Here is a 72,089-nt window from a genome sequence, read left to right on the forward strand (position 1 = left end):
CTAGTGAATTTTTAATCACTTTATATTGTGGTGACCTCATCAGTCCTTTTGTAGAAAGTCACCAGGAAAAAAATAATGTGGTGTCAAACAATAACTGACATGAGTTTCAACAAACCCTCAGTAAGGCTCCCATGGCTTACAAGCTACCTTAGCTTCCAGGTTCTTTTTTTAAACTTGAGTTTGTGCTTCTCAAAATAATGGCTATTAGGACAGAAGTTCTGTCCTTGGACTACAGATTTATCATAATAGTCCTTGTCCAGTAGCAATTTCAGACTTACTTGGGTAAGGCAAATTATTTTGTTAGAGAAAGAGATGCAACTACTCCCCAGGTGCTAGAACAATTTCTACCTACAAAAATCAGTACTGCCAGAAAAACTATAAATGAAGGTCTGCATAAGGCTGAATCACATTAAGTAAAAACACACTGGAACCTTCACCATAGCCCCCCTGCCCTTAATTGTTTGCCTCTGTCATATGCCACATTCGAACTCTTTAGGAATTTTATTTTTCCAACATTCGCAGACAGCCCTAGCAGAATAGAACTGARCTATGCACTACTGCTTCCCTGCTGCAATACAGTATTTTCTTTCTGTGTAGATCCCATAGACTCCTGAAAAAGTCACCAAAATTCAGAATATTCATTATACACCAGTCTAGAATAACAGAAAAAAAATGAGGCAAGCTCCTAAGCCCAAGTCTTTGCAGAAGGCCTGGGGTAGTGGGGGTATCTCTCCAGTCAAGACAACAGCCAGGGACTCTCCCAGGGGACTGGGCACATTTTCCCTTCAAAGCAGTCCACATAAGGCAGACCTCAATCTGGCCCAAAGRAAAAAGCATAGCAAACCAAAGGCCCTCTTTAGCTTGAGGAGATTCATTTGCATACAGACTTTTTTTTTCTCTTACAAGGGATAGTCTCACCTTCCAGTGTTAAAGTAGCATTGCTGTACAGAGAACAGATAGAAAATACTTTGGAAAAGTGAAAACAAAGAGCATGCATAGGAATGAATATAAACTTCACAGCAAAAAGTTTTTCCCCTAGTATTTTTTACAATGGTGTTTCTTTTCCTTTGCTAATGTATTTCAGAGAAGAGGCAAGAAGCAGTCACTACAATGCCCATCTACATCCTCTTCTCTAAAGTTCCCAATTTTTCTTTTTTTTNTTTTTTTTTTTTTTTTTTTTTTTTTTTTTTTTTGCTGCACAGCAATAGTTGCTGAGGGAGAGAGGAGAGGATCCTCTAGGCCAGGAACACCTCAGAGCAAGCTCAAAGGTGAGCAACCTCTTGGCAGAAGTAATTTAAAACCGAGTGCTCTTTTTATCGCAGGGTTTTTGTTTGGTTTGTTTCAAGACAAAGGGCAAGGGCACTGCCTGGGTGCTTGGCACTAGGATGCTTAATAGAACTCAAGTGCATCAGTCTCACTTTTATGCACCTGAGTAATTTTTAGCTAGGAGCACTGAATGTCTAAATAGGCCCCTGCAGCCCCTAAACCTTCTGATCTGGAAGAGGAGGGACGGTTAATTGCAGAACTGAAGGTCAGGCTGACTTCTGCCCCAACATTAGGAGGTATCTCTAGTTTTCATAAATGTGTTGCTGTTGTGGTTTCTCTCTGCATTGAATGAGGTGCTCATAGCAGCATCTTGTAAAGTATAAAAAAGACTTTTCAGTCATGTTTGCGAGCAAAATTTCAGCTCATGATATTTAGCCATCTGAAACCAACCATGTTTTTTCAAAACTCCTCTCTCCTACCTGTAATGCTCCGCAACACCCAGATGTCAATTCTTACACTCACACACACTTACCTCTACCTTCTGCATCTTCTTCTACCAACTATAAGGAAGCTTGGTACGTGTTTGATACTAGTGGTTTAACTCCACTTTGATGTGAARTGAACAGACAATATAGGCATAATATGTATGTGAAAGCTCTTAGTCGAAGTGTTGCTCATAGAAATATTACAATTTGAGGAGAAAATTGTTTTCTGGCTTCCAAATAAAAGAATMTACAGCATTGTGCCTAAACTCAGAACAGGCTATTTCAAGCACACTCAAATACTCCCCAACCTGAGTTCAGTTAGGTATGAGAAGATAATTCTCATTTCTTCCTCATTCAAAGCTCTGCTGTGACTAACATTTTTTTTTCCCCATTTTCCTTAATCTTAATTTCACAAGGCCATGTGCCAGGTTCAGTGTGAAAACCCTTCAGTCCTCTTACGCATCACGTACCTCATTGTTCAGTGGTGACGCTGCTGATACTCCGCTCAGAGCCCGTCTTGAGTCGAGGCCTCCAGACTTATTGCTCAGAAGAATGCTGTTTAGTCTGTCAGCTCGGCATTTGTAAATATTAGTTAGAATTTTTTTTTTTTTTTTTTTTACAACATGGAGTTTAGTTTTCTTGTAGAAAAATGACATTTCTCAAATAATGAGACAATATAACTTTTTCTATCTGTTTGTCTTTAGCATTAAAAGCCTGCAACTCAAACAAAAACTGTAAACAAGTCTAGCAAGTSGATGCAAAACCAAATCAGGAGAAAAATTAGGTTGAAGTTACTTTAGTCTTTGTAAATATTTAATACTCTCCCATCCCAAAAACTTCTTTTAGTCTGGCTTCAGCAAAAGAGAAAAGCTACATCCACTGTGCCTGAGATTTGCTACAACTTTATTTTGTCTTCCCTCAAAGTCAGTCTGGAACAAGGCTGAAGGGAAACTGGATCCTGGGAAAGTTTCTCTTCTGATTCCCCAGAATGTATAAACTAGAAACATTGAATACAATCGAGTAAGGTACATATAGTGAACACATAACTCAATACAAAGATCTATATTCAGTTCTCAAAGCCTCATTCACCCTGGGGACTCGCATAAGCAGTCAGCAACCACAGCAGCTCCCTGGTTTCCCCAGATACTGTGTCTTTGGCCAGAGCTTTCCTTCAGTGCAATTCCCAGTACAGTTCCTCCATTATTTCATCTTCAGGAAGCAAGAGCCAGTTTGGCAGTACTGCCATCACACYATCAGTTCCCCTCTGGATTAGGAGGGGTATCTTTTAACTGTTTGGGAGAAACAGAGCACCATGTTTTCCCAAAGTTTGCCTGTGTTGGGATATTTGTGGGTTTGCTCATGCCTTTTGGCCATTTCCAGTAAGCCCAAACCTCATGCTTTATGTTGTCCTTTGGCAATAMGTCACATTTGTTATTTCTAATGAACTCTTCCCACCCCAAAATAATTCCACACCTCTTTCAGGGGGACTAGGGGAAGAGGGGAATGCAGTGACAGTCTAAGTGACATTTCAAAATACAGAAAATCACCAGAACAATGTCACATCAGGAAATACGTCATGAGATCTGAGGAGCCCTTGGATGTCCTCTTTCYGTCACAATGAAACCATATTTTACCTCATGAGGAAGAAGCTGATGGGAAGGCAGCAGTCCTGGCTAAACTGAGCTAAGGGGAAGCGCAAGTTCAAGCATCACCCTTTGGCACCACAGKGTCTGGTTTCTACAGCTAGAGAGGTAATATTCCATTTACATCACAGCTATAAAGATTTGGCAAGAGTCCTCAGCCATAACAGCTAGAGACTAGAGCAGTTAGGGACTATTTCTCTCTCTAATAGAGAAAGGTCAATATTTTTGTACAGGTTTTGCAATTTATAGTATTATAAGGAAAGCATTTTAAGTCTTTGTCCATTGCCTGAATGAATTGGGGAATGTCAGACCACCCTACAAGCGTAGCTGGATGGTTGGCATTTTTTAGTATTTTCCCCCAACTAGTCTCTTAGGGAAGTGTGTGAATGATAACAGATCATTTTTATTACAAGTAATTCAAACCACATTTCCCAGTCTTTAAAACACATCCAGCATGAATCCAGCTGGAGCTCCCCAGAGCAGCCTGCAAGTCATTCAATCACCGTGAAGGCCGGGAAACACTTGTAGTGGCTGAAGAGAAAAAAAATACAAACCCTATAAACTATACAAACCCTATAAAAAAAGGTAGATGTGTGAAGGAGATGTTAGAAGGATGAATTTGGGGGGGGCTGGCTGATTCTAGCCAACGGATTAGCCTTTATTAGCTTTTAGGGAAGCAAACAAGGCAGGGGAAATAAAAGGYCAGGCCTAGTCCATCTTTTCAAGGAATCCTCCTGAATGAGGCCACTGCTCGTGCACAAGCAGGGAGAGATCAGCAACAAACACAGCCACATAATTATCACATCTGCAAAAGAGACTGTTTGGTCAGTAAGTGCAGTCTCTGCTATCAGAGCAACTGGACTGTGCGTCCTTTCCCATGCTGATCAAGGACTCTTTCAAAACCGACTTCTTTCCCTTCTGCTCTCAGTAATACTAAAGATTGTCCAGCAATCATTAAAAGCTCCATTTCAAGCTAGCTATAGCAGCCAGCAAGTAGCTCCTCACTCTGTTGCAGCAGAGTTTTGCAACTTAAAGTGTTCCACAGTATTTAACCCCTCAGACTTTTATGGAAGATTCTTTCCCAAGGGGTTATCACAGCATAAACTGGAGCTTTATGCTCCCCGAGGATCCACACACATTTCACCAACATTTTTATTCTTCTCCAAATGCTTAACTCTGCCTAATACTGCAGCATAAGGTTGGCAATCATGTTTTCCAACATTTTATGATTTTTGATTGACTTAATCCTGAATTACTTCTGTCCTATCTAGGCTGGGGGAAACAGGACATTGCTAGCTTTATCTCACTTGGTCGGGCACAACAATCATCCACTGTCCCTCTATTACATTCCAGACCAGGAGCACACTGTCAACCCTTGCAAATTCTTTACCCACACATCATGAGTAGTCTAGCTCTGTGCCAACACCACTGACAAATTCTAAATACAACACCAAGTCCAACTTGGACAAAGTCTTTCTGAAGTCATAAAGCACTTAATATTCATCCCCAGTCAAATACTTTTTTTGCCAAGTCTCCTCCTTAACCAAAGTCTTACCCGTGTTGTAATAATCTAGAGATTTCCTTTGTGGCTCCACATCAGATACTTCCACAAAATCCATATGGATTGGTTCTCCTGCTTTTCCTTCATCTAAAATACAGATGATCAGATAGTAATCAGCTTATTTTGGCACACACAACTTTTGCTCAATTAATTCAGCCTATTGTTTTTGTTCACCTTAGTATTGGTTGTGGTTACCTTATTTAATTTTGTTCCCTCTGTTTATAGATTCAACTTCTCAGTTATTGGAATTCTTCAAATATTTTCTGCCAGAGCTGAACTTCACATACCTTTTCTTTCAGCTTTTGCTGTGTTATCAAGCCCACCAGAATGGACTACTTGAAGCGTCATTTACACTCCAGATAGAGTTAACATTTATGTCAGCCCCTGACTTCTAACAACCATAGCTAAGGGAAGATACACACTCTTACACAGATATTCACCTCAAACTGGCAATAAACTTTGCCMCTTGGAGCTTTTCAAGAGCTCTTACTTACCTCACTCAATCTGCAAGAACAAGGTAACTCTGCTTTAATGAAACCAACCTTAGTACATCMCTTGCAATACTTCATCCACAAAAAAGAAGCTCCTCAGTATGGTTTTCATCGTCAATACATTGTCCTGTTTACATCCATTGGGTCATGAGAATTAGAGATTCCTGTCCTGACATTTGCTGCCTCTGACAGAAGCTGCACAAGGAGATAAGGATGCTCTGAGTCAGCACAACACAAGCGTGCCAGCAGCACTGCATAATGGACCAGAGAAGTAGGTGTTTTTGGATATAACTTCTTCGGCTTTTAAATTTATTTTGCCCAAAAATGCAATATCCAATTAAAAAGCTTTCTTCTGTTGAAATAAAATAAACAAAAAGCAACAAAAAACACTGAAGAGACCTGATGTGCTTTTAGATTTATCAGTCTACACAGCTGCATTAGCCTCTACTTACTACTAGTCTGCCTCCGTTTTCATGCATGGAAGGTAGAACATGCAACATGGAGCACAGGTTGTGTTAACTGCAAGTCCTGGGAAGCTGCAGATGCGCTGCTTACACACAAGCTCTGCACACTGCTARAGACTCAGACTGGGATATCAGGCTCCATAAAAAAGCATTCAGTTCAGAACGTGCTCTGGTTGCAGGAATGCCACATACCTAGATTTTGTTTGCAGCTATTTGCAGAGCACTGAGTCACATTTGGGATTTCTGAGGAGCTCTGAGCAGAGATTCTGGGTCAAATAGCTACTGTTAAAAAGAAAAAAAAGTCTCAGATTTAAGGATGTAGTTATATCCGTTCCTGTAATCAAGTCTAAGCATTTTAAGGAATTGCAACCTTTTGATCCAGTGATGGTTTGCACTCAGCTGGCATTTTAAGTGGGTAAAAGCATTCAGATCATCAGTTACTGAATCTCGTGTGAAGGTCGGTAACCCTCAGCTGCGCAGAAGTGATTATTTACAGTATTCAAATCCAACTGCAGGAAATATCTGATTTAAGCCATCCATGAAACTGAATCAAGAACATACTGCTCATGAAGCACAGAAACCATTTTCAGCTACTTTCAAGTGACACATGATAAAAACATTCACAGGGATCTCCTAATGAGTTTCTTATTTTTAACCACTACTGTCCAGGCACGGATATATCAAAAGTTAAAAGGTTAAGAAATAATGTACAGTTTAGCACAGAAAGCAACATTTTAATAGAAGCATATGATTTTAATTTGCTTTTAAATTTAAAATAATTCAAACATAATTTGCTATATAAATACAGAGTAAATGCACATAGTTTACAGCCAATTACACATATGCAAGAATAATAGCCAACCTCACATATGCATTGAACTGCACTCAAACTGAGATCTGTGAGTGCTCCTAGGGGATAATTAAGTTCACATATGCAGGGTAGGCAGACTCTTAAATAGAAGAAATGAAAACTTACGTGACTAAGTCTTTACAGACAGAAGATTTAAAAAGTTACACTTACTGAGGCACACTTCAGTTTTCAGCTTGTTTTCTGAATTTAAACATAGTTTAATCAGGAAGCAACATTTAGAAAGGATCTCCAATCTTTTTCTCTGGAAGCATTCCTTTAAAAAGCTACACTCTAAGGAATGTTAAAAAGGTAATTATAAAGAACAAAAACAGTATAGCAGAACCGGTCATTACCAAACACCACCTCCATTAGAAAGGAAATGTATGGAGTGCATTATGTAAACAGGAAACTACATAGGTGCAGTGTCAATATACAAGTGGAGAGGTTATGTTTCCAATGTTTGCAATTAGCACAACAACACAAGTTTCTATAAACCTTTAGTGTAAACCTCCTGGAAACAACCTCCGCCAGCAGAGAGCAAGAGCAGACGGAGAGAGACCTCACAGCGCTGCCCAGGACTCACCTGCTTCCCCGCGGCAGCACCGGGGCAGCGGTGCCATCTGTGCCCCCACAGCAGCCTGGGCTGCCCCTGCATCCTGCCCAGCAGCCTGGGCTGCCCCTGCATCCTGCCCCATGGGGCCGCAGGGACAGCTCCAGCCTCCCATCGGGACAGGCTCCAGTGCCATCTTCTGACAGAGGCCCAAAACTGCAGTCCTGCACAGCACAGCTGCTGGGGCCAGGTTGAAATGAACAGCTCACCAGAGATTTAACCTCATCTAAGCAAGTGACACATGGGAAAAAAAAGTCATCACAGAGAAGGGCTTTGGACATATGAGGCCTTGGCCTCCAACTGAGGAGTGATGTAAGAAGTACATGAACATACAAAATGAGATGACCATCTGAGTTGCAAGGAAGTTTAAGTGTCCTTTTTCTGTTTTGTGGTTAAGGATATCACTGAATATAGCATCTGCGCTTATTCCCTTTGAGATTTTATAATAAATATCAGAAAAAAATATAAATAAAGATCTTTGGGAAATATTTCAGAGGTAACTTTAACTGTTAATTTAAAAATAAGACAAAAAATCCTAAAAACTTTGGGCTTATGTTTTGATACATAAAGCAAACAAATTCTCCCACCACATCTCCCTCTCCCCGCCCTCACCAAAAAAATCACCCCCGAAGCTTAAAACATTGCCTGAACTCCCATTGAAAGTGAGGAACAAAAAGCTGATTGTCTCTTCCTGGCTGTTAACAAGGATAACTGGGTGAGGGAGTTAACATTTTCCTTATCAGAGCTTTATTTTGGAAGAACTGCAGGTAGTCCATACTCACCCAGACAAGGACCACACCTGTACCCAGCAAGTGTGGAGCTGTATGTGCAACCATGGCAGAGCACATCCACAAAAAAAATGAGTAACTCATGAAACCAAGTATGAATGGTACTCAACTTCCAATACTAATGATGTCTCCTGCATTTTCTTGCCTGTTGAAAGTTTAATCCTCACTGAACCACTTGGATACCCAAAGAGGAACCCCCTTGCTTCAAAACTAGTATTCCAGTAAGCAGCTATTCCTGCACTTAGCCATTGGAAAAATGGTACCACAGGAAAACCTAAAAACACAAAATTGTGAATATGAAACACTGCGGATTTTTTTTTCTAGAGATATCATTGGAATAAAAAGCCCATTTTATAAGATACACYGACAGAATCTTTTTGCTTGTTTAAAATATCATGTTCATCTCTGAGCAAATCAGACCATGGTATCCCTTTTCCTTTAAAGGGGTGAGATGACATCTCCCAAAGCCAAGTCAATCCAGCTCTGTCTCTCCTGCAAGGGCACTAGAGTGGGCGCTGGRCTTTCTGCAGGTGGCTCTCCAAGGAAGAGTACTGAAATACTTTGACATCCTATCAAGGACACAATGGGATCAAAAATAACAAGAGAAATGAAAAATATACTGATCATTCTGTATGCTCTGAGCCTTTTACATACGACCTAGAGAACTACTGCAACAGAGATCCTATCTATCTGCAGCATGTAACGCTTTAACCTGCACAGGTTAMATGTAAGCCAAACCACATGCTTCGTTGAAAACATAACTGCATGTATTGAACAGGYTTGGGCTATAAATAACCAGTAAGAGGAAGAAAAGTCACAAGGCAGAAGAAGGCCACAAAGTGCATAAGGAGTCATTCAGAAGATAAAGCCATTGCACACARTGCACAGTTAAGTACACTCAGGTATGACACTGGAAGAGCCAACTGCACCATTCTGTCACCTCAGTGTAGCAGCATTTGTGTAGAAAGCTATTGCCCCTGATTTATAATGGTCACCTTCCTCATAAGGACCACATATGCAGTTTTAGAAGCAGGCAAGGTACAGATGGAMGGTTTGTCTACAAAGTTATACAAGAGAGAACAAGCCAGCCGAGCCTAGCTGCTGAACGCAATGCTATTTTGCCAGTAGTTTATAGAATGATGCCTGAATATTCAGACAATTTGGAGGACAAGGTTATACTGTCAGCTGCAGTTCTGCACACAAGCTCAAATTCAAAGTGATACAGAAATTTAAAAGGGGATGCTTATGGAAGACAAATAAACAAAAAAACCCAAGCTATTACCATTTCCTCCACACTCTGAACAAAGGCTGGTTGCACTGAAGAACTCTGTCTTAACTCCAACTGTTCTCTGCTTTCTGGTTGTCTTAGCCATGGTGATATGATTTCCTCCCCGGGTCTCCAAGGCAAGTACTTGTGGGCTAGGTCAGGCTTTGCAAAAACTAATTTCAGACTAATGCAGCTTTTTCTTGGGTAGCATGAAACTAAGTCAAACTTGTCTTCACAAGCATTAGGCTGGACTAGTTAGGATTTATCATTATACTGAAAAACCCTAATGATACTGTTAAACATCATTCAACAAGTTCTTCCATAGTTGTATGACTGACTCAGCAGGAAAACTCATGATGGAAAATATTGCATGAATCTCTTACTTTCAGAAAAGGAGGAAAGTTCTTTGGGGGCCGGGGCGGGATGGAAATGAAGAGATGCAACAGAACTAGAAATCCACATACGTCAATATTAAAAGATGAATAACCTGAGGAGTTCAACAACAGTATCTTCTCTCCTACTMGCCTAGAATACACTGTTCAACTTTCAAAGGTGGTGAGGGGAGGAAATCACCTTTTGCAACAAGGAAACACTTTGATTCTGGGTCCCTGCACCATAGTTTACCTTGAGGTAGCAATATGGAAAAAGCTACACACACTGACTACTACCTCAGTCTCTATATGCATCTTCAGAGCAAGTGAAGTTTCATAATGTATAGAAAAGTATGGGTATGTAGTCTGATCTTCCCCCTTCGTCCAACTACAGGCTACTGTGCAGTAAAACAGAAAATAAAGGTATATTGAAGAGCAATCACTTCAAGAAGGAATAGGACTGCCCCCAGAATATATTTTATACCCTCCTGCTCATCCATCAGGTCTCTTCAAGCTGACTGAATGGCTTTGTCTAAACTTGAGATGCAAAGCAAATGCAATTCTGAATTGAGGTGTATAAAGGCATTCCCTGTGGGGCAGCTCCCATTATCACATTGCCAAGAGACCATACAACAAAGCAGTACAATCATTCATAGTTGCCCACAATAAGTCTTCTATTTTGTCCATAGCTGCACGTTCCTGATAGTTTTCCTTCCGCCCGCAACACCGGCATAGACATCTGGTAGTCCACTCGAGTCTTTCGGTCTTCCACCTTCCTCTAGAAAGCCTTGTGACACYGCTATCCATCCAGCAAGTAGACTACCACTTCATAGGTTGACATCATGATAGCTGTGTTTGGAATCTGTCTGATCAGATGTGTAGTTAAGCCTCGGTAGAGGGCTCCATACCCTTCTTCTCGCACAAGCAAAGATAGTGTCTGGAAGAAAGATCTGTATTTTGTTCCCTCTTCTCTTAGCCTCGTTCGTACAACCTCTGTATAAAGARAACCACATGTGATTATGTTCACCATTACTTTTCCTCTTCCAACGAGCAGTTAATGAATTTAAAAATCATCCTCTCCTCAAGTACTCAGTATCACAAAGCTCCAGAAATCRAAAATATATACGAAGAGAAGCAAACCAAGCATCTAGAAGAACAAGAACCACATTAAACATTCAGCCAATTTAGCCAAGTATTTTGCTGAACAAGCACAGGTCATTAACTCAGTTAAGATCCAGAAGACTAGAGATGTCAGGGCTCATATTCTAGCTTGAATATCACCACCAGTGAAGTATTCAACTTACTAACAACAACAAAAATATACATGCACACAATCACTTTACTGGAATGTTAAGTACAACTGATAACCAAGGAAGTCATCATCATGAAGAGCAGTATGCTAGCAAGTACACCTTGACAGTTTTCTTAGAAGRAAGATACAAATTGGCTGCAGAGTTGTGACACTGCTGAGTGTAGGTAGAAATTCCAAGTCAAAGACTACTGTAACCTTAAGGGATTTTAGGCAGACTCTGCTAAGTTCCTTGTGGTACTGGGGAAGGAAGCACCTAAAAGGGGCCACACTAAAAATCCATTTAAAAGTATTTTCTACTTTTATTTCTGAATACTATGATCTCCTGTTGACTTGCTGAATCAAAAGTCAGGAAATTCAGACAAAGAAGTAGCTCTTTATGAGCTCCTGAGCCAGTGAACTAACAGTCTGCTAGAAGTCACTGAAAAGACTCCTGTTGACTGCTTTGATTCAGGCCTCAGACATCCCACTTACCGTGGGGATATGCTATTGATGTGGCACACGTTTTGGAAGTGGCAGCTGCCATCATCATTCCAACAAAGTCCGAAGCTTCTTTTGATGATTCATCCACATTGTCCATGGCAGAAGCAGTTTTATATTCCAGTAGTTTTCGCTTAATACTCTCATAAATAACAAAATGAATAACAGTCTCAGATATGCCTGCATATGATGCCGACATTCCTCTGTAAAAGCCTTTAATACCATCTGATCGATAGACTCTCTGGACACATTCAAAGGCACTCATTCGCCTTTCTCCACGATTCCTGAAAAAGAGAATAAAAAATATAAAATTGGTGTAACCAGAGACTGAACAATACTTAAATCCCTCCTTGAGTGACATGAAGACTTGAGAAACATCTCACACTGATGCCTAAAGGCTCCAATCCAGATCTGTTTAAGAATACAGAACCTGAAGGTCCCAAAGGATTAGGTGGCTAGGAAGCTCATGAACCAAGGGGTAGCTATGAGTTCAAGTATCATGCGTCACRTGCCAACACAGCTCTTACTGAAAGACCTGGGAAGTCTGGTGTGAAGGGGGCCCAAAAAAAAGCAATGACAAGAGTGACTTTCATTTGATTCTACTAAGCCATAACTGATGTCAAAGGATACGTTCACTACATTATCACGGTCCTCCTCATGCTCATTTTACATATGCGAATGTGAAAAGCTTCCTCCTCAGCCTCTTGATTTTTAGCATCTGATGTTAATGAAAGGAGCAGTTTTCAAATTACACTGGACACTATCTACCAGCACATGGGCACTGTACACCTTTAAAAACTTAAAACATCAAATGCACAAAACTCATAGGCATTGCACAAMGTGTGCTTCATTGGAGCATGAGCACAGTCCCTTGAAATACCTGGATGCTGCCAGTAGAGGTCTCATCTGAGCAGGGAAGCTAATAACAAATAAATAAATCAGCATCTGGCCTTAGGAGAAACTATCATAGATCACACATATATCAAAGCAAAGCAGACAGCACCATTGTGCAAGTAGGGAGGCATCACTAGATRGCAGAATGTAAGCCCTCATGGTTTTAATCTGCCAGAATTTCAGAGAAAAGAGGAGCAAACGTGCACATAGCCACAAATCAGATCTGGACTGAGCTAAGCAGCTGATGCTGCAAAGCAGCAGACAACACTGCTGACATGACAAGAAACCGGAGCAGAAGCACAACAGGAAAGAGCAGCAGCGGGAGCTGTTGCTACAGCTCCCAAGAGCACCTGCAAYCCACACATGCCTCAGGAGGGTTACCCACACAGACCCTTTAAGAAGTTGCTCTTCTGAAGAGTAAGATGCACCGTGTTGTCTTAGAAGCCCAAAGCAATTTCTCTTTGGGAACAAACCTTACCTTCTTCCACGTCTTACTGAGATCTGTGGGAGTTAAGAACTTCAGCAGAAATGGGGTCCGTTTTGTGCCTCTAATGCATGCAGGACATGGAAGCAGTGCTGGGCTAGCCCATATAGCTGTACTGTCCTGCCCTCAAAGACCAAAACTGTTTCCTTTTGCAAGTGTCCCACAGGAATAACCTGTGTGATGCTGCATACAGGAGTAATATGGATGTGAACCCCCCAAACTTCCCCTTAACCACATAGTTTAAGCAAATTAATGAATGGAAAAAAGTATAAGATGTCATCAGCTTCAGAGACACTGTTGCTGCAGATTCACCCTAGTCACAGGATGTCCCGTAAGACTAGTTCTGGGGTGCATCTACTGTCACCTTAGAGCTCACTGTGCCTGCTAAGAGTAAGAACATTACTATGTGATTAAGGTCCAGTAGAGCCTCGAAATAGAAATCTTGAAGTTAGCATATTCGGCAGTTAGAATATTGGGCAGTTCCAGTCTTTATCTGGAATTAAAAAGCATCCTGATTTTAACTGCTCCACTCAAATGATGCTTCTTTTTACATCATCTGTAATTAGGCGCCCTAATGTTTTGAATTGAATATTTGATATATTTCCATATTGCTTTTAGCTAAAGTTTCAATTACAGGTTGTACAACTCAAAGGACCAATAGGGTACACCAAGACTCCAAAAATAAGGTATATAAAAAGATTCAGTTGAGAATCTGAAAAAAAGTTGAGATCCTTGCAACATATTTGGGTCTCCCAAGCTTTAAATGAAGCTGTTGATCCCTGACTACTTGTATAAAGTTCCACTCCATTATAAGGCAAGAAAAACACTTTCCATAATTGATTTTGTAATGAATCCCAACAACTTCTATTGACTATCCTATACTAGGACAACTTCTACATATAGATGAGYGAGAGTCACGTTCTTAGAGAAAGGGAGCTCTTTCTGGGTAAAAGAAATGAAAACTAGTATATTTCAGGTATTTTTTCTGATACTTTACGACATCAAAACCCTTATTTCAGGAATTTCTCAGGCAACAGCTCAAAACAATGGAAATAGTGTTTTCTCAATCATATTAGTGTATAAAAATAAATGAGAATTAACTGACTTCCATTCAGAATTTGCTGGTTAGAGATTATTGCACTCAGGCATGCCTTAACAGAGACAAAAATAGAGAACCACGATAGTTTAACTTAAGGATCAGTACCAACTTTGTAATTTGAGACACTATGCAAAGACACATTCCAGCTTTAGATGTGAAGATTATTCTAAGTAAAGTCTTCTCACAGCAGTAAGATTTGTGGTTGTCACTAGTCAGTTCTCTTAACTTTCTTACCTCGCATCGAGCTGTAACCKTGTCTTTACTAGCCAAATGGGATTGGTGGTTGTGATGGCAGTAAAACCTGAACAAACATTTAAAAAGAGAAGTTAGATRTGATAGCACCATAAAAGCAACTGCATCTAAGTTTAAGCATACACAGTAAGGTACAGTTGATGCAAAAACTCAGACTATACTGATTTTTAGAAAACACCCATTGTAGCCCTTTACTGGTATTACAAGAATCCATACAGCCAATAAACTTTGAAAATATTAATGTAACTTTAAAAAAAACTAATATGCTTAATTCTTAGCAAGAAATTCCCCATATAAAAGGAGCCCAAATGTGTGTGTTTTCCTGCCTATCCATCCATACCAACCCTGTTTGGACACCATAGAACAGCAAAGTTATCTAAACTAATGTTAGCTAATTAGTTTGGAAACATTTCAAGAAAGCATGTTGCAAATACAGCTATAGTAATTAGAGATAAAAAACATTGGCTCAATTAAATTTTCTACCTGAAATAAAATCTGAGCTTAAAAACATGCAAACCTAATAAATACTTTTGGTGTAGTAAAAGGCATATTTTACTGTAAGTTAAGAGATGTCTTTCAATACTTAGGAATAAAGAGAAATTAAATTTGTGAGCTAATATTTTATTTAGTATTCAAAGCAAAGGTTGTTGGGTGGCCAAGGAATACTTATACAAGCATATGAGTGCTTAAATTGTTAAAATAAATAGCATGGCTTCTAACTATCCAGACAGACACCAACTACTCAGACTTGCATCGAGGCTAAGAGTTAAAGCTATGATTTTCAGTCCACTTAAAAAAAAGAGGGAAGAAAAAAAAAAGGAAGGAAATTCAGAAAGAAAAATGAAGTAAGAAACACTCTTACTTCTGTACAACTGTGGGGGGAGAGAGAGATAGAAGAGTGAAAGGCAGCTCTGGAAAAAAAAATCAAACAAAATAAAAACATCTAGAGTTGTAATATCACACATGCACCGTTAATGAGGTGACATGTCTGCAGGAGGGAAAAGGGAGAGGGAAGAACTGGAACATGGCCAGGCAAGAGATGGTGAATTTAGACACCCTGTGCTCCTAAGTGACACACAGCACGTGGCCGGCGCTGCGCAGACRGGCTGCGCCGCTGCCGGGCTCGAGGGGAGCCGCACACGCCGCCGAGCTCGGGGCACCGCCRTGTGCAACGCTCCCACACGGGAGGCTCTCGAGAAGCTGGTTTACTGAGAACCTTAACAGCCTACGTAAATAGATATGTTTGTTTAGCGGAACTGCTCGTGGAGTGGTTACTTCAGTCAGTCTACGTTTACGTTGTACACAAATGACTGCAGCACTCAGAAATGCCACAGGATCTTAACTGTGTTAAGGTCTAGGTGCCTCCCCCTCAAAGTCTTGAAAATAGTTCATTAGGATTTCCAGTTACAGTTCTGAAGACTACCTGTAAGCAGCGACTAAGATTTGACTGCATTTCTGTGCCAAAATAGCAAGAATGACTCTTAACTATTCCATTAATCTTTTATTAAACGCAAATTTCTTTTTACTGACTCAACTAAATAACTTCACGTGAGGTCACTCAYTCAGTAGATCATAAACAGAGAGTTAAAGTTTTCCTTTGAAAATGGGACATTTCTTGAAGGCAAACRACTGTGCAAAAGCTCAAAGCAACAGGGCAAACGTCACCTGCACAGAGGATCTGCAGTCGAGCTGCACAGGCAGCTTGTGCCACACACCCCAGCTGCAGCAGCGCTGAGCCCTGTGTCATGCCAAGGGAAAGAAAGCTTTCCTGCATGTCTACATTTCCTTATACAAACACTACCAAAGTTTCAGTCTTTCTTTCTACACCTCAAAACAGAATCTTYCCAGACGTAGATCGCAATAAAATGTAATATGCACAGGACTGCAACAAATACATTGAAATGAAGTGGGGAAAAATAATTTTTGCCTACCAGGTAACATCTAGAGATGTCTACAAACCTTTAATGAGTCTGCCTACAAGACCAAAATYATTTAGATTTCCATCTAAGTTAAAGGTCTTTAGAATTTCACAGAATCACAGAATATTTAAGGTTGGAAGGGACCTCTAGAGATCATCTAGTCCAACCTTCCTGCTAAGGAATTTTATTTGCTAAGCTACATTTTATGCAACTGTTTCTTTGCTCAGTCCTTTCTCTTTCCTATTTGGCACAGATTTGTCTCTGTACATCCTAAACTCATAATAGAACATGTGTGACCAGAGGCTACTATGTCTTCCTAGAGTAAATGCAGGATATTTCTATGCAGAAACCAGAATYTGCAGCCAATGTTGGTTGGCACAGGAAACATCTCACCTAAACTTGCACTCCCTGGGCTGCTTCAAACATAGTTTAAGCACAGCTCTCATAACAGTAGGACCACAGCATCATAAGGGTTTTTTTTTTTTCTTTTCTTTTTTCTCTCTCTTCCCTCATCTTAAGGCTATTTTAAGCCTCAACAGCAGAACAGTTTGGACCAAAGCTTTCAAATCAGAGAGTCTTCAATAATTCAGGTGTCCAAGATGAGATCACTGTAGCTCAGTTCTCACAGGCAATACTGTATTCTGCTTTTTCTACTTACTGTAAGAGTTGAACACCGCGCTGAACTAAAGGGAGGCATCTGAACACAAAATACCTCAAGTGCTGGGATCTCTTTGATAAGATAAGCTTTCTTTTTTGCTATAGATTTTCTCTGAAGTCACTGGTTAAAACAAAATGAGCAGGTCTGGCTTTCATCTACTATGCAGGTCTACTCCTCTCTACCCAATGTTTTCCTCTTATCCCACTATTATGTTCATCTCACTGATGTTTATGAACCAGGTAAGATTTAAGACTGCAAATTCATTAGGAGTGCAAGTCAAGCTGACAATACCAGAAGTTTCTCTATTTGTCTCTATATTCTAATTCTTCCTACAAAACTGTATTCAAGTTCCAGACTGAAATTTCTCAATCTGTTGGGCTCTACCAGCTAGTGACAGGTAAGATCCCAGGTATTCCTATTGTGCATCACATTTCAAAGGTTAGTTTTTTAATCTATAAGCCAATGTCACTGATACAGACACATATGAACATGGAATGTTGAATTAGAAATCCAAAGTAGTAAATTAAAAACAAACTAAAAGAGAAAACAGACAGAAGGGAGACTATACACATTTGGGGAAAAAAATAAAGAGACAAAGAASAAMAAAAAAGTTTTTGGAAACAATGTGACACCACAGAATTCAGCTGCAGCATTTTAAATGCAGCTCTGAAAAAATAGAGGCCTGGTTTAACCCGATTCTGGACCTTCAATTAGCAGAGCTAAATACAAGTAGCAGCCATCAGTGAAAGGTGCTTTCCGCCTTTCCCTGACCTGCACTGAAACACTTAACTCTTGGTAAGAGTTCAAGAGAACCATGTCTTTGCACAATTTGAGTTCAAGGTAATGAGAAGTGAATTCCCCATATTTTGTTTAATAGATATTACAAACCCAAGGTGTGGTTCTTACACTAGAGGCTGCAAGAGACGCTCAGTTCAGTACTCACGAGGTTTAAGTTAGTCCATATTTCTGCAGGAAGTGACCTGCGGATGGGGAGCATGAGATGACACGATCTCACTCTTTTCACGGGAGAAATGTACAGTAAATGCCTAAAATAGACACAGGCTTTTCTGTATCATAACAACAAGCAGTGACCTCATCAGACACATGTGTACAAATTGAATCCCACTGGAAGGATTTGTGAGTTATTGTGAGATCTAACTTTTTTTCAGGTAAAAGTTTAGGAAAAAAAGAAAGAAAAATAATCAACACAGGCCACAGATAAAATAGTTGTGTAAAATGCACTGAGTACTGAAATTTCTGCCCATTTGCAGCAGTTCAATTTTACAGCTCAATACTTACCTATCAACTCAATATTTACAAATCAAATTTATAAATGAACTCTCCTCCTTCCCCATCCCCCAAATTAATTAAAAAGAATGATAACTTGTCAAAGGACTCTGAAAGTACAGTAAGATGCCTTATGAAATCAAGCTGTCTAGTATGAATAGTGGATGAACTAARTACTCTCTATTTGGTATTTGCCAAGATAATTGTGTATATTACTGACAGGTATAAAAAACATGGTGTCTCTGCAAATAGAGTTGTCCCAAATCAAATTTACACTTGGGTTGGTTTGCCAGTCGGAGTTCCAGAAAGACTGGGAATGTTATAATAAGCAAAGCACTTTCATAGTGACAGATTTGCAACTACATTGTCCAAATAAAACTATGAATCGTTAAAAAAAAGGCAAACTACAAAACCATACAGGAAACAAGCACCTCATTTAGGTCGCCATGTGAGCTTTTACCCTTTGTTGAGGTAAAAGAGGTTAAGTAAGTGTAATAGGAAGGCAGAGTTTAAAGCAAATCAGAGAATTTTGCATAACTTTGGAGTTGAGGAGATAAGTCATCTTTATACAGGCAAGTATTCTCCCTGTCCTTAGAGCAGAAGGTTTCCGATCTATTCCATGTCCAAGTTTGCAAAAGGAATCATGTGATATGCTAGATGGCAAGTGAGAAGTATTGCTGAGTATATCTTCATGCTGGCACATGGGTATTTTAAAGAATAAAAGTGGTGTGAATCATATTCTGGAAGCTAGCACACAGCACAGTTACATTAATTTCTAATTCCATCAGTTGCATCATAAGGCATCAGTTACTAGTATGCAGCATGACTGATCCTTCTCAGGATAAAAGGTTCAAAATTGTTATAAACCCAACAAGCATGCTTTATCTTGAGAAGGAAAAAATCAGGCCCAAGAACAAACAAGAAAGGCTTAAATTGCACTCAAAACTTGAACTATCAACACAGTACTTCATTGACAGAACTATAAAATACAGTACCTCCGCTTCTTGCTCCAAGAACTACTATATGCATAAAATAATCCATATTAACAACAAAGTTAGTCTAGCCATAGACACTCATGCATTAACACGATACAAGCAAASACTGTTTTTCAGGTTGACTACTTACAGTACTTCCATACAACAACATGATCTAAAAATATGGATACTTTATATAAAGTTTTAAATTTTTTTGTATCATTATTGTATTTTGAAATCCACAGGGAAAGATTTTATAGCACAACCACCTCCTCTTGATAACAGACATCTTTATATAGGAGAGTAAGGTCATATTTAAACAAAACCCCCTGTCATTTGAGAGCAAGTTCCTTACTGAAACCACTGGCAGCTGCAAAAGATAAAAACCAATACTGGTTATTTTTACTAGTTGCTAGAAGCCTTCATTCACCTTGCCAAGATAAAGTTGTTTAAGTTCCAAAACACATTACCACTAGCTTCTCTGTTAGCCTGTTTAACTGAGCCCATTAAGAGCTCATATTAGAGCTTGTCCCTGGATTCTGCCATTTCCTTCATTTGCACCACATAGCAATACAAACCTTACAGGCAAAACTCTCTTCTGAAATACATATAAGTACATACAGAATTAAAAACAAGAAGGTTAGCACTTTCCCAAAAGCACTGTTAACTTGAAAACTACAGCCCTTTGCTYGTCAATCAGGCAAGTGGCAGTCCTTAGAACATGGCTTGTCAAAGAGCCTCTGCCACAGGCTTCCAGGCAAGGTCTGGATTACCCAGCACTAAACTATTTTGAGAGAGAAAGAAAACAGTGACCTGTAGTGTGAACTTGCATTCAGCTGCACCAGCCACACGGTTTATGCACACAACTGCAAAACTAAATAGGTATAAGAAACATACAGCCACAGAAGTGTTCAACATTACAGCCAATATACAGTGTAAAAAAAGTAAACAGCAAGTAAGAGTGAGACATGTACCCCAGTCTCCAGTGTTCATAAATGCAGATATTTAATCACAATCTTTTCTGGAAGGGAAGCAAGTCAACATGCACCTACAGAACTCTCTGATAAACTAGAAATGTGACTTCAGGCACTTGGACAAGGCTGCTGCAGTGCATCCCCTCAGCAGTAGCAGATCTTTCGATATTACCAGTGCTCAAGTTACATTCAATGGGTGTAGAAATTTGTTATGAATTGGAAAGTTCAACAGGCTACTATAATACTGTCAAAATGCACCCATAAAATCTATGGCCTAGATACACAAAAGAAAAATATATTGATGTTGTATTTTTGTTGCTGGCAATAACAGGCAAACAATTGCCAGCACAAGTCTGTTACGGGAACTCAAGCCTCTCTTTAACCCCTTGTTTACAATCCCAATGCAATGAATCACWCACCAGGCAAAGACTGGTAATCGCTAATATAGACAAACTATACTGCAGACTAAAGCAGAAATTAATTCCYAGTGATAAGAGATTACTCCAAAGAATTTCTTTTATGCTGTATTAATAGTAGAACTAATTCAACCAGTATCTGAGCACAGGGTGTGTGCATTCTTTAAACAAACCTGCAAGTGTCTAAAGTATATCTCCAAAAGACAAAAAAAGTCAAACACACAAGCTGTAACAGATAAAACAAAGGTGAAAACAATATATTAAAAGCATTAAGCATTTTCTTCAATGCAGAAAATATAATTTTTAGCTGGCAGAGCAAAAATACTGTGTTGAAAGCATTCATCTTACATTTCACAAAATATATTAAGGAAGTAGGCATGWAGTTTTTCCTAGAAAACAGTATTCACATATAGACGACTTAACATCTTAAGTGCAAACTTCCAAGCGCACACTGTCCAAATGGCTTGTGTGTCTATCAGGAGGCCAAAAACCCCAACTACTACAGCCAGAAGTCATTCCATTACTGAGCATTTTTTCCAAGTTTATTGCCACCTCATTTTTATCAGTAGGTCTCTAGAATGAAGAAGCTGAAAAGTTACAGATCCTTACCTGCCACACCAGCTGAAATCATGTGTACCTGGGTAGAATCTGGATTGAATATATTGTTCAACTTCTCCTTGCAGTTTGAGTAAGCAGCAAAATAGATCGCTCTAAAATGAGAACAAGAACTGAGTTATGTCGTGTTTTATGCTTCGATGCACTACTGGCTTCAGTAACTCAAATTGATCTTGTTCAACACCTTATCTCCTGAGTGAAAGGCAACTCAAGGAATAGTTCTTATCAAAATTGTGAACATGGGATGCAAACCTGTGCCACATGCTCTAGTGATCCTGTACGGGCAGGGCGGTTGGACTAGATGATCTCTAAAAGTTGTTTCCAACCTTAAGGATTCTATGATTCTACAAACATTGGAGGAATGAAAGAGTGAATGCATTTTACAGCTTYTTCTTCCTCAACAGAGCTAATTAACACCTGGAGAGGTATGGAATACACAGCTGTATGATACATGGCTGTATCAAATTCCTGTGACACTAGGAATTTGGCTTAGGAAGTAAAGTATTGAACTGAGAACTGAAGTTACAACTGTGCGTCTCTTCGAAAGATTAGCTTTTTTTCTTGGAATGTAAAGCTACTGAAGCAAGATGATGCTGTTAGAACACCAGCAAGTACGCCAATATACATTTCATTTTACTAAAATGGCACAAGTCCATATCTAAATGAGATTTGTTGCTTGTTTCCTTAGTTCCATATTCAGAATAGATGAACATAAGAGAAATATTTATAACTTTGTACTACATTAAACTATGTACACTGATATAAAAGTTAGATATAAGAGTTAACATGTTAATATAATATTACGACAAGCTCACTAAGACTATAAACCTGATGTAAGTATGCACAGAGCTGACGTTCTCGTAACTCAGATTTCTGTTTAAGTGAGAGTCTACAGAAAAAAATTGAACACGAGTTTTCATGAACAGAACATTAACCTCATTAGTTCTGCAAACATGTTTCTTTATAATAAAAAAAGATAAAGTGCTTGATTCATGGGCATGATTTCTAAAATGGGACCTGAGCCCAGTTAAGTATACTGCATGTGTTATGAAATAAGCTTCTTCCTGGCTTATTTAAACAAAGAGCTGCTGTTAAATCCACTTAGCTAATGCTTAATTGAAATGAAGCACTGAATGAAGACTGAGTGCACAGGAAGAGAGGGAGGGATGTGCTGATATTAAGGCTTCTCACATCACAGCAAGTACACATTTTTAGTATGGACAAAAAACAACAAATATTCYAATCCCCACAAACTAAACATTTTACCTGGTGGCAGAAAGGAAGTAAACTGGAAGAGGMAAATAAACAGGAAACTTTCCAGACGGAGCTACAGCTGCTTCTACATGAACATCACGGATACAGCCACTAACAAAGCAAACTTCACTGCTATAYAAAGTCTTGGGCACTGAGAATGTTGCACTGCACTTTAAGTTTTTGCCAATAGAAAAAAAATTTAAAAAAAAATGCTAAAGAGGAAAGGGGGGGAAAAAAGCAGCTAAGTGCTAAGGTCCRAGAACTTAGTTCCTACAGAATGATGGTAGAGTGATTAATCTAGCCTTTAAGGACTGATAAATTAGAAGGAAAACTAGCTTCCTCCYATCAATGGAGAGAGTGAGAAGTAGCAGAACAGGATTGGATGCACATGTTTACATGTGCACACTTTTCTAGTGCAGAGCAGGTGTAAGTGGTGGTGAAGCAGGTGGTGATCAGTGAAAGGACAAGGGGCAATGGGTACCAATTGAAACACAGGCAGTTCCATCTCCATGAGAACWTCACTGTGAGGGTGACAGAGCCATGGAACAGGCAGCCAAAGGAGAGGCTCCCCCTGTCCTGGCAGGTTGCAGAGTCTCCTTTTCTGGAAATCTCCCAAACTCACCTGGATGCCACGCTGTGCCACATGCCCTGGGTGTCCCTGTTGGAGCAGGGGGTTGGACTAGGTGATCTCTAGAGGTCCCTTCCAACCTTCACCACTCTGTGATTYTGTGAAGTGGAAGCTAAGGGCACAGCAAGCCGAGCAGGAAGAGATGACAGCACTTCCCTTGCTGCCCGCGAGCAGATGCTGGCACAGGGTCAGCACTGCRTCGGGTGGCACCGGTGGCGGACAGGGCCCGCAGCCAGCAGGGCACAGCACGAGCTTGGCAGCCACCCTGCAGGGCTCCTRTCAGGACACACGCACAGCTTTTCTGAAGTGAATGCGTGATCTATTTTAAATGTGTCAAACAGATGCACACAAAACCATATTTCACATTAAAAAGTCCTTTARAGACTCAAAAGAAGTTATGTTAGAGCATTGGCACAGAGTGCTCAGAGGGAACTCCCTCTATCATATTTCTCTTTAAAATGCTGCTTTTTATCTCAAGACAGCTAACTGCTTGATAGCCAAATAAGACTGATTCCATTGTGAATTAAGAATATCAGTGAAACTAGTCAGAATTTCAGCTTAAAAGCCAAAGGAAAGTTAAGCAGCAAAAGACAACTACAGGGATCAAGAAACAGATGGCAGAATTTTCTTCRGCTGCCTCTTAACAGTGATGTTAAATTAGTGACCAGAAGTTACCTCCAAAACATCTAATTCCTTAGAATGTCTATTCTAAAGACCAAGTTTTGAACAATGCTTTTGTGCTGAATCATGTTGAAGGTCTACAGATGTTTTCTTCATGTCAGATTTGTATACAAGACAATCAGTACTATATAGAAAGTCTAATTTAATCAATGTTTTTCAGAAGAGTAAAGCTTTAAATCAGAAAGCTTAAAATAAAATAAAATAAAATAAAATGAAAGTAAGGCACTGAAATAAAGGGCAGAATAGTTACTCTGAGGAATCTATTCTCCCTCCACAAGAACACTTAAACAGAAAAAATTACTACAAAATTGGGACAAAATATATCATAGCCTCATCTATGAAAAATAGTTGCACTAGCTTGATACGGTTTTGGTTGTATAGGGAGAGCAGCAGTGCCACTGCCAGCAAGCCCAGATCTCTGTGCTGGGCCGCTCCATACCCTGGGCTGCCCCACTACCCTTTGAGTCCAGCCCAGGGCTGGATTTGCTTTATCTGTGACACCTGTAGATGCCTCACTGTACCTGTACTTCTTTGGCATTTCAAACCAGCCTTCCTAGTGCAGATGGTCAGCAGCCTGTGCTGCAGCAGAATTCAGGAAATGGTGTTTTGAGGCTATATTTGTGCAATTGCTCCCCTATAGGAGGATCACACCAAGGCTGTCCTTGTATTTTCAAAGGCACAAGCTTATTARCACATGCAATTTTTCATCTTGTTTGTCTCTAACCAGGCAAGGCTGCATTGCTTACAGTGTGCAAATTCCTGGTATTAGCCATTTCAGAGCCAGCAGGCAGGGGGATGTAGATGGGATCTGCAGAGTACACGAGCAGCTCTATTTGTTTCTCAGATATCAAAATTACCCTGGAAACAGAGACTACTCACTACTACGCACTTACACTGTGGGTGCAATAACTCATTGAAATAAACACTCAGGCTCTTGAATAACATCAGGCAACCATCATTTCTGAGTTATTTCACTTCCGACCATCTGTTTGTATTTACCTGGAAGGAGCAACACCAACCAAATTAGGACCCAGCCCTCTAAAGAGGGAACGGGGACCTTCCTTTTGCAAGATCATCCTAGAATGCAAAAAAGGACAGTGCTTTAACATTCACATCAAAATTAAGCAGTATGACAAATTCAGCATTTTAAGTTTTACTCTCTGTATACATARAAGTTAATAACTGACAATGCAGAGCTGACCACAAAAGCACAAACAACTTCCTAGAGGCTGTACAGAATAAAATCTAACTACATTATTGCTTGATAAGCTGCACAGATTCAGGAATTAAAGGTCAAAGTAAAGCCTATGCTCTAAGTATGGACTTTCCTCAAGAATCAGGAACAAGGTTATCTGCCCCCAGAGAGTTAAGGAAAACGCCCGTTCAACAGGGAGGCCTTGGGCCTCCTCATGCACACAGGCTCTGGGCAAAGCAGCTTGGGCCTCACSGAGAAGCGACTCCACCCCTGCAAAAACCACTTTGTCAGAATAAAGCCCTAACATCTCGTGCAACCGAGTCCACTATAAACGTAACTATGGAAAGAATCTTCCTGGCACAGGAGGGTATCGCTTTATTTAAACACAGACAGATGCAAGCAGTGAATTAGTATTTCAGTCAGGCATTGCTAATGCGTTTGAAATACTGTTCTATTAACTATGATTTTTAAAAAAGATGAAGCTGTGTATCAGTATATAGCAAAATGTCTTGGTATAACTTCCACTAGAAACAGACATTAACAGATATCCTCTGTCCAACAACTTAGATGCTAATCAGCTATAGTATAAAATAAATAGGATGTGGGAGAAAAGAAAGGACCTTCTGCATCGCTATCATTGCAAGCTGCTAAATAGACTCAATTTCAAGTAATCCTTTACTCCTCCACTGGATGTTGCAATACAGAAACCATTGATTTTGAAACACTATGCAATAAAGCTATCTGAAAAAAATATTTGTTTAAGAGACACACAGGTTAAGGACAATTACCTAATAACACAAGCTTTAATGATGTGTAAATGGCTGCGTGGATTGAATATACTCTCAGAACAGCTGAAAAYTATTTATAGCCCCGAAGGAGATTCCAAATCTATTCTGATTTTCAATGCCTGAAAGTATCTATTTCACCACAGTTCTGCTGCCAAGCCAAACGTTAAAGATATTTGCTTGTAAGCCCCATAAAACACTGGTTCTTTGCAGCTATTTTGACATGAAACAGTCACCATCACTGGTCAGAACCAAGAACACAGATCAGGTCCAGCAACCCCCCTGGCTTCGTGTCCATAACAATTAGACAGATTTTACTTTGTGGGTAGAGTTGGTTCCCAGCAATAACTGGAGGATAGAACACATATGTGAAAAGTCACTTGGAAACTCCAATATTTAGTTTAAGCTTATGCTGAAAATATTCTAAAACTTACTGAAGGATATATTCCAAAAGTCTTAGATCCCATACGGTTCTGCATGTTTCCACTGCCACATTACAGTAAATCTGAACCAAATCAGTATAAGCAGGGAGCTATATAGCTTGAAACAGTATGTTGACATAACCAATACAGCAGCCTTCACCACTGTTGGTGTTCTTAAATCAGGAACAGAGCTCCTGCATATAGGACTTACATTTTAAATAGGCTTTCCACACACCAACTATGAAAAGGCAAGTGTTTCCCCTTTTGATCGGGAAAAGGTAAATTGGCTTTGGGCACAGTCAGAAGTGAAAAAAGACCTGTAATTTTATAGCTTAAGTTCTGAGTTTTAGGCACCCCAGCAAGTTTTGAAACACTTACCTCCCAAGCAACTGGGTTTAAGAGTGAGAATAATTTTATATAATAYTTGGAGTCAAAATTTGCATTCGTACTCAGGTCAGGCTTTCGTGGCRAAACACACATCTTAGGCTCAGTTTAGGATTAATTCAGAGGAAGGACAGATCAGTTTAAGTCATTTAACAATACAGAAGAAAACAGCGTTTGTCAACTAAGTCATTTGGCAAAAGTAATGAAGAGATGACCACACAGCATCAGTGTAGAATCACCTTTGCCACTTTGGTGATTTGGACAGCAATCTCATCAGGAAATACCAGAAGATCCACAAGAGARTTCTGGCAAAAACTCTGGCAGAACTCCATGTCTTTATTTTGMAACTCCTACCAGTGAGTGTTGCTGAAAGCCCTACTTATAAAAAAGGGCTTTTTTTGCCCTAAGACATCTTGTCAGAGAATGGCAAGTAGAGTCCTGGGCCAGACAAAAGCRATTTCTATTGCATATAATCTGCTCTGCAAATTTTATCAGGTATAATATAAAGAAAACCCAAAAAGCTTTAAAACGTACCCACACAAATAAGTAGTCATTTCTCTGGATAATCATATTTTTCTCTCCTTTCGTTTCAAAAGGTATTTAAAAAAAGAAATTCTTCCATAAAGCAGAAAAGCTTCTCCAGGAATTGTTGTAGGAAATCTAGATTACGGGTAGAGTTTTCTGCAAAAGTTAGCCATTCTACTAAACTAATTAAGAAAGGCATAAATTTTTCCTTCTGAAATATAAATATTGCTGGTATAGAAACACCTTTATATTAATGTGCCCACACACAACAAAACTGCCTTAACATGACTAGTGTCACAATTAAGTGTTGCAGATGTAGACACATAGAATAGGCACATGCACAGAAGGCAAGAACAGCATCAGGTCTGTTTTCTCCCACTCCTCTAAGATTAGACTTGTAAGAGCAACCAGAGAAGCCAGTCAAGTTCTTGACAATGGACAGACAGGACTATAGTCCTGGCAGTTACTGTTACTCTTCTGTATTCACAGACACAAGGCAGAAGAACATCAGTCTACCCTGAAAATAAAACAACTCTTTGCATTGAAATGCAAATCCTAAGCATCTGCAGAGTTTGCTGAAAGAGGTAAATGGCAAGTCCGTGGTTGGAAAGGCAGCACAAATGTTCCATGTGGCCCTAAGTGACCTGCCTGTGTCACATGGGGAAGTCTACTGCTAGGTCAGACAGATTTCCATTATTCAAGACCTCTGATTTAAGTTTAGCAAGGGCAGATATGGCAGGCAGCAGCAATACGAAACACCCAGCAGATCATTTAGGAATAAAGAGACTCCAGTTCCATTGCCAGAGGCTCCAGTCATCTCTTCTGGCCCTTCTGAGTGTTTCCTGACACAAGATGCTTTTGCAGTCACCTCTGTTGACACTCAGTCAGGCCAAGAGTGAGTCTGCAGGAGTTAAATCAACTTCTAACGTCATTTGCCCAAGTATCTCTGCTTTTAGACTCTAAATATGGTGAGCTCACCCCTGAACACTTTGGAGCAGCACCACTCCCTGGTGTGAGAAAACCAGGTGTGAGAAAACTACTAAACCTTGACACCTGCAATCCAGACAAGTGCAAGTGGAAGTGAGGGCATGATGGAGTGACAGGAGATGCAGTTTGATTTCTGTTAAACCTGGCAACAATAGCAGCCCTACCCTTTTAGGTAGTGATCAAAATATACCCCATACTTACAACAGGATAACAAGCAATCTGACACTTGTGTTGTACAACTTTCAGTACGTGTTCAGGGACATATTCTGCAGCCATCAAGTCTACAGGTTAAGTATCCTCTGGTTAATTCCAGGTCCTTCAAGCATGAAGGACATGTGGAAGACCAGAATACACAATTTAATTACAGTTTCTAAGGGAAAGTATGGAAAGTCACATCATTAACATCATGGAGAGAGTCTGACCCTCTCATATTCATTTTGCTTAAACCTTCCCCCTCATTCCCCAGCGAGCAGTGTGCGACTTACTTCAAACAATGGAGAGGTCCAGGAGAAACTCTAGTTACTCGGTTGACGGTAGCACCGCTCACAGTGTTGAGATGGACTTCAGAGATGTAGAGAGTCACAGAGGAGGACTGCAGCCTTGTTTTCACAACTTCTAGCGGACATGTCAGAATTGCACCAACAGTACCTCCACATCTGCAAAGGGGAAAAATGCCACATTCTAAACTGCTAAGAAATTTATTATTAGAGTATTATTAAAATTATTATTCATTGTCAAATGGTAAAAGGTGAAGCAGCAACTGGTGCAGGCATGACAATGCAGGAGTTACTGTTCTCAAATCAAAGCCATTAAGGCAGTCTTTGCTAATGCCATAAGAGTGAAAATTTAAACAGATAACATTTCCCAATGTAGCAAAGATGCCCAAACTTCAGTACATGATGTTCAAATCAGTTCTGAAAGATTGCTTARTATCTCAAATATTTAACTCCTTATGGTAAAATTTAACTTCTTTTGAATGCTTAGTGTGCGCCTGACCACAAGGGAGATGTCAACATTCCTTATCAATAAGMCAGATTCATGCGCATATCAAGCCTCAGGAAGCTGGTAAAAACCACAGTGAGTCAAAACAATTTAATAAAACACTCATGAAGACATCTTGAGCTATTTTCAAAATTCTATTTTGGGCACAGAGCCACTATGAACATACTGATTCTCTGAGTATTTCCCGGTCTCTGCCCATTACAGGAAGACCCGGCTACAAATACAGAACCCTGGAGCTGAGTCCAGGCAGACAAGGGACCTTTCTGAGGGGCCACCCGGGTGACCTGCACGTTTTGCTCCCCTCTGCCTCTCRTTTCTGCAGGAAAGCAGAGCCCAGTTCTTGCTGCCAATACAGCTGCTCGCAGCCAGCTGGCAGAGAGCACTGCCAGGACAGGCTGCCTTGAGCAGCTTTGCTCTGAGGGTTGCTCAGGTGCTCGTCCATAACCTATTTACTAATAATCTGCACTGCTATCTGCTTGAGTGTGATCATGAAAGGCCTGAGGGAAAAACATCAAATCTGCTAGTGTAAATGCTGACRTTAGCCCCAGATTTTCTTCAATCTTACCATTACCTTCCTCAAGCTTTCCTTGAGTCTTTGTCAAAACCAGAAGATTCTTTTTTCTCCTGGCCAAATATCTTTATTTAAATTGGTCCTTCCTCTCCCCTCGCAGCCGCCACCTTCTCCTCTGAAGAGTTAATCTAGGCCATTCACTAACACTATTAACCACACACTCTGAAATCCACTAACAACTGCACAAACACAATCCCTACTAAATTCAAAGGGTCCTCATTCACTTCTCTGAAGCAACAGAGCTTGCRTTTGATCTCAACAATCACAGAAAAATAATTAGCAGCTATTTTGTTGAAATAGAAAAGTCTCAAACCCCCAAAACTTGAAAAAAGTTGTCAGATCTGATCAATAATACTTTTCCCCCTTAAGTAGAATCTTCCAGAAGGCAAAGAGAGTTCAACGTATGTACAGGAAATAACAGCTAGACAGCTAGACTCAAGGACAGTCCTACAGACTTTCAGATATAAATAACTTTTAAAGTCTGACATTAATTCTTTTCCAATACAGAAAGAAAATATCAAACACAACAGCAGTTGTCAGCAGTGCTGTATCCTAGAAAGCAACTAATCTGTGTTTGAATGAACTCTGCTTATAGGACCAAACAGCTGCAGCAAAAGACGATCCTAGACTGTGATCAGGCTCCATTTGAACCCGTGACCTACAGGCATCTCATGAGTAAGTCCCCCAGACCTACTTATGTCTGGGGGCTCCTGGCCCACTCCTAAATCCAGAGTACAGGCTCTTCTCATTTATTTTTCATGATTAAAAATTGGAAAAATTTAGTATAGGAAAGGGAAAAAATACACATGCAGTGCTACACTCCGTTTCAGAGTAGCYTTTTAGAGTAGCATGTTAAAGAGCTAATAATAAGCAATTCGTTTGCCTATTTCTTTAATAGAATTAAAGCTATAGAAAGTTTTAAAAATAAAGAGTTGCAGTTAAACAGATATTAATATTCTGTTCAGCCAGCACTGGAAGCCAAAGAAGCCCCTTACAAGTTAGAGCATCCTAAGTTGTTTAGACTATCCCAAGCTAGAAGAGATCAAGTAGCACGTGGCCCATGGAGAGCCCAGGCCTCAGGACTGAACAGGGGACCTCCGGACACTGAAGGGCTTCAGACAGCAAGGACTGTCTTTCATACATGTAACCTGCAGGTCAAGAGCAGCCCAGTCTGCACAGTAACATGCATGTCCAGGAAGCAATGCAAGAAGGTGGTCTTGGCACTTATTTTCCTCCTTGCAACCCCTCTGCTTCTGATCGTCCCATGCTTCCCCTAACATCTTCCAGGATTCAATTTCAGGGAGGGATTCAATTTCAGGGAGAAATCTCTTCTTTCGAAACAGAAGATCTCACCCACTCAGGCCTCAAGTTCCAAAGACAGAGAATACCTTTCAAATTCAAAGGGCAMGTGGTAAATCCCCTAGTGATGGGAAACGAGATCTTGCTTAGGTAGTCCAAGACTGACGTGTGAACTGAGGCACCAAGTGCCTCATAATCCAGAAACAGCACTGATAACATAATTCACTTGACCTTCACATATATACTGCAATACCAGACAAAAAAGTCAGTTCATCCTATAATAGAGACTGTCAGTACACAGTTTGGAGAGTTACTGAATTATTTCTGTTTACCTGCAGTCTGTGCAAATAACACCACTCTTATTTGAGCTTCACGTCAGCTCTCCTGCCAGCAGTATCACTGACAGTCTAKTTGCTTAGAAATAGACATATATTTCCTGCCTTGCTTAACAGAGGACTACTACTAAAAATATCATGGAATAAACAGTCACTTCTGTGTTAGAAATCCTGAAATACCATTATTGCACAAGCACTAGTTGCAGTTTAGTAAAAAYATATTATTTTTAAAAATTTTAGCAGACCACCAGTACCATAACTGCTTTCCTCTTCCTACACATGGGTTTGGGGTCTTTTTAAATTTGTGGCTTAACGCAAACTAGAAGGCATTACAATGTAGGAAAAAACATGCTTTAAACTGTTTTTAAAAAGATTTTTCTCCTGAGATTCTGTGGGTTGATGAGAAACTTCTACCTAAAAATTGTTCAGGCTTCAGCATCTCCAACCACAGGCTAAGCCATACTGATTGTGACTTGCAAAGACACCAGCRTGCGATTTTCCTCCAGGATTCATACAGGATAGTGAGTAAACAGCTACACTCATGCTGACAAAGCATAAACTGGGAGCAAAGCAGGGCAGACCTGGGGGCACTCCTGTCAAGAGATGATTAGTAGACAAGAGTTATCTGGGAATTGCAGATAGGACCAGGAGCCAGGCCACAGCACCGGCTGCCCAGGCTAGGCCAGGCCTCCTGACACAGCCACAGATCCTGCCCTCCATTCCAGACCTAGCTCCGTCCCTTCCCAAAAGCATTTAAGTACATTCAGGAGAAACGTTTGACTTAAAAATGCCACTTTCCAACCTCACCTATCTCAGCCCAAGAGCTGAGTCTCATAGCAGCATGTCCTAAGTTTGATATATGCCTTTATTGATGTCTATCATAAGGCTTTCCAGCTTTGCCAAGTGCTTTTARGAAACAAAAAAACCCACACCCTTAACTTCTAATCTTAGAATTAAGAATCTAAGAATAAATTAGAAACACCTGATCCTACAACAGGCTGGAAGACAGACAACCACAAACAAATCCACAAAAACAAGGAGGATGGGAAAGATTAAGGATCACCACTACCCACTCAATTAGGCACATCAAAGCATTAAGCCTGCAAATTAAAGCACACAAGTGGACACAAGTACTGAGGTACTCAAGGAAGCAGGTGGAGACACATACACCAGCCAGCAGGACCGAGGCAAACTTGCAACAGACCAACAGCAAAACTAAGAGCAGTTGTCCCCTGTCGACACAAGGCCTYGTGAACAGGAGACGAGGAGGGCAGCGATTCAGGCCCCTTCTGAATGGCAGTGCACTCCAGAGAGCAGCAATGCAAAGAAAGGCACATGGTTTGACCTCTAGCATGCACAACTCATCCATCACCTCACCTGAGGAAGGGAGACAAGCCTGGATGCATTTGTTTTAAACTTGCACTTCAGCACAGATACTCTCAGCATGGGGAGCTGTTTCTGCCCCCAAATACACCTATATTATTCATGAGGCTACTCAARAAAAGAGATATAAATATGCTTCAAAACTCAGTCCTGTTTGGCATTCAAATCTCAGGCTCGACTTCCAGAGATGCCTGCACAAGAAACCTACTTTTATATTAGCAAATTGAGGATACCTGTTAAGGAATCACTGGCCTTGTCTAGGCTTGTTAAACACCCTCCACAGCACAGGAAAGCCCTGCAGCAAGAGCAGACWGCTCCAGGGGGGATGAGGGCTTCAGCAGGGCAGCCACTGGATGGTCTACAGCTGCTCCTAAAGCAAATTAACCTTCCTCATTCCAACAGCTGACCTAGATGGGCAAATCCTCCAGGGCAAAAGCAGCCAGTTTTAACACACAGAGAGATGAGGCTACATACCACTAGCCTGAGATTCACCTTTCACAATTTCTGCAGCCACGGCCTCCAAGCCTTGTCACAGATAACCTCTGGCCCTCTTATCTCRCTTCTTCTTTCATCCAGGTATTTTCCCTGTTTCATTCCTGTAGGAAAGCAAAAGCTCCATGCAAACACAGGTGAGAACAGGGAGCTCAAAGCTCTCCAAAGTAAGGAGCCAACACGAGTCACTTGCAAACACTCCTAATCCCCACAGGTTTAGATCCTTTTAATTGATAGTATCCTCCTTGGATACAATTTAACCTCTTAAGCTGGTGCAGCTGCCAGAAATCAGCAAGAAGGCACTTCATTAATGCAAAACTTGTAGCTTTTTCTTGTTACTGTATTTTACACTTGTATATTACACACTCTAGTTGTAACATGATGGCTATGGGCACTGGCATCTAGAAAAGCAATAAATCCCTTATAATTAACTCATTAGTCTTTTTTGGTGAAGCTTAAAAAGTGCAAGTACTGTGTTATCATTCTTGACCTCAAGGTACTAATCAAACTTGGTATTTTTAGTTAACAGTGTAAAAATAAAGTTCCTCTGCTGCTGASATAAGGGCCTACAAGTGTAAATAGAAAAACACCACAAGGGGAACAAGCACCACTGCTTTCCATTATCCAAAGCAAACACTAGAAAATGCTAACATGTAAATTATACTTCCTATGAGAAACAAGCATACAAATGCTTACAGTATGACATTTTTTATTAAGTACAGGCAGCTGAAAGCATCATTCATCCAGATGRAAATATGATAAATGCACCAGTTTCACAATTCTTAAAATACCAACAGCTATTTCTGCATAACTTGCRATTCAGTCACTTCATGGCGCAAACCCAAAGCCTCTCAGTGCTTTAAACAAACCCTGCATTTCTCCTGGAGGAGCATCCAAACAGCTAAATAACCTAGAGTTGGCGCAGGAAGGTGGTGACCCTCTCCTACAGTTTGCAAGGGGAAGGACTGGTCTGGAGGGCATCCCTGGGTTATGCCAGAAGTGGAATTCCAGGGAGGTGAGAGTCCAAGTGCCTGAATTACTCAATTGCAACCCRAGTGACTATTTTCTAAGAAGTAGTTAAAAAAAAAAAAAAAAACACCAACCACTGCCTATACTTTCATCTCATTTTCTTAAAAATCCAAAATATAAACCTAAGGGCCTTTCACTGCTGTTTCACATACAGTAACATTGTCTCTCTCTGAAGAAAAATGATGTTTTAAACATGTTTTCTCAATATTGACCATCTCAGACACAACACAAGTTCACAAACCTCTCAGGCAAAGCGCTACTGAGGTTATAGATAGAAAACTAAGACCGTTTTATAGTCATAGCAAAGCAATGAAAACTCCTCCCTATACTGACTCACATTAAAATAAAGAACTTCTGCAAGAGACAGGGGAAGCCAAGAGAATTAGATGAAACTGAAACCATTCAAGACAAAAGAAACTGCTACCTTCAAAAGGACCCAGAGGAATCCTCCTTGAAAAGGCCCCAAATGGTCCTAATCTTTTTGCTGAGGAGAGCAAGCCCAGCCAACTTCCCTGCTTGGAAAGAAGTTTGTGTTATACAGACATAATGTCAAAGATTTCTAGAGATTAAAAGCAAATCATGAAGACTTGGAAGTGCCTTTGATAGCCAACACCCTGTTTTTCCATTAGATATTCCAATTGTGACTGCAAGAAGTTAGGTCACATGCTGCACAAGGAAGATAATCTTTGCTGTACAGGAAAACATAAGAAAAAAACTAGTGGAAACATCTTAAAGAGTTTACCAAACAGAAAACTAAATGCACTATAAGTTTACATACTAAGATAAAGTGTACTTATGTTTCAATAATGAGACTTTTTAATGCAAGGCAGAATGCCCCATAGATTCCTCTTCCTGGTTTAGAAGAGGAGCACCTGAGTTCATCCTACCAACRTGCTGCCTACAACACCAACAGCTGCGATGTGACTAGCAGATAGGACAACAGAAGACATACGAAAATCCTTTAACAATTTCATTCTAAGGGAAAAGAGGCATTTCTGGGGAAAAAAAAAATCAGCTTCACCTCTCTGTGATCTTCTTCAGAATTTAGGATTACAGATGTCCAGGTAGTTCCTGCCCCAACAAGGGCAGGATACTAGAGGTCAGTCAATGGTGCTCTGCAGTGCCTGCAGGGTCTGTGCAGAGATCCTTACACACAGGAACCTCATGGCCAAGCCTGGGCTAAGCAGTTACATGGGTATCACACACAGGAACTGAACGGCAGGTACAAAACTATCAGCTACRGTGCTCCTGGTATGATCCACATAGTCACCCCTCAGTACAACGTTGTACAGGTTGGTCTGAAAAGCTAAGCTTAAGTCTCTTGAGGTAACAAAGCAGCTACTGTGTAGAACTCTAAATGCTTAGAAATCCTGCTACTTACAACTGATTTTCCACGTGGAATCTTGGAGTTATTCACATTGCTTTTTATTATCCATAATTTTTTATTTTGCTAATCCATCATCTTTTTTTTCCCTACAAACACRATGCCTTTCCCATACTATTTCTTCCACATGTGAGCATGACTGCTGTTACATTTATATATAGAACCTCATTATATAGAAAATCACGTAAAATCATATATTAAACCACATATCTAGAAGGCACATTTTGGTGAGGAAGGCAGAGCTGCATGCAAATGACCATAACAGGTCACCTGTGCATTAGCTAATATATCAGCTACTCCAACAAAACTACTTAGCAGAGCTTTGTTTTCTAGAAAAATCTGGACTACTTACTTCAAAGCAATACTCATGCTAAAACTCTCAAGTTATTGCAAAATAAGTTCCAAATTACTTCTTTTCATGCTTAGAAAGAGCATTTCTGTCATAAAACACTGGGGGTAACCCCAGCTACATGAAACTTCTCCAGAAGGAAGAATTAAGRACTGAGGTCAGACACTACAAGAGGGTGGGTGGACGGAGCCAACTGTGCAGATTCTATGGAGGATCCAACAAAACCTTGAGTAAAGGAGCGGAGCTTCCCCCTTCAGGGTTTTGGGGAAGGTCCTCAAGCGAAGCCTTGCACCAGCAGAAGCCACAACGTGACCCTGAGGGACTTCCCTGCTGCTGACCCTGACCGAAGGGGGCCCCGGGTGACCGAAGGGGCCCCCGGGCCCTCCCCACAGCCGGCCGGGGGCTGGCACCCCAGCACAGCCACCCGTGCCCGCCGTGGGGACACGGCTGCGAGCGGGACCCCCTCCCCGCTGCCACGCACGGCCCCCCCAGCACTTTAACGTCCCGTTGCGGGGCCGCCAAGGCCAAGCGCGGCAGTAAGGCCGCGTTCCGCGTCTTCTTTCCTGGAGCTTTAGGAGACGGGAAATTTGAGGAAGCGCTCGGCCGCTGCCCTCCCCGGCCCACGGGCGGGAGGGAGCAGCGGGGCCGCCCGCGGCGGCGCTCGGCCGGGAGGCGCCAGGAGCCGCTCGGGGCCGCCCGGGCCCCGCTCGCGCTGCGCACCGGCGCCCGGAGCCGCAGCTTCACCCTGCCGACGGCAGCGGCGCCCAGGCTCGCCGGGACCGCGACCGGCTTGACTCGGCTCCTCCGCCGCGCACCGCGCCCAGGCTCGGGCATCTGCTCAGCCCAACCCGAGCGGCGGCGGCGCAGGCCGCGGCTCCCCCCGGAGCCTGCCCGGCCCCGCCGCCGCTCCCCTTCCTCCGTGTCCGGGGGAAGCCGTTGGGCCCCGGCGGGAGGAGARGCGGCCCGCGGCACTTACCCGCCGGCGAAGAGGTGCACGAGGGTGTCGCGCTGGCTCATCCTCGGCGCGGGGGAGCGAGGGCCGCGGGCGCCGCCGCCCCGCGCGCTGGAGGCCGCCGCTGCCGCCGAGCTCCGCAGCGCAGCGCCGCGCGCGCCTTCCTGTGGCGAGCAGGGTAGCACCTCATGAATATGCATGTATAAATAGAGCGCGCCATTGGCTGCGCGGCGTGTGACGCAAGCGCCGGCGCGCTTAAAGCCACGTGACTGGCGCACGGGGGCCGTTGGTGCGGACGGTTAGACACAGCAGTGGCTTCGTGAGGGCAGTTGGACCTCGGGGTCTTATTGAGAGGGGAAACGCCTGTCAAAGGGGCCCCTCTACCCAATTATTTTTATAAAGGTGATTTCCTTTGTTCTCAAGTCGCTGCGGCTGTCTGAGAGCACAGTGTTTTTGAAGACTGACTCCTTGGAAGTCTTTCCCAAGTGAGTATGGTGAGCCCTTGRGTGCCCTGTGTCCTGGCACGAGGGAGCCCAGGAAAGGCCCAGGGGGAGCTTTTGGCATCACCTATGAAGTTCTGGTGCTCTTTGCTGGTGTCAAGTGTTCAGAAGCTGAAATCAATGTAAGCATCTGATTAGTAGCAGCTGGCCAGGCCACTACAAACTCCTACCCCAAGCTAATGAGCTGCTTATTTCAGCTGTAGGGGAGCACTCTTGAAGCTGTGTGTTAATAAGCAGTGTGGTTTCTGAAGTGGTCCTTTCTTGGGAGGCAAAACCCCCTGTGTGTTGATAATGAGGTGAAAATAAGCTAGAGAAATAAAGTGAGGCTTTGTGAGGTGGTGGGCCTTGAGGAAACTTGGAGAAAGCAACATTTGAGATGTGGAGGTGCCAGGATAAAAGGGGCTGTGGGAGAATGAAAGGCAAAAGAAAGTGGGTGGTGGATTTGCAGGTGGTGTTTTGTGTTGCTGTTCTACCTGCTGTGTAGTTGAAATGAATGAAATGGAGATATTTCAAAACAAATTGTTCCCAAACAGCAAGACAGGCATGGCTTTCAGAAACTAGTAGTATAAATACCAAGACAGTGTTCTTCTGGATGTGCTGAACTTCAGTCTTAAAAAGTAAGAGGGATTATGTACTGCTTCCTATGAGCTGTCCTTCAAGGAATGAGTATTTAAGTATATTTAGACTCCTCCTAGATAGTTATATTAAGCACTGCATGAAAGAAGTTAGGCTTCTAAAAATTACATTGCTTTTCAATTCTGAACTACAGTGTTGATTTAYGGTTGCAATGACTCCTTACTCTCTAATTTTGTAGTATCTATATTCACACATTACACTTGTTTAGAAGTATACAGAGTATGAAGAACACTTGAGAAMAAAATTGTGCATGTGAAATGCAGATTTTATGTAGCTATGGTTTTGTTTACTCAAAAATATTCTATAAACAGGCATTTGCTCTTTTGCCAAGGTTAACTTTAATAAAACAATTGAAAACATTTTCCCTTATGCTTCTGAGTAAGACTTTCTTAATKTTTTAAGATTTCTATGCTAAGCATTAAGTCATTAGATCCATCATTTATGGAAAGACTGAATGAGTTGTTAAACAGCCAGCATTAATTAATATGTTGGGCTGCAGAGCAGCGTTTGACCTAACATTTATTAATGACACCAAGAAATTGAACTACCTTGTTACAGCTAATCACAACTTGACAGAAAGGTTAAACTTAGATGTAAAGAAAGCCTTTGAGAAGTGAGTGGATGGGTTGCTTCAGTACATAGTACATTAAATCAAGGCAGGGCTTCTTATTTTTCCCCTTAAATGTCATTTTCCTACCATTTCCACGGGCTGTAAATGGGAGGTTTTGTCTGACTCGTGTGCCTCTGACCTGAGTGATAAACCCCAGCAAGGTAGCTGACTAGGCAGAGATGAGCTTTGTTGCTAGGAGTTGGACATATTTTTAGTTGCAGATCTGGAATTGTAGCAAGACTGTTATAAGGAATGGTTTTTGGCTCATGAAATGTACTGGTTCTGGAAATGAATAAAGTATGTAGTATTTGTTTCATTTCTCAGAATCCAAAGAAAATGAAGTGGAAAGCTTTTTCTAGAGAAAGTAGAGGCCCCCCAACTATTGTCTTCTACACCTTTTCCAATGAGCAGTACAGACATATTTGTGATTATTTTTAATATTCTTCTGTCAAACTTTGCTTTTTTTAACTCCATTTCTCCATTACAGAGGCAGAATGAGACAAGTCAGATTTTTAATGAGAATCCAGGATGTATCACTGAAGGATTTACAAGTAACTTTCTGACCAAGGCAGGCTCTGGTAAGMAAGCCTCTTTGTACTTTATATAGGGTTTTGGTTTTTTTCTGAGGATGGAGCAGTCTTTGAGGACATGCATGTTATTTGTAGGTCTGTTGCCTCTTAGCGTATTTATTTGTAGTTTGCAGGATACCAAATACCTTTGGAAATATCCAGAAGGTATAGCAGAAGAGGGCAGGCAAGGCAGGGAACTAGGAAAAGAAGAGAAAGAGAGGAGCAGCTTATCTGTTAAAGAGGCAGCAATCTGAAAATGAGTGACAGGAGGATGATATACTTAAGAGTGAGAAAGAAAAGAAAGCAGGGTGTTTTAGGCAGAAGGGAGAGTAAGCACAGGATCTGTCACACCATTACGAAGAGTTGTGTTTTAGAGGTACCGTAAACCAAACATGTTGAAAATTGGGTTCTAGAGATCTCCAGGACTTGCAAGAGAGACAAAGAAAGAGACGAAGTAAAGTAGTTTACTCTCTTGTACCTGGTCCTGGAGAGGTGCAGGAGAAATGATGCAGAATACAGACTGTCAGTTTTCAAGAAAGGTGTATTCAGACTGAATCAGGTGCAAAGAGCCACACAGTTTATCTGGAAAATGGATGGTTTATCATACCAGATAACAGAACACTTAAAAGGTTTGGTTTGTTTAGCTTGGGTAAATAAAAGTCAGTTCGTGAYTGTTGTCTGTAAACATATAAAGAGAATAAAATACAGGAAACAGAAAAGTAAAATATTACTTAAGCAAGAGGTCAGTGTTAGCAGAGTGRCCGGAGATCATGAGTAAATTCATGTTGAGGATAAGAGGTGAAACTTAGGAACAGTCTTTCCACTTGCACTGTTGAAATGAAACTTGATAAGTGTAACAGAATCTGTGGTGTGTTTTTGTACAGCATCTGGGGTCTAGAATGGAAGACTAAAGTACCACGTGCCCCCATTTTCAGATGAGTTTCTCAAAGTGTGAACAGATGGGTAGGTTACCCTGTCAAGACATCCCCTTTGAAATGTGGATAGTACATTGTGCAATTCTAGTTTAGTSCATTTCAAAAGCATGGACTTCTGACCCTCACTTGCCCTGAGATAGGTAGATAAACTAAATATCTGGTGGAGGAAATARTTTCCCTGATGTGAAAATTTTTAAGGATTTTAGAAATTTTTTCACTCCTGAATAGTTTGAAACAGAATTCCTTTACAGTTTTATAGAAGGAACAGACCATTTTAGAGTAAGTGCACAGTTCTGCRCAGTTGGAATGAGCAAAGCCATGGAATTTTAAACTGTTTAAATCCCCTCTTATAGTAATTGCACCTCACTGCTATATTTACCAAAAGAGGCTAGGTGGAAATGGAGAAAAGGGATAAAAGCAGGATGTGACTGTCTCAGCAGGTGTGCAGGACTTTAGGGTTTAATAYGAGCAGCCTGATTTGGACAACTGGTCAAATCCAGACATCTTACTGAGTATGAAGAATATAGAAGTGCTTTGAGGCCAACAGCAGCCACCTTGCCCCTCTCACATGATAAATGTGGCTTAATAATTAATTTCCATCTGGACATGATTCTTCTCTAGCTTGTCTATGCCTGGGCAAGGAATTTGCAGACTCAGGTGCACATTAGGAAGATAAGCTTCATTACTCCTAATGAACTGATCGTGGCAGTATAAGAAGGCCTGAGTTGTTTGAAGGGAAAGTGTACTTGAAGATGTGTTGTTTAAGTTGTTGGTGCCTGGCTGTAAGGTAGCCTTGTCCCCTGGGTTGTCTMATTAATGTTATGCATATGACAGAAACCTCACTTAGAACCTCCATTCTGAGAGGTAATAACTGTAACTAAAATGGAAATTGCTGATGGTGGCATATTAGGTTAGTGACTGCTACGAGTGCAGGATGTTGAGCWTTGTACATAGGTTATTTATCCTAATGTCCTAATGAGCCAAATTGAGATTTTAATTTAAATGTATGAAGTTTTTCCTTCAGGAAGGAAATGCCTTTATAATGTTCCAAATTCTCTTCATTTCAGAAATGGAAAAAAAATCCAAGTTTGTACGTATTTTTTACAAGGGTGACTGGTTATCGGATTGCAGTTGATTTCTTTTTTTTCTCCCTTCAGAGAACATGTGGGAGTAGTTTCCTCTGACTAGGAAAAGGCACTTCTAAAAATAGAGAGAGATGCTAGCTTGAAAGATATTTAACAACRCATAAAAAAAGAAGCTTGCAAGTTTTTTCAAGACTTTATGGAGTACTTATTTACTTGACTTGTTTTGACAGCTTTACAAGGTTATTATGAGCAATTAAAGGTAGCCCTGGGACATGACAGCAGATCAAACRGATGAGATCCCCTTCTGTTCTGGAGGTGCTATGGAACATGCAAGCTCATGTGTGTGCTGCAGATATGTTGAAGCCCCAGTTATGAGTTTCCAATCTTTCTTCCTTTCCTGAAGCTCTCAACTCCTTTCCTGTGCAGCACAAACTTCTTTAACCTGTTCTGTAATCAACCATAATCCATTGGAATTGGTTATCTTCCCTTACTGCTTTCAGTATACTCAAGAAAAACTTGTGCACTTTTTTTGTAAGTTCAAATGGTCAAACTCACATAAGTGGATTCATATCTTGCTGTAACTCTCTTGGCCTTGATGGAATTACAGCTTGGATGAATTTGCCCTTATCAGTCCTGCGGAAATGCTGTGGTTTTTGTGGTGTGGTAGGATATGGTAGAGATAGTTTTGACAAATCATCTTTAAACTATGGCCGTTGGATTTAGGCTGGTAAAAACTMTAGTGGTAAAGACTATATTCACATTTTTATCTCTGACTTAAAAGAATGAAGATTTTTCACTGATTCTTGATTTCATGATAAAACGGGTATATAAACCTGTATTTCTTCTCCTGTAAAGTTACAGAAATTATGTGGAATCCAGCATAATCAGTGACCTACATTTCAAAAACCCTATTTTCAATCATTCTGAGATTTTAATCTCTAATTTTCATCTCTAGTTTTAAACAGTCTTTTAAACCACATTCTTAGAATTTCTGACTAAGAATATACTTTATTCTTTCCCACAATGTTTTTTAGTTATATTTCAATCTTATCTTAATTTTAGTCAGGCATGTGAGCAAACCAGCAATCTATATTATATGCTGACAAAGCCAAGTCTATGACTTTGTAATATGCTTGTGCTTGAGATATCTCCATGAACAGTTCAAGCATTGCTAAACTGAAAACTATAGTACAGAAGTGACTTTGTTTCCCATTTTCCTYCCTCTGAAGTTCTGACTGTAGAGGAATGGAAGTTTGATTCCTTGTCTATTATTGTGCCTTAAAAAGTTGTTCTGAGATAATTTGGTCACATGAAGTGGGACATGGTAGAAAGCTTGCTCTTCACCTTTTATCTTATCTCCTGTATCTATTAGGGTAGATATTTTGATCTTTTTTTAATATGGAACTGTTAGTATAAATCAAACTTTAATTACTAATAAGCAGTTTCATTGCAAAGGAGGCAAGAGACAGCCTCATTGTTAATAACATTTGGGGTATAATTAAGGGAGTGGGTGAAAGGAGCCTTTCTATTGCCACTTATTCTTTCCCACCTCTAAAGAAAACAATCGGGAAGAAAAGGCTAAAAGCCTGATGGATCCGGAATGCATTTGCTGGAGTTCTCAGCACTAAATCCTAGAAGAGAGATATGGATGTGCCTGAGGCTAATGGCCCTCAGGATGAGGCAGAATGCTGCAATACTCATGATATTAGAATTTTAAAAGCAGATATTGCTGCAGCACAAGCCTGATATTAAAGGTGCTGTTCTCCCCACGGCTCAGCTGCTCTGAGGTGCAGTTCTGCTGCYGTTCTTGTGATGGTGCTGGCCAGACCTGCAGGGCTGGATGATGACCTGCCCAGGTCGCAGCACGGTCACTCTGGAGGACAGCGAGGCACCAGGCACATGTCACCTAACTCTGTCAGGACCCTGCCTTTTCCAATGGATCCTTATGGCCCTGATCAGTGTCACCTGCAGCCTCCACCAACACCCACCCACCTGTGATCAGTGAGTTGCATTCAACCCTTTGCTCCTGCTCCCCTTGGCTTAGGGAAGGCCCTGCGGTTGCAGCTCCCTGTCCTGTCCTTCAAGGATAGCAGCACTGTGAGTCTGTCATTGACTTCTCTGGTGTCAGAAGGGAGGTAMTCAAATAGCAAGAGACATTAATCTGGATGTTGGGGTTGTCCTCCAAGGTGGATGTAGCCTGCTCTGATACGTAAAGGCAGATGGAGAGAGGGAAGGCATACAACTTTGTTAAAGTAACTACTAAGCTTATAAATCTTGCATTTTCTGGATGGTGGTGATCTCATTTGAATGGTTTTGTCCTCCAGGATGGTTTGGTTTGCTATGGAAGTTCCTTTTCAGTCTTAGTCTAGTCCTGGAAAGATAGTAGCAGGCATAGAATAACTTGAGCAATAATTTTCTGCAGTTCTATGTTTAAGTGGTGTGTTCCTCACATGTGTCTAAATCACACTTGTGTATGTCTCAAATGAGCACCAAGATGTCTGCAGGATGCAATTAGGCAGAAGTCAGTGTAAAAAGAAGGAAAAAAAAAAGTGGTCAAAGGACATTGATATTTCACAAGATCAGATAAGCACATCTCCTGTCTGTAATTTCTGAGAACTTTAGGAGTTTGGATTTGGGCTACAATCCAACAGGGGCATGACTTAATTGACTTTAATGATCTTTGGTCATCATAGATTTGGACTATACTGAGGGGCTTCTCAAATTCACACTGGCTTTAATCAGTTAAGAGTTCAGTGTTGGCTAATCTTCAACTAAAATCAATACATCAACCTGCCCAGGGAGAGATTAGGAGAGTCAGAAACATGTACTGTGATGTTTGCTTTTTTAGTCTTTCTGAGAGGTCAGATAATGGAGACATCAATTAAAAGCAGAGTAAACATCAGGGTTCTTCCAGTGCAATAGCCTTTCCCTTTCTTAAATAGTAGCATGTGTGTGGCTTTAGAGCAAGCTGCCAGGCTCTTAATTGTGTTTATATTCAATATATCACTGACATGGTCTGTGATAACTTMAGCGTTCAACCTTGTTAAATAGTAAGCAGAGAATATTTTGATTTTGTTTTTCAGACACATTGACTTTCCAGTGCCTGTGCCAATTGTCAGCAAGACCTGGATGATCAGAATTAATGTTCATTGGATATGCAGATGTGTGTACRAAGACTTCAGTTCACTTGGAATAAAACTGAGCAATCCTCAAACAACATGACACTTGCAGTTCTTTGGACTCTACATGGGACCAAAAGCTGCTAAATGTCTTTCTCAGAAGTGTTATTTTTTTTCTGCAGGAGAAAATAATATTAAACCATGGACTTTTCTTTTAGCAGAACTGTTTCCTGTGAAGATTTTTTTTTCACTTCTGTGTATTCCAGCAGATTACTGGTAAATATCRTGGTTTCATATTCCTCATGTAGTTTTGCAGGGAGAGGGAGTATTTTGTTTTGCCTCACCTCATTTTATAGACTCCAAACAAKGAGGCCTCCAAGTGCTGTCACTGAGGCTGTTTACCAGGTGAAGTATGTGCTGAATCAGAACCTCTGGTCAGGAGGGAGGTGGCCTGGCAGTGTGTGTGCCCACTAGCCTAGGAAGTGTGGTTGGTGATTCCAGCTGTGCAGGCCTTTAGCATCTGAGACTGTGGCACAGATGGAGCCACATGTTTGCAYACCCAAGAGGGAGGTTTGCGGGTTTGTGTACAGAGCTACAGTCACAAACAAGGCTGAGGGAGTGCTGCCAAAGGCTCTTCTCACACAGGTGTCTGCTAGATTCACTTCAGATATATGGCTAGTTGATTGCTTTATCGTTATTTTTCTGATTATAGTAAATAAGTTTTCTTTGCAGTGAAGTCTATAGAGCAGTAAATGCTAAAGCAATACTGAGGGGTAGTTCCAGTCGACAGTGAATCTAGTCATACTATCTATCTTGTGCAAGTGGTCTCTATTTCCCCAACTGGGAAAGGGGGCTGTGCCCCTTTCCTTCTCCTCAAAAACCAGTGCTACCTTGCCACTGACTTTTAGAAAAATGTAATGCGAAGAGTCCTTTTTTCTTTTATCTGTTGAGCTGAGCATTCCACCCCAAGGCGGTTTCTGTTGGACAAGCCTCTGTGTGTGCTTCTTGCTTTCCTTCTGTGAAAGCTTCTTTCTCTTATAGAAACTGTAAAGTAGGAAACAGAAAAGCTGTTTCAAGACAGATTGTAGTGGTTGCCACAACTGTTTTATATAATTTATCACAAGTTGTAAATGTCAAAAAACAGAATGTGATACATGGGCTTGACATTATGCAAGGAATCCAAACAGTTAACATTACAATTTTTGGCAAAAAGAATAGCAAAACAAGTTATCAAATCATGTACAGGAGAAAAATGATAATTTTTAAGAGCTTCTAAATTTAACAAGAAAAAAAGTTGAGAAGTGGGACAGACAAGCCTGGACCGGACACTTTCCTCCTTCCCTGGCATTTGCTCTCAAATGGAACAATCTGGCCTCCAAAAAGGGGTTCAGTGCTGAGTGCTTCCATGACCTAACATGAAACTGGAGCTGTTAGACTTGACAACAGCTCCTTTCCTCACATTTGGCTTGATAAGCAAAATCCTTTTCACTTTCAAAGATATTTTTCAGCTTACCTGGCCCTTTGGACTCCGCACCCTGCTTGTTCACATGATGTTCTCACATTCCTCCTCGAAGACAGAAATGCAAGTTCCTGCTKCTAGGGAGTGGAAACTTACTGATTGTGCAGAGATTGGCAGCAGCTTCCAGCTCCAGCAGCTCTTCCAGCAGAAGCAGAGACATGGGCTGCATTTTTGTAAGTGCTAGGCCAATAAAAACCTTCCCGTTTCCATCCTGATGTTTCTTACCTTGCTGTCTGTCCTTTCCTCCATGCTGAAGCCAAGCCTGGAAAGCAAGAAGGCTCCTTGTTCCTGTGTCTGCTCAGTGATAACAGGCAAATTCTATTTAGAGTGAATAAAATCAAGATTTATTATAAATATTTCTTTTAGAGCTCTGAATGTGGAGCTCTGTGGCAAGAGTGCAGTTTACATTTCATATCTGGCATGTACATTCACATTAATGTTTTATCTCAGAAGATGGAACTGTTTCTGAGAAGTCCTCAAATGAAATAGCAGAGTTAGGGGATTTTCTAGTGCTGTGTCCTGGCCACTATGTATTAACTCCACATTAGCCTTGGCCCAGGCCAAGGGGAAAATCTCGATGATTCTGTTAAGTGGCTGCTCTCTGCTGTTCAAATTCAGTGATTGCATGAGCTTTTTTTTAGTGTAGTACCTTTTACTTTAGCCATTTTCTGTAATGAGAGTACATACTGGGGATTGCAGAAGCAGCATCGTTGTGTAGTAACACACAGTGTTACTTGTTGTGTAGTAACACACTGTGTGTAGACACACAGTGGCTACCACGGTGTCATCACTGGTTTATCCGCCCTCTGCATTGAATCACCTTCCTACAAGGCAGCCTGCCCCAGAAGTACTGCCTGCCTTGAACCTGTGCAGCTCGTTGTCATTTATAAGTGCAGAGTAATGTAGGTGGCTTCTGCTTCTGACTTCTATAGCACAAGCACAGGAGAAATAATGTCAAATAGTGGACAGAGAGCTTGAAAACCAACATTCTGTTAATGTTTGGGCCTTTGATTCTGCATGTTGAGTAGTTGCATTTATTTTCCAATGTTCGTGGTTTGTTGGGAAATKAGTCTTGCATTTGTTGCTTTTCTTCAAAATACACTTTTTTTATAGAGAACACTGAGATTTTTAAAATTAAAACCAAAAGAATTCATTTTATGGAGCCAGGGCAAGTATACAATTATTAATGTAAGAAAGTACATTCTTTGGCTAAAAAAAAGTGATATCACATAAAACTGAGAAAAATGGGGAACTCCTCAATGTGATGAGTAATTATGGGGCTTTTTTCTTGGACAACTGGATTTGTTTTAGAATGAACAGGAATTTATGAAGAAATACAGTGCTATGGAGACAATTGTTGAACTTGGGATGTGCTAATGTTATTGGAGCCTGCTGATGTGCTTGAGAGGAAAATCCTTGGTAGTAGCGCACTGCTTTGATCTGTGTTGGCAAAAGCTGTGCTCAAAACATCACTGCTGTGAATAAAAGAAGAGAGAGAAAGTTACTGTCTGATCTTCCTTGAAGAGTGAGAGATGCAGGAAACTGTTCAGAGTCAGATATGGATGAAATTAGGATTTTAAACACTCAGATTTTATTGTCCAACAGTGTGGTGAAACAGCCTCCTTAAGAGTTTGTTCGCATCTTAGCGGAAAGACAGTGCTTTAATCTGAAGACAGAGTGCACRTTGCTCGGCAGGAGATGCATTTTTAAGCTTCTCCAGGAACAGCACATAGGGGTTTAGCATCTTTGCGAATGATGTAGAGAATAATTGATTCTCCAAAATTTGCAAAACAGGAATCCTGAAAATCTGGTTTAGGACAAAATATATTAAAGCCCTAACGTAGGCCTTTCCTCCTCGTGTGCAACAGGATTTAGATCTGGCCTTTACGTTCTGCCTCCTTTCTGATGTGCTACAGTCTGAGGGAAGTTGTTGTGTTGAGAACTTGAGATAAGGCAAGCAGAGCTTGTACTGAAAATGTTCTCTTTTTTCCCCCAGTTATCAAAGTCCTTGCAGCTCCCGGTCAAAGCAAGCAAATCCATAGCAACATGTGCTGAACGTGGCAGTTAATCCTGCCTGCTTAAAAACAAACTAACAGAAGGCATTCGCATAATCTCCTAGGCCCATGCCAACTGTTATTTAAGCACTGTGTGTTTCCCACCCATCACCTGTTTCATTTCCTTGTCTTCCATATCCCTTTGAAGTAAGGATCTGTCAAGCTTTGAACTGTGCTTAACATCTCCTTTTGAACCCAGCTACAGCTGAAAGCAGGTCCAGCCTGTGGTAGGAAGGACCTAAAACTCTCTGATTTTTATTTTTGGAGTAGAGATAAATATATCTAGCAGCACGCAAGGATGTGCTTTATTAAATATTACACTTTGGTATTTCCTTCCAACAAATCAGAGCTGAAAACCAGAGCCCCTTTAAAACGGGGTGATGTTTTATATTTTATAAATGCTTTAAAAATCATCTGCTGAACCAGTCAATTCTGCTACAGTGGCATCACTGGGGCAATGCCAAAGCTCAAGCTGTCACATTTCAAGAACTCTTCACACAGGGGTAAGTAACCCAACCAGGAACACCACCATGGAGCTTGATGTGTGTGTGTGTAAGGCAAGTACCAGCCAGATAACCTCAAAAGCTTTGCAGCAGCTCCTTCTAATTACTAAGTTAATAAGAATTTTCACTACTACTAAGCAGATATTATATTCAGGACCAGAATTGTTTCTGTTGACTTCTTGGAGCTCTGAACTATGGATATGTCTGTAATGGTGTGTTCTTATAAATGTGTATTTTATAAGAATTAGACACTGAAATAGCTTTACAAGGAGGTTAGGAGGGGGGAAAAAAATCAACTCTCCCCCTAAACCTCCCTCTGTTGCAGTCTACACTAAGAGATTATTGTTTATGTAAAGATGGAAACAGGCAGTTTTTTAATAATCTCACAGTTCATCATTTCTAATATTAGTAACAAATTATATAACTCCTGTTGTGTGAGTCATTACAAAATCTGGGTCAGATGTCATTTCCCAAATAATGACTATTCAGAAAGCTTCGATTCATATGATTCTGCAGACTTTTCCTCCAACAGTGTGAACTTGATATCAGAATAATCAGATGCCACACAGAGGTTCAAACATCAGGCAGATTTAATAGTGGCCAGGATAGGATAAAACTTCCTTTTGGCAGAAAAAAAGGAAGGGGCAAATGAATCATGCGCAGCCTCGTGGATGCTTTTCTGCAGCCCAGGGCTGGTTCATGTTCCCTGGGGTTGAAGGCTTGTGCGTTGCCTGCTGTGGCCTCCTCCCTTTGAACTTTGTTGGATTAAACTGCAGACTCAGTTTCTCCAATGCCCCCTCAAGTATGCAAAGTGTAGAGGCAGCGTGAGGGGAAAAAGCCATATTTAACTGACCAACCTTATTTTAGTCACTTGGCAGGGGGAGGAAACAAAAACAAACCAAAAAAATAGTAGTTCACAAGCCAGAAGTACCTCAGGCAAATAATGATGCTGTTATGCATGTGTGTATAGACCTTTTTAAAATGCTATTAAGTATCATGGTTGTCTTGCCTCTGAGTGCAAGGGTGTCTCATTTACTCCCTCCCTACAAGGCACATGCAGGCAGCAGCTGACCAGTAATGCTGAGTGTAACTTTAATGGTTGTTCTGATCCCTTCCTTCATCCCTCTTCCATTGGAAAAGCATGTGTGATAACTCTGCTGGCAGGAAGWGAGTCAGGGGTCTCGGAGACAAAAGACAAGTGAATAAACCAGTCTGAGCACAAAGTGCAGTGGAGAGGGGCTGGGTTTTGCCTTCAGATCCCAGTGCAGTGGGGACTTGTCATGAAACCTTTCAGTTAACTGCAGTCGTTAGAAATAGATGTGTTTTTATGACTAGATCTTAGTGTTGCCAGGGTTATCAACATTGAACAATGAAGCACTTGCATTGGAAGTGGAACTTCATAATCTCTTACAAGTCAGAGTGATAATTCTTGTGGAGAAGAGATTTATTTTCTAATAGAACTTGGGGTGCAGAAGAATCCCTTATCCCTAGAAAGCACAGGCCCTGCAAAAATCCCTGCCAGTGCTGGGGAGAGGCAGAGAGKCCAGCCCTGCTGTGGCTGCTGCTGCTCTCAGGAGGTGCTGGCTGGATGCACAGGCACAGCTGGAGGAGGTGGAACAAGTGGGGAACTGTGTTGACCCACAGCGAGTTCCCTCGTGGGCAGTGCCGTGGTGCCTCTGCATGGCGCTGTGCGGGTGCAGCTTGGCCTGCACACAGTTACACAGATCAGTGATACCCCGGGGTAAAGGTAATTGGTAAGTCTTGCTAGGCTCAGCCTGTTTATTCATCCTGTCATAGAGGATGAATTGCAGCTGTGTAAATGCAGTTACTTTTAACTGCTTACAAAATCTTGGCTTCTCTTTCTGCAAATAAACATTTGAAATCAGACTTTTATGGAAATTACGTTACRTTCTGACCCAAAACATGCCTCCCAGCAGGAAAGTGTGAGTCTTAAGATATCCAGAAAGCAGAAAGGAAAAGCTGCATAAATGATGTCTGCCTTCTCTCGTATTAACACCAGCATTTTCAGGAGGGATGATGTTCAGAGGCTGGGCTGGAGGCGTGTGAGCTTAGACCAATGCAAGGGCTTATCAGAGACACTGGCCCGYTGTGAGACAGAGATGTGACTGGCTTGTGCTGTCAGAGTAGGTAAAAATATCTGTTTTGGTTGCTCAGAGTTCAGGCTTCTTAAGAGTTGCACTATTTCTCTGCTGCTGCAAGGATGGGGTAGAGAGTGTTGCCAACATGGGCAGCAAGGGCAGCGTCAGCAGCTGCGTGGTGCCTTTGGTCACTGACCTAAAGATTAAGGTGGTAGCCCAGCTGCCTTGTGGAGTTAATGGGAGTGCTGTGCTTGACTGCTCCAGTGAGCAAGAGCCCTTCTGCTTCTGGGTGTCACCTGCTCTCACCTCTACCTAGTGTTATTTTCATACCACAAAGGCACAAAGTGTGTTACTGCAGTTGAAATACTTGGCCAGCAGTTTGGGGTGGGGAGTGGGGGAGGGAAATGTGACCTCTGAAATGAGGCAGGTGTGGGGAAAATGGTATTTTAGTTACATTTGAAAGAGTTGGGTTTTTTGTGGTTTTTTTCATTTTAATTCCCTGATTGGGTCTAATATAAATCAGGAAATGTGTTTAGTTTTGGGGATGGATTCTGTTTTTACTTGCTCTGACTTAACAGGTCTCATTCCAGAACAGGTACGTACAGTAGCATAACTGGTGCAAATACAAGCAACCATTGAACTTCAGACTTTGAAGTAAATGTGTGTGTGCAAGCCCTGAGCTGCTACTTGGCTTGGTCTGCAGTAGYTTCCAAGGTCCCCAGCTGTGGAGCATGTGATGTTCAGTGCTGCCCTGGTGGCACTGGCCTCTAGATGCTGTGAAGTAGCAGAACGTACAGTGCTGCAGGTGGGAGGCATTGGTAATGTGATCCATCCAGGGGATTCGGTGAGAGCCACTTAGTAGTGCAGGACTTGGAGAGTAGCAGTTCTTGCATTGACCTTACCCACAGCTTTCCTGATTGTGTAAACCTCAACCATGTCCTTTCTTAGCTGCCTTCTCTCTGAAATGAATGGTTCCAGTCTTTTAGTCTGCCTTTATATAGTAGCTGTCCCTCCTTGTGAGCTGATAGTTGCACCTTTTATCTTCTCTAGCTTCTCTGTGTCCGAGAGACAAAGACCAGGGCTGCACATTGGTTTTATATAGTGGCAAAATTATATGTTCAACTTGCACTCCTCTTATATACCTCTTTATATATCATTCATATGTCATTCATATGTGTAACTAGAGTCCTAAAAAAGCTTTATTTCCTCTGAGTCAGTCATATGAGGCCCAAATTGACCTGGGCAGCAGCTCTGCATTTTGCAGCATAAGCACTTTACAGCAGTGGTTGGAAGGAGGAGATGAAATGGCAGCAGCTGCRTCACCTCTGCCCTTGAAGTCACTAGTTCCTCATACGTACCAGTGATGAGGCACATTTCCTATTTCACTATTTCCCTGTGGAATAGGGTATCTGGAGATGTTAGCTACATTTCAGTGTGACTATCCCACATAAAGAGGAGATCTCTTGTTTCTGGCTGGGTCRTGGTGCTGGAGCTGCATCCATCAGTCTCGGCTTCAAGATGTGGACCTTGGACAGTCAAAGTGCTCCTCGTTGCTGCTTGCACAGTCTGTCTCTGGAGCTGTGGATCCATCCTGTCTGCTCTAGGTATCAATAATCTGCTAGTGAGAAGCTTATTGCCAGTAGTTACTGAAAACTTGGGCAGAGAATTATGAGAACAAGTATTTAATTAAAAGATTTATTCGATCTCATGCCCAGACAAGCTCAGGCTAGGTCATCTGAATGAGTGAGAACTCGCTAGGACCAGTTTGTTCGGAGCATCAACAAAAGCATTGACAAGGGAATTATTTTAGCAATGCTGCTTTATAAGGATTAAAAAAAAATCCTGTTTGTTCTTATCAGAGCAGAGTCTGTTTAACAGCTTCTGAAAACTGCTTAACCCTCTCATGGAGATAACACATTTATTATCACAAGTGCATTTTATTTATGTTAGAACTTGTCCTGCTGTCCTTTTTCTAGATACCAGGATAAGCATACCAGGAATGGAGGAAACTTGCACCTAATTTACAGCTCTGGATTTACTTTTTACATATTCAAAGTCTATGCTGAATTTCATGTGTGGGCACAGACACTAAAATGCTCTTACTGTTTTTACATCAATGATAGAAAAGGAACAATCACTAATCAACTATTTCCCAAGGACTCAAGCCTTAAGATTATGGAAAATCTTATTAGGCACCACTGGAGGAAAAATTTCTGGGAAAGTTAGTATGTAACGAAGTGGAAGTGGTGCCACTGATTGCTCATTTCACTTTCCATCTGTAAGTACTTACTGTCCTATCTTGATCTATAAAGAACTCTTCCTGAGGTGAAAATAGATGAATTTCTATCTTCTTTCAAGGCTTTGATGACCTCTTGGTGTCAGTGTTGCTCACTAGCGCTGGTCTCAGTGGAGATGGTYGGTCTCCTGAAAATTGCATTGAGAATAGGAGGAGTTCCAGCATCAGCACCAGATTCCTTAAGTCTCATTTTGACTCTCACTAGCAACATTGTTTTAGTTGTTTCAGTTCCCTCTTCCTTCTTGGTGATTGAAACTCCTTGAAAGAATGGACACTTTAAGTATCCAAGGAACATGTGCATGAGAATGTTACCTTTAACAGAGCAGCCTGTTCTCCAAGTGTCTGAGTGCTTAGGAAATTAAACTAGCCACTAGGTCTCTGTGAGGTGCTTGAAAAAACCTGCTTTGCAGACAGGTGAGCTGAAGAATGCAAGCTAAACAAACCAGAGCCAGAATAAACCAGGCAGGGGTAAACCAAGGTCAGAATTTAGGTTATCTTTAGAGAACAGAAAAAAAAGTTTTAAAAATCTGGCGCCTCGAACTGTGTGCTAACCAGCATAGCRAACTTTCAACTCTGTTAGGCTTCTCAATCATAATATTTAGCATGGGGATTTGGGGAGTGGTGTGCGAGGCTGCTCCTGGCCAGCAGAAATGAGGGAGAAGTGACGGGCTCAGGGCTCGGGTGCCTCGTGACGGGCTGCAGCCCTCGCCTGCCGGTGTCCCCCCGCCCTTGGAWTCCAGGCAGCTTTGTGCCCCTCTGAGCTGTGCTGGGAGAAGTGCTGCTTTTTTAATACACACATTTAAACCTTGCCTTTAGAATAAGCTGATTTTCTACCTGTCCATTACAAAGTATCCAAAATAATTTATTACTTGTGCATAGCTGCTGGGTGGGTATAAATGGTAATAACGAGGTGCTGTATACTTTTCCCTTGGCACAGGTACTGAGCTTCTGCTGAAGAATGTGGTTACCAATGATGCTTCCATACGGACTGTGGAAGGAAGAGCGCTTAGAAGAAAAGGCAAGTGGATGTTGTGGAGACATGTTTGTGTGTCCACCATATTCTGTGTGTTTGCAATTCCATGTGAAATCTAACAACTGATTGTTTGGCTCCTGTTGTTGTTGTGAATTTATTTTAGTTRGGAAAATCAAAGGTTTTACTTAAAATAGATTTATAAGACATCGCCTGACATGAGTCTGTAAGTATGTGGGAGTGGTGAAGACTTCTGTTACATAAGCTCAAAAATCAAATGTGTTTGAAAAACAAATGCTAGGCTTCCCGAGGATTTTGCATCTTCTGTCTCCAGGACTTATAACTGACTAACTAAAATAATCTTTCTTACTCTACAATATGGTAGATATCTCCATRCTGATGGCATAGCTGGTGCTGCCCAGGAAGTCTGTTTGAATTGTCTTTCTTCTAGTTAGGTAGAGTGGCTAAGGAGGCTGTRCTGTTATTTTCATACCTTAATTGAGTCCTCCAGCTGACTGCTACACAAAATGCAAAGGCAGTAACTTGGTTTTTCTTGCTTGTGACCTGTCATGGGATGGCTCTTGAGATGTGTTTTATTTTGAATTGTGATATTTAAAGACATGYATGCTATATACTTGCTTACATCCGCATGTGTAATACACTAAATTTCTCAATCTTTTCCACTTCCTTTYCTCATTTTCTACTTCTATTTAACACATCTAAATGTAGTTGAAATATCTAAATAAATCCTAGGAACCAACTGTTTTTGTTTCTAGGGARTAGCAGTCTCTAGAAGGTAGATTTGTGCTGAGACCTGTCACATTTAAGTGTTTGGTATCTGTCCGTTCTGTCCTAAAGTGTGTTCCTTGCCATGGGCACAGTGCCATGGTGTACTGCAGTGATCACTCAACTTCAAGGGAAATTATCATCAAGTTCTAAAATATAAATATTATCACTTAATTTTTTGGTTGAAACAAATGCAAAACCACTCAGTGTTGAGGGTGAAGTTATTCCCTTCTCTCTATTTCCTTGCAGGCTATTCAATATGTCTAGATTTTGGGGACCTGCTTTGTCTTTTTCTTCTCTTATTTGTGTGATCCTAATTGTTTTCAGAAAACTTGATGTACTTYTAAAGTGATCTGTCTGGACGTATTGTGCTTTCCTTAAGCAATTCCATGGGCACATCTTGCCCTCTGGTGGTGAAGAAAACCAAAGGCTTCCCACCTCGCTAAGAGATGAAACCAGTTGCAGTGCTTCCCTACTGGAAAATCAAGGACAGAGAGCACAGTGCTCTATGGGAGCTGTGTGCCAGGAGTCACTGAGTCAGCAGAGTTAATGAGATTTGAAAATGTCCTTAATGAGAGTGATTACTTTATGCAAATAATGTTCTAAAGTGCCCGAGCTAAGTTGTTTTGATACTACTAATAATTTGGTTCTGATATTCTTAGTTATCCAACAAAGGGAAAAGCTAATAGTAATAAACACCTTTAAGCAATTCCAAAAGGCTCACAAGAACAACATTACATSCACCCTTGGACTGCAAAAGATAAGTTTAACCCCATTCTAGCTAAGASCTGCTTTTGAAAAAGTCTCACCTCTGAGAYWARWTTGTYCYAWTRGRACAAWYTWAATCCTCAGACATAATTCTGCTGATTTACACTAGAAATTGATTTTTTGAGCTTCTGTTTATTATCATTCCATATCAGAGACCGGAGAAGTGCCAAGATGACTGACACGTTGCTTAGCCTCTGCTGGTGCTTGCAGCTTGCCCAGCTCACACTATTTCCTTGAGCCTTTTCTGAMAGTATCTGTGGGCTGCAGATAGTGGGTGGAGTGACGAGCACCCAGCCCCTCGCGGGCCCACATGAGCCTGGGGTGGGCAGTGGGTCTGGAGGGCTCAGCTCGCTCTGCTGGGGCCTCGCTGCCTTTGTGTCTGAGCTGGGGATTAGAGGATGCATGAAGGGAGTACAGGGGATTCTGACACTTAAGTCGCTTCCATTTGCAGGTCTGGCAGCTTTGCTTTGTGGCTGTCCTCAGCCTCCACCTTTTGAAGAAATCTACAGGCTCTTTGTTTGGGACAAGTTCTCTCCTGACAGCGCAGCATCTTACACACCCAGCAGCCCTAAAGCGAGTCCCCAAAGAACTCATGGGCCATTTGCACAGGGCATATAACTGCAGTCTTTGGAAAAGGTTGGTAAGTAGCAATCTGTGGTGGGAGGTCCTGGCACAGAGGAGCCTGCAGGATGCCCTGACAGGACAGTTTGCTGGATGCTCTTTCCCTTTGGGCCTGGGTTCCCTGGCACTTCTCTTCAACCCATCAACATGCTGTGGAGGGCACTAACCACAGGGAGGCAGAGCAGGCAGCCTTTGGTTATTAGGCAAAATTTACAGCATGCCAAAAGTTACTGAATTTACTACATTTAAATACAAAAAYGTTTCTCTTAACTCCTATTAACATTATCAATATCTTGCTTGTTACACTAATTAAATCAGGAGAAGAATATAGGAAATTGATCAGAGAGCTGTTCACTGAAACAGTGGGAGCTGAGCTGGAGTTGCTTGATTATTTTAAACAGCTGAGCACTAGCTGGTGTGCAAAGGAAGTGATGCAGATGGAACAGTGCAGCATGAAATGATTTTCAGGAGACCACACAGGCAATCACATTTACGAATTTGTGTTGTGGCCTCCAACAGGCATTCTAAAAATCACATGCAATGATAGCCAATGACAAACGGAGCTGGAGGGAGTTCCTCCATCTATGTGTTTTTGTTTTTTACACTCACTGCTCAATGTGATTGAAGGAACCAGCATCATTTGGGGGGGGTGGGGAAGGAAAATGCTTTTTAGAAGTCGCGCTGTTTACTCTTGCTAAATCAATTTTATAGTCTTTGTGTTTTTCAATTTTAAAATGGTCACTGGTCAAGATTTGCAGCACATTATACCAGGTGCCATAAAAGCAACAGGTTCTTCCAGAGCAGCCTCCCTCAATCTACTGTGGAATGACACCCTCATCTAACAGTTCAGATCATTTCAGGGCTTTGTGCTGTACTAATCTTTTTATGTTAGGAGTGCTTCTTCACAGCTAGTTTTACTTACAGCATAGAAGACAAAATATGTTGCGTGAATGACCTTTCTTTGACTACTGTGAAATCATAGTGGATTTCAGAGGAACTCAAATACTGTTTTTTTTTTCTTCCTCCTTCCTTGTCTGACTTTTGAACTCTGATGTTTTGCTTGATGTTTGTTTSATGTTAGTTTTGCTAACTTTAGAGAAATAAAGTAGAATATGATGGAAAATGGGTAGAAATCTCTTTATCTCTTTTATCTCTTTTTATTATCTTTTTTAAAAGAGATAATTATCTCTTTTTCTGGCTTCCTGAAAAATTCTTTTTCTGGCTTCCTAGCTATCCAAATGCGTCTCATTAAGGAAGAGACCAACCTATTATATTCTGCTTTCATCCAGACTTTTGCAGAGTGTTCAGAAGACAGGTAACAATTAAACATAACATGCATTAAACATAACATGCATGATCCATAGTGATATGGATCTCAGTTTAATATAACTGAGAATTTAAGAAATGTAGAAGTATTAGAACTATGAAAACACCTAGATGATCTCTTAAAAGAATGATCTAAAGTCCTACTAGGGATCACGGAGCCACAAGAAATGTCTTAGTCAAAGTCTGCTGGTTTATAACAGTGCAGCCTGCACTAAGGACTGCATCCAAAAAACTTTGAATTCTTAGGATATTTTATTCAGACTTCACATGTGAGCATTTCTTGGTCTCCTGCCCTACTGCTTAGGACTATTATTTGAAGCAAACTATTGTTTCATCACTGTAAAGGTGGCGTTTGCCCATTAGAGAAATCACCTGAGAAATTTGAGAGCTCTAGAATATCTTTAATCATACAGATACATTTTAAATAGCAGCAGTAGCCTTAACCATTGCTATTCTTAAACTTCATAGCATAAGCTTCCTATAATCTTATCAGCTATGAATTAGTCTTTTAAACACTGTACCTTGTTGCAATGAGACATTTGTGAYCTGTCTTGAGTCAGTGCAAGTTATCACTTCATTCTTTTTCCTTGAAGGAAAAGGACAATTGTGCCATTGTGCTCCATAGAAAAGTACCTATATGCCCCATGTAATTTATTCTGACATCTCTTTTATAAATGTATTATACAGCTCATTAAAATATCCACAATATAAAAAGCCATTTYTACATCTGTCTTCCAGTGCTGGCTTCTTCACAGAGACTGAGCTCCTCCTTCCACCTAGGTGTGAAGAATAGCTGGTCTCAACTTCCTGAGAAACTTCCTGAAGCTTAAAATGGAGCAGAACATTTTACGTTTTTGAGGAGAGTTACCAGGCTAGTTTATCACTTCACTATTTTAAGGTACTACCAAAKGCAATGGCAGTGCAGGGTGCTGGGAAATCGCATCCTTTATCTTTTCTGAAGGTAACTGTGCCCAGCACAGCCTGGAGAGAACATCCTTTCCTCTGCTGCAGGAGAGGGGCAGGTGTTGGGGAGCATTTGGGGACATGAGACAGAGGTCTCTCTCTTAGCCCCATTTCTTTCTCAGCCTACAGAGCAAGCCCCAGCTCCTCAGGCCAGCACCATGGAGAGGTGGGAGTTGTTCCTCGCAGAGCTGGGCAAGGGAATCCAGACCTCCAGGTATGAAAAGGCAGTCACCTTTTTCAAGTCTTTGAAAGCTTTCTGTAAAGTCCCGAAGCTTGCACTCGTGAGAACTCCTGTGCGAAGCCTCACTGTCTGACTTAGCTGTTCACAGTTGTCCTCAGTTTTTCCCCCAGATCCCACTGACTCCTTGCGGTGTCTTTTCTTCCCAATCCCTACTGACCATTTTGGTTTCATGAAGCACCATTGACTTTGTGCCCATGTCACCTCTTCCTCCGAAATTTTCTCTTCCCAAGGGGTTTTGGGGATAGCAGAGTTCAGTTTGATTTTGTGGGCATCTTTGAAACTTGCTCTGACCTATGAGAACCAGAGTGACACTATATTGTCTTTTAGAATATTCCATCTCTGCCTAGGTAGCTATTTAAGCTGTTAGCCAAAATAAGGGCTATAAGCTGTTGAAATGTGGTTTTCACTATATACAGTAGCATGTATTATACAGGCTCCCTATGCTTATTTCTTGTACTCTATTSCTTGCTTCGCTTGGCATTCCCATGGAGGAAGCTCTGGTTCTGCTTGTTCCTGTCAGCATTGTGGTAGGGAAGTAGGAGTCTGTGCAGTCCATCCACCCCTGGATTTCTCAGAGCAGTTCTGCTTTAGAAGAACAACCTGCTTGAATTCTGAGTTCTTCTTTTCTTCTCTGCTGGGCTTTCAAGGGGCTATGACAAAACGCAATTGTCATTTATGTTCATTTCCTGCATATGGTACCAGGATCGTTCAAGGTCAATATTCACATTTGCCTAAAGTCATTACTGCATTTGCTAAGTAGTGAATAATGAGGTTGCCAATAAAGCAGCACTTTATTCATTTCACAAGGGAAATATGCACYGACACTTAGATAGGAGTCTATTTTGAATTTTCTGACTATTGATCTACATTCTGAAGTGTACCTCAGACCTGCTGTCTCTCGACCTGATCATAATTTTTAGTCCTTCATTTACTATGAATTAAAAGATTGTTTCCAGTAAAACCAAGTGCACCCCTGGAATTCTGCCTAATTTGCTGGGAAGTACTGTAACTGCTGTTTTCAGGAAGACATTTATACTTACATTCTTAAAACAAAGGCTTGGGACCAAATACTGACTTCAKTTGCACCAAGGTAAGTCTAAAGTCATTAGTCGGCTTTGAGTGGAATCCTTCTCTCACCATCCTCTGTTTGTGATTTGCAAAATATTTATCATGAATGGTAACTGTTTYCCATGAAAATATCTCCAGGAAATGGTCAAAAGACCAATTACTGCAGGAGTGGCAGATCTCATGTGATTTCCCTAGATTAGTCTATGAAAAGGTATATTGATCAAGTGGGTTATTGCTTCGCCTCTGGTACCCTGTGTTTCAAGGCCTGTGCATGTTTAACGTTTCTCAAAAGTGAAATATCATGGGTCTGCATAGCTCTGTGGTCAGCAAAGAGGTTCTTTCACCATCCTTTTTAGATCAGTACAGTTCTTTCAAGAATGAAATTCTCTGTTCAGAGAACGGGAGGAGAAGGAGGAGTTGCTGATACATGGTTGAGATATTATAAAATCTGAGCCTCAGCTRAACTGTAATGAGTTAGCACAGACCCTTGGCAAATATGAATTAAATGACTTAGTGTGTGAAGGGAAATGGGTGCCAGCGTGGAGGGCACTGAGAAGTCAATACATGTATTAGGATTCAGCACACTCGTGTGCGCTTTCTGGTCCCTTGGGAGTCAGGTCACAGCTGGCTTGCAAAATGTGCCTCCGTCTTTTCAATATGAACTTAGAGCTGCCAGCTGATGCCCTGCTCCCTGCTGCTGGTTGTGGAAGCTGCCTCGTAGAGATCAGACAATTTGACAACGCAGAGCTGTCTGATGTGACTTTACCACATGCTTACTGTTTAAAATATGCCCTCAAAGCTCTGATGCAAAAGCACAATCACATATTCTTTAGGCTAAATTAGAGCAGTTAGTAGGCGCTTATGAGGGACCAACTTCTATGATTTGTTTTTCCATATCGCAAACACAATTTTAATTGCATCTCTGCTGGCCAAGCAGCACCTAGAATGTTGACTCTAAACATAAACATGTCAATTGAGAATTTAAGAAATGAGTGCATATAGGTCCATTTTCTTGTTTCCTGGCTGTTAAGTGTAAGATTTGCTATGATAACATTTCCATGTTTTCCTCAGAATCTTACAGCTTTAAAAGTTGATAAATGCATTATATTGTATCTAAACACATAACCTAACCGGAGGCTCCAGGAACGAGGAGACCAGCACCTTGAATTCAGCGCTTTATCCAGGGACAATATAGCTGATGTTTTTCAAGGAAAAACTTACMGAATCTGCACAGAACTTTAGTCTAATGATAGGAAGCAAAAGATGGTTTGAAAGGGAGAAAATGTAGCAGCAGAACTAAAAGGAAAGCAATTTATTAATATGTGACTTAATAGCAGGCTAAGGGAATGGGCTTGCTCTAGGAAGRGAGCTGAACTGAAGAGGAAGCACCCAGGGGGCAGAGGAGCCTTCGTGCTCATCCATCATAGGAACAGACCTAAACAAATGTCTGATTTTGTAGTTCTGGTTACAGCATAGAGATATAAGACTGGCTTAAGTCTTGCTCTGTTGGAGCTTGTCCCAGCTTGGACCAGGAGCAAGACCGGTTAGTTACAATCTCTCTGTGCATACAACCAGAGCATGTTGTCAGGCAGGTGAATTGGAGTTGAAATGTGTTCTGTATAACACTGACAAAAACTGGCAGAAAAAGCCTTGATTTCATCCTGCAGACAATTAGAGGGGTTGCACAAAGGCCTGTGTTTCCTGGCAGCCCCAGGAATGGCAGCCCTGGCTGTGYCCGCTCTGCTCACGGACGCTGCCTGCATGCGGCCTGCGCGGCCTGAAGCGCCTCGCGGGGCCCTTGGCTGCGCTCGGCCCTGCTGGTGGGGAAGGGCAGTGGTAGCGTGGCCCAGCACGCAAGATTCTTTAGGCTTGGCCCAAGCCTTAAGTGGAATTTTGGAAAATGGAGAAAAACCTCTTCAGCTCTTCTGGAGTTGTGTGAGGGAACGGGGAGGGGGCTATGCCGGGACAGTACAGCCAATAACTAAGTTGCAGTATTTGGATTTCAGTATTTAGCCAAAGCAATTGAGAAACAAGCATCTGAAAGAAGGCAAACATACAAAAAAATTCATTTCTGCTTGGTTAGAAATTTCTGATAATTTCAACATCTGCACTTTTAAGAGCAGCACTGTTGTGCCTCCAGATACTGCCTCTTTAATCCAGGTTACCTAATGCTTCTGCTCTACATAATCACCACCCTTGAGCTTTCTCTTCCCACCCTCCTCTCTCCAATCCTAAAAAGGCATATAGAAATGCAGTGGAAACAGGGAGTAAATGTGAGGGTAAGAGTTGTTTCTAGTTTGGCTGTTCTCATGTTGTGATTAAGAATCCAAGGTGATTTAGACAGTTAAACTAGAGCCTGCACTTGCAGTCAACAGCCAGGTCCTCAATGGCCTGTGTCATACAAACACTTTGTTACTTTTCTAGAAGAAATAAAATCAAGACTCTTTTGGGATACAAAACTAAATCGCTGCATCTGGCAACWAGGAGAATTTGAGGTTTGGAGCCGAGTCTGAAAACAAAAGCCAGAGTTTGATTGTCAAATTCTTTATTGCCTTCATTTTGTTGCTGCTGTGGAGATGATGCGATGCTTGTGCTTAGGGCTTGCTCACCAACTCRGATCCAGCTGGGGGAATGCAATCAGTTCTTCCATGAACGAGAGGGAAGGCTTGTGCATTTGATGCATGTTCTGTTTGCAAAATGCTGGGGCTCTAAAATTCCATCTTTGAGATTTTCTGCTTTTCAGGAGGATTACACTGAAAAATTGTCATCCTGTTGAAGGCTTCCTGCAGGAAAGGTGACATTTCAAACCTGTGTGTTACCTGAACCTTGATCACATCTTGTCTGCTATTGAAACATATGACCCAGAAGCGCTTCCTTATGAATTAGGCACTCATCATGCATTTTAACCCCCTTGGAGAAAATTATGCAGTACTCTGAGTTGCCTGCATGAGTTATCTTTTATTCATTAGAATCCTAAATGTTATTGAAATGTATTCTTAATTATTCCCTGCTGAAAACAGTAGTGTTCTTGAACAAGTATTTTGCATTTGTTATGTCCTGCTGCTAGCATAGTTAATAACCTATATAATAATGAACTCAGTGCAGTAGTAATACAACTTATTAATATGATTGAATTAAAGAAAATTGTTGGTTCTGGCTTTCATGGCCTGTGAACAACATTGAATATTTCAAGAATGCAGGATCTTTGTAGATCTAGCATAGAAATACCAATACTGCTGAAAGGGAGAGCTGATAAGACATTACTGATGAAACCTATAATCATATCCTGTAAATCATTTACTGTAGTAACACTGAACTTAATGGAAACACACATTGCTGAAAGCTTTCGAAGTCAGAATGTAGATATATTTCTGGATTAATGGCTTTCTCCAAATAGAAAATAATACCCCCAGCATTTATATTGCTGCTTCAGTGTTCCCCTTTATCTTCTTTTTCCASTGCTTACTCTTTGTGCAGTCACAAACACTTTTCATTTGCTCTTATCTGTATGGGAAAGAAAGAGATGTAAGTGGATATAAAAACTCAAGAGCCGATTCTGAGAAATTGTAGAATATGTGGGGCTTTCTCCTGTAAGAGACATAGAAGTGTCAAAAGATTCACTAAAAGTTAGAGTTTTTTTTTTTGAGAATTTCCTGTGCAGCTGCATCATACCCCTGTGCTACATATCACACAGTGCTGGGGATTTACCAGCATGACCAGATCCTTCCTTTTAGTGATTTTCAGCTGTCAGCAAGTCCTTAAATACAAAGCTTTACTGGCTGAGCTAATAAATATCATCCAGTTTCTATGCTGTCATCCCCAAGATCTTTCATTTCATTCTGTAGGTTATTTCAGTCCTCTCTGATATTGATAATACTTCCTTGGCAAATGTTACCTCCTGCCTCTTTTTATTGGAACTGGCACAATTAAATATTAAAGAGAGAGACAGTCCCAGTTCAAGACCTTGAAAAGACCAGCTAAGTGCCTCTTTTCAGCCTCTACCTTTTGGCACAAATTGTCAAGTCCTTAGTTTAGTTACTTCCTTAGCTAGGTTACACTTACTGTATTAAATGTTTTCCTCAGACTGAACAACTTTCAAAATCAAGTGCTGTTTAAACACAGCAGGCCTCAGCTCCTTTGTATTTTTAATCGTAGATGATACTAGGATGATCTGAAGGATGTGCTGCTGGTAGCCTGATGTGAGAGATTATCTGACTATCAATTCACCTGTTGGTCTTACTGATTTTAAGATGTATACTAAATTGTGCAACCTGGTCAAGACAGACTAACCGACTCATAGTTGCTCAGATTGCTCTTCTTTCTCTTAATTTCCCTCTCCTTGCAGGTTAGCTGTCAGCAGTTCTTGTTGCTGTATCCAGGATTTAGCTTGCCATTTGGTGGTCCCAATTGCCTTACACCTTGTTACATCTGCTCTTCCTGCTTTGAACATAATCCTGTGCAGCGCCATGAAAGTTTTGTTGTTTTGACAGAATGACCAGGAAGCAGCCTATGCAGTAACGTCTGTCTGAGAGCTAATTCTCTTTTACTGGGGAAAGAGACAAGGCAATGTGTTAAAAGGTGTGTAAAATGTGTGGGAATAAACATGAAGTTATATTCTTTGTGTATAGTGGATTCTTTCCTTTATGATTTAACTTAAAGGTATAGATAAATAAAGCAAGAGTTGATGGACTATGTGTTAACTAGAATTTCTGCTCTCCATTTGCTTGTAAATGATGTGAAACTAGAGCTCTACCAGAGGCCACAGGAGTGACAGTTTGCTAACCCCTGTTCAGTTCTGTTGTTGTATAAGCTGTGCCAGAGGAGAGGAACATACAAAAGAAACAGAAATAATTAGAGGCAAGGCTGAGATACTAACTGTGTCTTTTTCTTATGCTGCATTTTTGGAGAGAAACTTTGCTGCTTATATATTTCAGAGGCATTACCTGGCATCATAAAGATAATCATATTGCAAGATAAAATTATTTTGTGGGTAAATTTGACCTGAACATTTTCAGGTCGTCTTAAGCAATGACACTGACCCATTCTCTTCAGGCAAGTAAATTCCTCTGCATACAGCCACAGTTGTGGCTGGCTTGTGTCTCAGGTCTCATCCCTGTTGGTCAGGGTGCTGAGTTGCCTTTTTGTCTGCGTTGTGTGGCGTTGGGGTGAGCCCAGGCCATCACATGGGCTGTGATTCCCAACAGGAGCTGCTGCAGTAATAACAAYGGCATGTGCCATCATAGTGGCAGAGCCTTTGTGATTCTGGCTCTCTTCATGTTTAGTGGGTTGTGATCTGACACTTTTTCCCTTTCTCTTAGGAATTATTTTTTTTGGTGGTGCTGTTTTTTCGAAACTCTGCAACTTTAGGCTTGCTTTGCCAAACTGCTATTCTGATCTTTATGTGCTGCTGCCAACAGACACATGGTTAAGTCTTCCAGGGGATGAGATTAAATACACTGTGAGTCTCCACTTCATTTCTAATGCAAGCTCCATGGGAACATCACTGGGATCCCTGCTACTTTGCAGTAGTCGAAGTTGCCTGAGCCCATGTGCCATCCCTTTGTGTATCAGCGAGACAGCAGTATCATAGATACAAAGCCAAGTATTTGGCTTTCAGTCTTTGGGCCATTCATTGTAAAGAATAGCAAAGTTTTTTCTTCTGTCTTCAAAGCTACTTGCTTACCCACCTCCTTCTGTTCAGAGCTGAAATGTTTATCTTTAAAACCAGAGAGCAAAGCTGTTGTTTTGCATTTATCAGCCATAGGAAAGACACACAAAATCTCTAACTTTGTTACTTAGCATTTGTTTGAAAAATTGGAGTGTTGAATTAGCTTTTTCACTCACAGTCCCATCTACCTCTTGGCCTAGAATAAAATAGCCTAAACACAACATTGTCTGCTGTGACAAGTGCTGTGATAAATTAGATCTCAAAACATTATATAATGAGAGCCAGCGTTGCAAGGCCTAACACTACAGTGACTGGATTATGAATTGCACATTTATTAGAGAAGAAGTAATTATGTACATGAGAGAAGGAAAAACATCTGTTTACTACTGCCCAAGTCTGCTGGTGCTGCTTTTTGAGGTGAAGATATATTGTATTGATTCTGCTGCCTGGTTGCCATTTTAAATGAGAAAGCTGTTAAGAAGCTGCTACACTTAATCAACAAATTAATCAGTGTAGGATTTGGAAGACTTACTAAAAATCTGCAGTTAAATATCCCCTGCCCTTTAGGGCTTTTCTAATTTGTTAGAGTAGAACAATCTCAAAAGGAAAAAAAAAAGCATTATAAACAAGGGTTTCTAAAAGTTAGATACAATATCCTTAGAGAAACATTTTATCTTACAATCTATTAAATAAGTTTGTTCCTCACATTCAAAATATCCAATGAACATCTACAAATAATGCAATCTCACTGTACTCACAGCAGGTTTAATGCACAAGTAAGGCAAAGACTAGGCCATGGTTTTACTTTTTTAAGTTTAGGCAGCAAGAAGACATGTAAGTGTGGTAGAAGGCCCTGTAAGTCTGCTTTCAGATGTTGTTTTTCCAATTGCATATGGTTCCTCCCTTGAAAGCCATAAAGCCTTGCCAGGCTTTACCTGTGATACCTGACCCGGTTAGTCTGTCTGGGTTTCTCTTCCCTTGAGACTCTTCAGATGATCTTCATAATTCCCCTTTGACTTTGTACTTAAGAGCCTGCTTGCTTTATGTTTGTGTCAATGGAGAGAAGATTTGGTTTTCAAAAAACCTTTAAAGGTGTACCTAATGTTAACAGAAGTTCAGTGGAACTCCGATGTGTATTTAAATGTACAAATCTTTCCTGAGAAGTTGCACATGGCTTTGGGAGGTGCTCGTTGCTGTCTGTCTTCTAGGAGGAGGCTGATTCTCCTTTTAGTCACACTTATGTAAACCTAGCACAACCCCACTGAGGACCCTGGTGCCATGGCAGGGACCTATCTGTGTATCGGAAATCAGTCTATGAAATGAGCACAAGCAATACATGCTGCTTTAAAAGCTCAAAGAGTCTGCTAAGGCACACAGGAAAAAGTATACTCATATGCTGTTTCCATTTCAGTGTTAATTTTAGAACATCAGTGTTTCACAACAATGAAGGGCAGACTTCAGTGGCCAGGCTTTAAGGCTCTGGAGAGGAATATCAAACTATGGGGAATGGTAATGAAAGTCTCAAAGTAGGGAAGCTGATTCACTTGAGGGCTGGCAGGACAACCCCTGGTTTCCCATGGCCGTGCAAGCGCTGGAGCTCCCCTCAGTGCCTGTGGGAGACTGAATCCTGACAGCCCAGTCGTAGAAATGAGTAATACTGGGACACAGCCCTGGAGCCTGGCCTTTCCATGGCGCACGTGTGGGGAGGAGGCTCCAAATGCGGAGCTGTTGGGCCAGGGAAGGGCAGCATGAAGAGTGGGCGGGCGCTCGGGCCGTGCTCCGAGCGGGCTGCACCCACATGGGGCTTTGCTGGACCCCGCAGGCCTGGAGCCCCCGGCAGCTGCTCCCATAGCTTGGGTAGGAGCCCTRCATTGTGTTCAAGGGCGCCTACAGRTTTTTATTCTGCATAGCAGGAATAACATTCTCCCTTATCTCTCTCTCCCTATCTGAAAGCCAATCTATGAAGGCTGCAGCAGCTGGGTCACTCTCCATTTGATATTGGGGGATTAATCAGTTTCTTACTGACAGCTCCACTCACAGGAATGTGTTTGTTTTCAGACATGTACTTGAGCTAATAATCGTTTGGGCAATTGCTTGGTTGATTCTTCTCATTACAGCACTATGATGTTCATGCGTACAATTTGTGTTATTTAGCTGTTCTCTGTGGTAACTGTTATTAGTCTTTTTTTTTTTTTTTTTATCAACACACATTTATTCTCTCTGTCTTAATACCTTCCCATCTTTTCTTGATCTTGTCCTGCCCTTGAATCTTGCTAGTTTGTTGTATGTGAAAGATAATCAAATGAAGAAATCATGTTTTTTTTTTAGAAGATGCAATGACAAATGATTTTTACGGTCAGGCACTCTTCGTGGACAGCGGTGACTTCTACTGCCGTCATTTCATACGCTATTATTCTAGTTCTTTTGGCATAAAAATATGCTGTCCTTAAGGGAAATAGAATACTTTTATATTTACTATGTTTTTAGCGTACACAATAAATGATGATCTCCAAGTAGCCCTCTTAGCATCTGTGATTTCATAGAGCTCTTCAGAAGCTACATTTTTTTTTTCCAGGCAGTTGTCAGCTGCATCAAAGCCAATTTTGTTGCCATCCCAATGCGTGTACAGGCTCTTCAGCTGTGGGAAGGCATCATTCTCTTGACATAGCAAAGCTTTTCGGCGGCGTATCCCGGTGCTTCGCCTTTCCTGCTTTGTTTGTACTCTTCACACGTATTTGAACTGATGGTGGAAATCTCTTAAGAGCTGCTTGTTGTGAGTCAGTGATGCTCTTTGGAGAATATTAAAAGAACTGATTAATATGCAGTACAAATCACTGAGGAAGAAGCCATTGGATTTTGCCATAAACAAGAAATATTACCAGAGGTTCACAGGGGAAAGCAGTGTGTGTTGGGGCCCTGAGGGCACCCAGGTGCCCTAATAACCGTGACTAGTCCCACCTGGGTCCCATCTACTCCTGATTGTGGGGTCAGGAGCCCATTTAAGTTCAGCCCTGAGCCAGTATTTTCTCTTTGAGTTCTGCAGGTCCATTTACTAGGGATCTCCTTGATGGTACCAGGCCTGACTGCTTCAGGAGCCTCGTGAATGAGGTGGGCACCCAAGAGTCACCAGAGCTGGGCTTACTGCCTGGCTTTCCAGAGCCTGAGGTAAGTAAAGCTCCTCTTAGTCTCAATTCTGTGTCTCTAGGAGTGGGACTGAGGGGAGTATAACTGTGTTTGCCTGTAAAAAGTGGTGCTAAATAGTGCTCTGAGTCTAAAGGAAGCTTAAACAAGGAATATGGGGACAGCTTTAGGAGGTGGCTTTAGATTTCAGGAAAATAAAGACACTTATGACTTGAGGACCTGGAAATATGTTACAAAATTTTTATCAAAATCTGAATGGGAGCTATAAACACCTTTCTAAATTATGATCTTTGGATATATCTGGTCCATATTTTGCACCCTTCCTCCTGGCTTTACCACCCTCTGCTGTGCAGAGTACCTATTATAGAAGGTCAGGATCATATCCATCACCTCAATTTTTAAGCTTATTGTGAAGCTATTTCTTAGAAGTCTGTATGTCTGAAGGCGTGCATGTTTATTTTCACTTCCTATTTATTGAACAATCTCTGTTCCATTTCAGTTAAAATGTCAAAATTAGTTCTGATGAAGCTCTGGCTTGGATCCTTGAGACTTCAGCTGTGCAGTATTTGAAAAGCACATGGTCTCATGCAGGGAGAGGAGAAAAGAAAGAGAGAGAGGAAAAAAAAAGGATTAGGAATTGGCTGGCTATGGAATCCTTATGGCTAGGGTTCTTTCCAGAATGTACTGTGAGAGGATTTGTAAGGGATCAGGAATGGCTGAAATGACCCCAAAGGAAWTAGGTCGTGCTGCAATTGCTTTGACCTTGTCTTGAGCTGCTTGGAATACAGTCTTCTGCCTGCTCATCACTGTTGTGTGACACTAGGCTCATCTAGGTGGGATGAAATACTAAAAGGTTTTTACTTTTCCATGTAGAAGCAAGTTCTCTTATGAGTCAGCTCTCAAAATTTCTGGTTTGTTTATTTGGCTAGCTCTGCTCAGGAAAGCAGTGAGGAGGAAACTAGAGTTAAAAATGTTCACCCTGTGTGGGAATAGAAAGACAAGCTGAGCTTAACCGCACTCCGCCACTTCCTTTCTCGCTATGAGAAAAAGCTTTGCTACTCATTCACTTTGTGCTCTACCCTCATTTCTTTACTCCTACAACTCTTAAGAGCTGCCTTCTGTTTATTAATAGTGAAGACRTTTGCAGTTTGAAACACTTATCTTTTGACGTGCTCAAGGCCTGAAGAAAAAGAGGTATATTCTTGACCTAAAAACTCTCAAATGCTACTAAAGAAATTATGTTGAGCTATCTGGCTTTCTGTGTAGTGCACAACTAGTCTTGCCTGGTGCAATTTTAAGTGTTGGTGTTCATGCTGAAAGCTCAGCTGGTAACAAACAGTATGCGTGTGGGAAGCCTTCCACTGATTCACAATATATCATGGCCAGGGTTAGTTTAAGTAGTAGGATTAAGTTAGGGAAGGTGAGTATTACTGTGCTATTCATCGTGCTTAAACTAGGGTACAGCTCCAGGCTGTACATGTCTTACATCTACAGCCAATTGATCTGTTCACAGAAATAGGAAGCAAGATTTAGATTGAATGATTTGGTGTTCTTCATCTCAGCTAATGCAGTGATTTATTATCTGTATTCAGATAGTGTCTCTACTACATATTATTTGTATTTGCATATATATGCATAGGATGGATTATCAAATCAGCATGCCAAATATATCTGTACCTGTTGGGTTTAATACAAGCTAGTGTTACTGACTATGCTAAGGAGAGAGATGTGTAATACTTGCTGTTCTGTGTGGATTTATGGTGCAAGAGGTTTGGATGAGAGCTGCATGTCAACACAAGCTCATCCGTGACTTTATCAAGTATCCGGAGGTATTAGCTTTATGGTTTGGTAGAAATGCATCTTTCTGGGATGGTTGACTTGTTATAGGGGTACCCTTGGCATTGACTTTTAACAGAAAGGTGATGCTTGGAAGGAGCAGTTATCCCTTCCCATGTCTCATGGGGACACTTCGTGAGCAGGGTTGAAGTGTATTAGAGGTTGGGAATATGGGCAAGTTGGTACAGATAATTCCAGTGCTGAGGTGTCTCCATACCCTCGGGTGAGTAGCCTTCCTAATTTGTGTTTTGGCAATTTTCAGAACTATGTATAGCAGTAAAAATAAACTTAACATTTCAGAGACAAGTTTTCAGCTCCTTGTCTGCCAGAGGAGCCAGACATCCTCCCCACCACGGCACTCGGGAATTCCTTGGGGACAGGAAACACTGAGACATGTTCAAGCGAGCTTTGCTGGCATCTCACCATCTGCTCCCCTCTCTCCAGCSATGGGAGGCTAGGAAGCTGTCGCTCCAAATAACTCTGCTGCCTGCTGCTTTAGCAGGCTGAATCTGAATTTAACAGAAATTGCAGCTTTGGGCAGGAATGCTCATGAACTAGGAACCCCTTGCGTGGATGCATAAGGGCATTTTTGTCTCCTTCCCCTCCTCACCCCTATCACTATGTAAATAATAAAGCGTGTGGCTGCTGTGGTTGCCTAGGAAGCCAATTGCTGCTCCTAGGGGAAGTGTTTAGAAAATGCAATCCTAATTCTAGTCAGGTTCATGATTCCCTGGGAATGGAGCTCCTGAAGAGGGGGGCATCTTGCAGTTTTGTCCTTATCTGCCCAGCTYCCCTGGCCTGAGTGAAGGCAGCTAGGCTGCTTTGCTAGGCAGAGCAGCTGGACCTTGGCTCCTCTTAGAAGCAGTTAGGTGGTGCAAGAATGGCTTGCCTCATTCCAGGGAGGCAGGGAAGCTGTTTGGGATCATAAATGATGCTGGAGAGCGGCTGCGTGTGTGTGCTGTTATGCTGAGKGTTGCTTTGAGGCATTTTCTTGTTCTAAACACCTGCTCCCTTAAAAGGCATTTGTACTTTGATCTGAGTTGCTTGAAACACCAATAAAAGAGTGGCATGTGTTTAGGTAATCCTTGAGTCCTGTATTTTGGAGGCCTCTCTGTAGAATTTCATTGCAGAAGTTAATGCTTGCAGCAAAGTACTGAATAGAGCTTTAAATCAGTGAAATAACTATCCAAATAACCCACTTTCTAGATAGGTCACTGTAGATGCTCTCTCTAGAACAGGCAAACCTGGTACTTTAACGCTGTTTTGAAGCTGCTCTCAGTGAAGCTCTCTGTATATCATATGTGCTATTAAAATTTGAAGTTGTATTTGGAATAACACTTGGATAGAAGTGTTATTAGTAAATGATGAGCACTGATTATGTTGATAATCAGAAAAGACTCTAGAATGTGGCAGTGAAAGCTTGAGRTTAAGTAGTTTGCTTATGCTCTTAAATTAGTATTAAAATCACTTTGATTACAGCTACTKTAGAATGTAAACCCTGAGCAGAAACTTTTTTTCCAAACTGATGTGTCATGGACACCAAATGTCATTCAGTCATCTAGTGACACTGAGCAAAATGACTTATGGGTTATGTTAAGGTGTCCGTGGTGAAGCAATTTGCCTACAGAGGTGGCTGCCAAACCTTTGCAAAAGGGAAACATTTTTTTTCTGTTGGAGGGTGGAAATCAGCAGTGAATTATATGGATGTTTTCTTGGCGTATTTAAAGATCTTTTTATATGGGACACTTTGTTCCATGCGTGTGGTCCCACACAGACTTCCTCTTCTGAAAATTTCAGCCTCAATCTTAATCTGAGATTTCTGCTGCCTGTGGTGATTTCTCCATTAAGAGAAAATCCAAATGTCTTTTTCTTCATGTTATGCCTTGCTTGCACATTTAGAAAAACTCTTGTAAAGGGCTTGACAAAATATTTCTTTTTGTTCTGACAYACTCTCACACCTCT

At 41.3% G+C, this 72,089-nt stretch overlaps 1 protein-coding gene and 1 long non-coding RNA gene across 3 annotated transcripts; one reads left to right on the top strand and one right to left on the bottom strand.

The window, feature by feature from the left end:
* Positions 1-8,289: 8,289 nt before the first annotated feature.
* On the bottom strand, positions 8,290-36,887 carry SLC25A36 (solute carrier family 25 member 36). Its single transcript, XM_026040046.1, has 7 exons — positions 36,839-36,887; positions 28,504-28,674; positions 24,720-24,797; positions 21,152-21,252; positions 14,297-14,363; positions 11,580-11,869; positions 8,290-10,789 (listed from the first exon to the last, which is right to left on the bottom strand). Exons 1-7 carry the CDS (start codon positions 36,877-36,879, stop codon positions 10,596-10,598), a joined length of 942 nt encoding a protein of 313 aa, XP_025895831.1. The 5' UTR covers positions 36,880-36,887; the 3' UTR covers positions 8,290-10,595.
* Positions 36,888-37,109: 222 nt separating this feature from the next.
* Positions 37,110-44,488, top strand: LOC112947933. 2 transcript variants are annotated; one of them, XR_003249506.1, is made up of 3 exons: positions 37,110-37,299; positions 39,048-39,138; positions 44,233-44,488. It is a non-coding gene; the product is annotated as an uncharacterized LOC112947933 (long non-coding RNA). The 2 variants fall into 2 exon arrangements; XR_003249507.1 differs by lacking the exon at positions 37,110-37,299 and adding an exon at positions 37,364-37,436.
* The last annotated feature ends 27,601 nt before the right edge of the window (positions 44,489-72,089 follow it).

This window comes from Nothoprocta perdicaria, unplaced genomic scaffold (genome assembly GCF_003342845.1).
Source record: "Nothoprocta perdicaria isolate Ctin4 unplaced genomic scaffold, notPer1 scaffold_25, whole genome shotgun sequence".
NCBI classification, from domain to species: domain Eukaryota; kingdom Metazoa; phylum Chordata; class Aves; order Tinamiformes; family Tinamidae; genus Nothoprocta; species Nothoprocta perdicaria.